Here is a 67,105-nt window from a genome sequence, read left to right as displayed (position 1 = left end):
AGTGCAGAGTCTTCTCTCATTAACGGTCCTGGCTTCGCTGATCTCACTTGTTCCCCTCCACCATCATCGCCACTAATTGGGAGCAGCCGTATGCAAAACTGTGTTGCTTCAGCTCAATATCCATCACGAGTTATGAGCATCGCCCGTCGACAGCAGTGCACCAGTTGTAGTACGAGGATGCATAATCTTGTTGAGTTCCTGGATAATGAGGCGCTCCCACCACAGCCGCTTGTGCCGTTGCAGCAACCAAACCCACTTCTTGAGAACTACGGTCCCCAGTCAGCTCAATGCCCATCGTATGCTCATGCGCCATCCCTTGGGTTCACCTCACCAATGAAAAACAACACACACCCAGTTGTTCATAATCAAAGTGACAATTCATTCATCATGCAGATGTTCCAAACACCTTCAAATATGCAAATCATTGATGAAGCTGCAGCTACAGGACATCATCTTTCCACCACTACTCACCCTCATCCATTGCAGAGCCAGATTTCAGAACAGGACATTCAAAGCCTTTGTTCAAGTACTCCTCATACAGCTTCTGAGCTGGGTTTGCCCATAGCCTTCGGCACCATTGGACCTAGAGAGAATGAATCCTGCGGCAGCAATATAAAAGAAGAATTCTGTTCCCGGAACAACTATAATCCCGTTGCTGAGGACTGCCAAGCATATGTTAACGAGGCTATATTTGCAGATATGCTTGATCAGGTTAGTTGATTTGGTGGCTGGAGCTCTTCTCCAAATTTGGTTGGTCAGTTTAACTTCGATAGAACGTATAGCAATGACGACTCATTCATTCGCCTTTAATGCAGAATATCTTTGAGGATCTTGGGTTTGGCGAACACGTTCCTTTTCTCGACAGCTACATCCAGAACAACAGTGCCATGTAGAAGTAGACTGGAGTAATCTTCCTGCGGCGGCATATTTCTGTTGGTAATTGCATAGATATGTCTAAATATGGTGGGATCTGTTTTGTATAGAACCGATAGCTAATGGTAAATATTTCATTGAAGTCGTTGACATTTTCAGTCTCTCTTGACTGTCTCTCTCGACTGTGCACGAAGGGGTGTGCATGCCCACACAAGTGTGCTTGTGTTTGTCTTCGTGCGCACATGTCTAAATGCCGGCATAGGTGTATCTGTATGTCTACGTTGTTGGTGTAGCCTTTAAAATCCTGAACCTGTTGAATTTTGTAACAAAGCCACCTACCAATTTACAGGATCTTGAATCTCACATCAATTTACTTTTTATCAAACAAAAGAATCTTGTGCTCACTCTTGCATTTAGTAGAAAAATTCCCACCTTAAGATTGAAAATGCTCAAAAACTGACAGCGTTAATGTGGCCTCTTCATTTGTAACTGGAGATGGTTGATTGAACTAGCCAGGACATCATCTATCTGAATTTATTAGCAACCATACTACGTCTAGCCATCAAAAGAATGCTGCATGGGTATTCGAATCGTCAAATAGACAATGTTCGACTGAGAGCAAACTCTAAATGAGAGGTGAGGACGTAGACAGAGTCCAGCAGGCAAACAAAAAGCCATCAAATCCGTATTCCAGTTCAAATTTAGCAGCCTAAGTAAAAGCCATCAAATGCTTACTCCACATTGACTGAATTCTAAGTTTCGGTATCCAAACCACTGGTACTCAATGAGTGAGATACTGTAAGTATATATACTCTAGTTGAACAGTAATATTTCGAGCAAAGAGTTCTGAGGAGAAAACTCAGGCCGATTTGTCATTAAAGCAGCAAGAATATACACTCTGAGGTTCCTTCTCTTAGAGTAGACTAAAGCTTGGTTTCAAGAATGTATCTTCTAGCGCGAGCCGAACAAAATAGAGATACAATACTGAAGTAGAAAGTGATGGCAGCACTTAGCAAGAACACCGACAGGGAAATAGGCCCTTCAACCATCTCTTCCTGAAATGCCTTACCAGGCTCGACTGGCACACTATCCCGGCCACAAACTCCAGTTGATGACTCCACACACAAGTTCGGATTCCCAGCAAGTGCTCCTGGAAATCTCCAGTATCCCTGTTTCTTAGATACATGTCCAGAGAAGCAGTTGTACGATAAGTCCAACACGGTTAGATCTTCAAGTCCAGAGACGTTTTCTGGTATCTGACCTGATAGAGAATTATGCGACAAATCCAAGGCCTTTAAACTGCGCATTTTCTCTAAATCTGGAAGACGACTGGTCAGAATATTGTAGGACATGTTCAAGTACTCCAAGCCTTCCAGCCCAAATAGTCCAGACGGAATTTCCCCATGGAGCATATTACCAGATAGATCAATCCCAACAGCTGCAATAATATCATAGTTGAGCCTCACTTCATTGGTACCAGCAACAACCACGTGAACTTTGATCCCAACGGTCGCCATGGAAACCAATGAGATGTTACCCGGCTGTCTAGCAAAATCTCTGTTGTTGTAATACAAACTTAAGTTGAAGTTACTGTCTGGTATGATGCCTGAGAAATTATTTCCTGAGAAATCCATCATACGAATTGCTTGGAATGTGAATACCCAGCTCGGGAGATTTCCGCTAAACTTATTTCGAGCCAGGGATAGATACCTAAGGTTTGACCATTTGGTTATCGCATCGTTCAATGTCCCGGAGAGGTTGTTGGAGCTTAAATCCACTATCTCCAGAGATTTCCACCCGGCCAAAGTTTGTGGGATTTCACCAGAGATTTTGTTGTTGCTGATGTCTAGAATCTTTAAACCACTTAAAGCATCAAACTCTGGTTGAATTACACCCGTAAGATTGTTGTTATTAAGTATCAGCGCAAGAAGCTGAAAACAACCAACAATGTTCAACGGAATGGCACCGGACAACACATTATTCGAGAGATCAATCACTTGGAGGTAGGTCAAATTTCCAATCCTTGATGGTATCTCACCTGTGAGAAGATTATGCGAAAGAAACAACGCCTGCAAGCTCTTTAACTCTGTAAGCTTTGACGGGATTTCACCAGATAACTGATTGTGCGACAGGTCAAGGAGTATGAGCCCTTTCTCAGTCGCCTCTGCAATAGTACTCGGGAGAGGACCGGCCAAATCATTGAAGCTAAGGTCCAATACGAGAATCTTCTCCGAGAACACAAGTCTAGGAGAGATCTTGTAGCTCAACTGGTTATGTGACAAGTTTAGATGCGTCAAGGCCTCGAGTGAAGCGATACATGTAGGAATTCCTCCCACTATATAATTATCTGCTAAATTCAGAACACTGAGAGATCCAGAACAGGCAGAAAAACACGGCAGAGTACCCGATAAAGAATTCGATCCAAGATTGAGAATCTCCAAAGACTGCTGAAAATCCTGCAGGTTACCACCAAAATTATTGTTCTCAAAGTTCAGGTACCTTAAGGACTTCAAGTACAACAAACTGTCGGGAATTTCCCCATGGAAAGAGTTGAAACCGGCATCAAGCTTTTCCAACTTGTCGGAGAAATTACCGATCCACGGCGGCATGAGGCTCCCCAAATCTTGGTTCCAAGACAAAATGAGCTCCCTCAAATTACCAAGCCTACTGATTGTGTCAGGCAAAGCTCCACCAAACCTATTGTGGCTGAGATCAAGGGTCTTGAGACCATAGAGGGAGCCGAAACATAGCGGAATCGCTCCTGTGAAACTATTCTGCGCCAAAACTAAGGACTCGAGAAAAGAGAGATTGCACAAGCTGGGGTGAATGTCCCCAGACAAGTTCATATGGGTCAAGTTCACCGAAATTACCTTGCCACTGTCGCTCGAGCAGGTGATGCCCGTCCAGTTCGTGCAATTGGACCCCAACCAAGTGGACAAGCTCTGGCTCGGGTCTTGCACGCGAGACCTGAACAGCGAAAGCGCGGCCTCGTCTCGCGGGTCAATGTCAAGCGACTCGCAAGGGTTTAAGCTCAGCAGAAGCACCAAGAAGACGAGCAGGAGCAGCATCTCGTGCAATTTTGTGGGTCGAGACGAATTTGTCTCCATTGCGAAGCACGAGTCTAAAGAGCGAAGCTTTGAGAAGGAAACAGTGGCGGAGACGTGCTGAGGTGAGGGAAGAGGTTTTCACTCGCGAAAATGGAGGCTTGATCGGTTGAAGCTGTCTGATGGAAGAACAGACATTCCCGTTCTCTTTAGTCTTTGGTGCTCTGCCTTTGAGCATTAGAAAATCGCCATTGAAAGCATAAAGCTTCTCTCTTTATTCCCCCCTCTCTCTCTTCTCACTCCTGTTGCTGTTGCTGTTAGTAAAGCTTGACTGTTGTCTACTGCAATTCTTTTCGTACAGGGACATCAACTCTTAGTTTCTTCATCAGGCGAGTGGTCGCGACGCTCCGGTGACTACGGTCGGAGAGGACCGGGACGGTTTGACCCGGGAAATCAGTCCGCGAACCAGAACCGGTTCAACTTCTTTTTGGTACATGCGATTTATGTAGCACCGACACGACAGGATACAACACGATACGCCGATACGTAGTTCATCATAAAATAAAAAATTTCGACATGTTTAGACACGTTGTGTATTTAATATAAATTTTTATATATTAATGATAAGCTGTCATGTATATATAAAAATATTAACGATAAGTTTCTTCTTCTTCGGTTAGGGATTCAAGATTAAGTTCTTTTGAATTTGCTGGGTATATTAATTATGGTGTGGCTAAGTATATAAATTAAATATATATTTTTAATAAATTTACATTTTGACTCCTAATTTATTGAAAATGATTAAAATTGACTTGTGCATATCGAAATGGCTCATCGCGATGTTGAACTCGTGTGTTATTGCTGTGTGCGGAACGCCGACTACGTGTCGATCGCACGTCGGAAAGTGTCGGACTATATCGGACACAACACGAAGGCTCTCCGAGTGTGTCGGTGCTAAATAGCTACCCACATCAATTTATTTATCTTTTCTTTTTCATCTTTTTCATAACTTTACACGATGACAAAGTCAGTTAACTTACTTCTCTTGTCCTTCGAATGTTTCTTAATCTATATTAGTGCCTCGCATCATCAAATCAAAAAATGATTTTTAAACATTAGTATTACAAACATCTTTGTTATCCCAATAAATTAACTTTTATATTTTATTTGTTATCTAATTTAAATTTCTCGAACTTACGCACTTTGATTTATATATTTCTGATAAATTTACTATTTAGCGTCTCATCATATTCCAACAATCGCCCCAAAACACTTCACAGGGAAGAGGGGCACTGGCAATGTGCTTTGGCGCTGAACTACTCTGCCAGGCCAACGTTGAGCCTCCTTAGCCAAACTGAGTGCAGCACCATGTGAAGCACATCAAAGGGTTTCGCCGGCCGATTCAGCTCGAAATGCCGCCGCACTTGGGCCACTCTCCTTTGCAACTCCAAGTACTCGCGGTCCGGAACCCGCTTCAGTATATCCTTCATCTCTGCAATCTTCTCGACGGGTACCGTTATCGAGAACTTGCTCCAGTCGAGGACGTCGCTGAACGGCAGTGAGTAGTGGTCCGAAATGATCACAGGGATGCACCCCGAGTAGATCGACTCAACCAGCCTAGGGCTCGCGACCTCGAAGCCGCTCGGGCAAAGGCAGAACTTGCTCTGGCCCATGTATTGCATGTAGTTTTGGCCACTGGGGAGGTACTCGTGGACTTGGACTTCACCGTCCTTGTCCTTCCAATGGTGAAGCAGGATCTTCCTGATGTCCCCATGAGCGCCACCGGCAAAGAAGGCAAAGATGTGGCGCTCGCTCGGCGGCAGCCCGAGATGGGGTATGGCGAGCTTGAAAGGATGCAAGTTGAACTCAGGGAGTGAGGCATCTCTCGTGGGGTTGAATCCCTCAGATGTGTTTGCATTGCAAAGCACTCTTATGAAGTTCTTGAACTTGTTTGGGTCTGCCTGCGTGACTTCTGGTGCCTGAAATGCCCATTTTCAATAGGGACTTGAAGAGTTCAAGAAGTAGATTGAGAAGAATTGAACAAGTTGATCAAGACACACCCCCACACACACGTACCCAATCATGGCAAGAGACCATGAAGTGGTCGGCACCGCGGCTTCTGTTCCAGAAAGGGTACTTATGAGCCACCACGTCGACGTAATCCGTGAAGGTACGAATGAGTTGGTCGCGGGCGTAGGTGGTGATGGGCAGGTAGAGGTAGGTTATGATCTTGGCGACGCTCACCGGCAAGAAGAAGGCGTGGGCCTGGTTGGGGCGGCAGGCCAAGAAGGGGCTGAGCCCACTCTCCAGCTCGTCGATGAAATGGCCCTCGATGCCGTATATGTTGTTGACCGGCCCTAGATGCACCAAGGGGAGCTCTCCTTCCCTGTAGTTCCATATCTTGAATCTCTTCACCATCTCGATGTGACTCCTGATCATCGTCATCCAGCGGATCGTGTTGTAATCATAAACAAGTCTCGTGTAATGACAAAGGGGTCCCAATTTTGTGAAGCAACCATGGTTTTCATAGTACTATGTCATATAAATGCATCAGACCGGCAGCACAGAGAAGAAATTCTGGGTGCTCGTATCCATTTTTACTACTTAAAACTCCTCATCGCGGAGACGAATAACAATGGCTCGAGCAAGCCAGATTAGTTAGTATAATTGATGAACTATTGATGATTTTTCCGTGTTGATGTAATCTGCAAGTGTTTCAGCAATCTGAATTCTCGACATTAATTGTCCTTGTCCTTGAGGAAAACCTCAGACTCTCCATGCCTGACTTCGTGAGATGGGTGCTCCCATCAGTCAACGCAATTAAACACGAGAATGGACATTACAATCAACTATTATCGTCCATACTCCAGCCTAAAAATAGTCACCTATAGTCCACACTCTTTCACCCAGCATGTTATATGTCTCATGAATGAAAAGAAGGAGATCAGGTCCAGTTAAAGATTCAGTACGTAGAAGATGTTTTGCAGAAAACCACTGGATAGATGACTGAAACATATGCATAGCATGCATCTAATTATGATTAAATTCAGATTATGGTTGTCTGAAACAGACAATGGCAAATGTAAATAGGACGAGAACGGGCTCAAACTCAACTGATGAAACGCATAAGCATTCCGGTAGATGGATCCCTTGGGGACGAACGTTTCCTCGTTGTCCGAAGAATAGTTCCGTGCACGAACTGCGTCGCGAATTGCCACTCGGGCTTCAGCTAAATCTTTCTCTATTCTCCGCAAACCGCCAATCTTCTTCTGCACCTAGGTTCACAGAAAGCAAAAACCCCGAAAACGAAAATGCACCATTCATACATGAACGCATGCTACATATAGAAACACAAAGATTAAGCGAAACAATGAAGACAGCAATGCTTCACCTTGTTAATTTGGACAAGAGTAGGATTGGTCTGATGAGCAACATGGAGGGAAGATTTGAGGGTGTCCAAAGAGATCAAAGGTAAGGCTCGCGTGGCGTCGCGGCCAGCGTTTCGGACAGGGCTAAAGTCTGTCGAAACAGACTGATCCGCCGGAGACAGGTAGAGAAAGAACACGAGGAGGAGAAGCAGAAGAAGAGCTGGGAAGATCACCCAGCGTCTGATGTCGCAAGACCTCGTCATTGGAAGCTCTTCAAACCCTCTCTCAGTCCATAGGTATCTTCCCTTCTCATCGTTTCGTTGCATGGGTTTTAAGGGAAGGTGTACAGAGGGTGAGTTTAAGGTGAGGCGCCAGACTGCGCAAACAAGAAAACGCCCACTTCTGACTTTCCTCGTATGAAGCTACTGCTCTTGCAAGAGCAATTAAAGAGTTTGGACACATCCGAGTTGCCGAGAACAGATCATATGGAAACGGTCGCTGTCGGTACGATGATCTGAAGGGGTCATAACTAGGGCATGAAGGGTTCAGGACTTTGCACCCCATCTTTTCAAGACGCTTCATCGACCCTCAAACGAAGAGGATAACCGAAGACACTGCGTGAGATCCTTAGAGAAAAAGGGTTTTCTCCTCCTCTTCCTTTTCTTGATTTTTTTTTTCTTCTGTCCTTTTCGAGTTTATAGAGAAGGGGCAAAACAAATTCTTTTATAAATGGGAATAGCGTAAGTTCTTCTTGCCAAGAATGGTTGGAGCAATTAAGGGAGTAAAGGATTTCTTACCAATGTGGAAGTTTATTTCAAGATAGTCGAGCTGGTTTTTGTTTCTTTGCAAGATTTTTGTAGAGTGAGTATTAGACGTTTACTAACTTTCTCGCAATATGTTATTTTAGAAATTAATTTAGTTTTACACAAAGGCCATTGTGGAACCATTCACTGTGGTCCCTATTATGATCTTGTCGAATTCGAGAGGCTTTTAGATGTTTTTAAAGCATAATCAGATTGGTCATCCCACTAATTACCTCGAGCAAAGGTTATTAACTTTATCGCTAAATAGAGAAAGTTTGAGGTTTTCAACTGATCTTGTGACATAGCAATATATTATTTTAGATATTCAATAAGTTTTACGCAATGACCATTGTGGAACTATTCAACACGGTCCTCGTTATGATCTTATCAAGCCAAATTTGAGAGGCTTTTAGATGTTTTCAAAGCAAAGTCAAATCATCATTCATCTGAATAATCACCTCGAACAAAGGTTAATATTCTTCTTCGAAGGAGAATATGGAAATTAATAACAATTTGCTGGTTGGAGTTGGATGGATTTATCATAAATTTATCCAATTCATAGCACATGACATTAAATAGTGTTGCAGTTATACGTTCACAACAGGTTCATCCAACAATTTACACAATATTTCTTGTGCAACACGTGTTAAAAATAAATTTCGTTGTGTATGAATATAAGTCAAAATGAGTTGAAGCGTGTACGAACCAACCTTGTTGTACAAATATAGCACTTTCACCTACTTAAGTACAATAGCGATTTCCCAAAAGGTTTACGTGACTTCAAAAGAGGTTTGAGTCACATCTCTTCAGACATCTTATTTGTCTATACCATTGTATGATTGCAATTTGTATTCTTAGGTCATATAGTAGTCTAAGGGTGGTGGACGGTATTACAACATTCAATTATTTCACGATATCAAGTGGCCACATATGCATTTTTTTTATTCTTTGAATCCCTTTTCTTAAGCTCCAAATTTAGATTCATTGTAATTAGAGTTTCTGAGAGTTGGTCAAATTGATGTAATTGAAACTTCATGGATCCAAACAAGGAAAAATAAAAAGTGAAAAGGGTCTGTTGATCGATTAAGGAAAATTTTGACATCAATAAACAATAGAAAATGCCGTGAGTGGGGGTCAAATGACTAAGGAACAGTACTTTAGCATGCAAATTTAGGGTAATTCACATTAGTTGGGTCACTAAACTTAGGTTACATTCATAATCTTACCTTCACTGGATTCTAATTTCAATTAGTCAATCATTTAGTGAGAGGTACCAATGTCTGAAAGCAAAAGATTTGATGAGGTCCAGTTTATTAGTAAAGGAGATTTGATACCAACAAGTGAAAAGGACAAATGATGTTAGTATGGTTAAATGACTCCATCAAAGGTGCTGAGCAATCCCACTTAGTGGTAACCCATAATTAGCACAATGGCAAAGGAGACTCTATCTTAGTAAATCCGAGTTGGGCGCGTTTGAGCCACTACTTATCTTAATTGTCGAATTTTTATGTTTATATTATCTTTTTTACCTCAAGGTGGCACACCTAATTTGATTTTATGAGCCATATTGACTTATAACTCCTAGATTCGTGAAGTAATTAGATAATCCACATAGGGTTTTGCAGACTGAGAAGCAACTCCCTGGTGACCAATGTGCCAAAGAGGGGAAAAAGACAGTAAATTCTTGACATAATTTTTGTACGGCGTTAATTATGATATCATAAATTCTAGTTCAATGACTTAGGTGCCAAAAATTGTTGAAAAGTTTTTCTCTTGAGTAACTCCAGCAACATAACTCCGAGGAATCCCTCGCGAATCTATTTTAGTAGAAACATATTCAAATGTCTTCTTTTCGAAGGGGAGAAGTCCGAAGTGAGTTAAGCCCGGGATCATGGTCCCGAAGGACAAATTTTTTTTTTTTTTTCAATTCTCTACTACACTATGTTTTTCTTTCGCCCATGACGTCACTAGCATCATTCGAGCGAACCTTTTTTTTTTTTTTTTTAAGTTAGGACGCTTAAGTGGTTAATTGAAAAGTTATATCGCCAAAATCAGTGTCATATGAAAATTACGACACTGTTAAGTCCTTTTGCCACCCGAAGAGGTTGTGCCAAATTAAAATCGACGTGAGACCTCGTATTCTTAAAACGTCGAAGTAGCATTGAAAGTCATTCTGAGAAGATATTTTCATCTTAATTACATTGAGTTGAAAGGTCGTTTTGTACATTTTTTTTTTTACATCAACTTACTGTATAGGTTAATACAACTTGAGAATTTCTTTCCTGATAATTAACTTCCGTAATTTGTTCGCATAAGAATTCAAATTGCTGCCGTAGATTCTCTTGAGCTTTGAGCAGTTTGCTGACGCTTCTACCCTTTTCCCCCATAGGCCAAAGCTATTTCATGTCAACTTGGACATAACTTCTCGATGCAGAGAAATTGGGATGAAGAGACATCTTCCTGTTTGAAAATCGCCAATTCATATCATCGCGAATCGATTGAAAGCACGATTAGACGTTAGCAACCACGATGTATGCCCTTACGAATTTTTTGGATTCCAATAAGACATATACTTACGTGTGCGGAGGAAATTATTCAAAAAGTCATAAACGTGTTGCACATGTGGACAATTGAGCCCTAAACCTATCAATTGTGCCTGTTTAGTTCAAAACATTTTAATAATTTGTAATTTAGTCCTAAACATTTTAACGATTTGCCAATTTAGTCCTTTCAGTCAATTTTGGCAAAAAATTACTGACGTAGCGATCTAGTCAAGACAGTTGGCACCGATATGAATAATTTTTGTACTTTTTTAATTCCCTTTTTCTTTTCTTTCCTTTTCTTTTTTGCTTTTTCTTTTCTTTCTTTACCTCTGCAATTCATCGCCCGCCTCGGGCGAGAGGCGCCTACACCTGAGCTTGCGAGAAAGGTTTATAACTAGATTGACCATGGTTAAAAAGTTTAAAATTAATTTGTCACATGTGATAGATTTAGGATTAAATTAGCATAATTGAAAGATTTAGAATTGAATTGCCCGTCGTACAATAGGTTTGGGACTCCTTGGAAAATTTTCCCTCTGTGTGCGTACAGTAAATATGAATAAGAATGCCAATAAAAATGTAAACAAAGCATGTAAACTTGACCGGTAAAAGGAAAACAACGTTAAAACGAGGATGTCATAGCGTTCTGAATCAAAGACGTAATCGATTTATGAGCTTATCGATCCTACGGCCAAGTGGCGATCTATTCACCGTAGACTTTCGATGAAAGCAATATATTATTATTCATTAATGCGCAAAACAGACACGACGGAATTTGATACAAATGCAAAGTTCATCTACTTTTTCTATGCCCGCCATTAAGGTCGAATCATTCTCCAACAAAGAATAATGCTGAGGTTGAATCATTAGGAAGCACACAATGGACATTTTGGGGCGAGATTCCGACCTCCCTCTAAGGCCCCTACACATTAATGACCAGCCATTTCGCGTGTCGCGAACCGAATTCACGAGAATAAGATAGAACGGATTCAGTAATTTATCCCGTTCCAGATTGGGCGCGAAGAAACTATAATAGGAGTGATCGATTCTCGATTCTCGATTTCCAGTTTCAAGCGCCGCAAACCGGACAGGATGGTCTTGGGTTCACACCGGTTCGGATCCCGAGCGGTCCAATCTTTGGATTGATTGCATTTTTTTTTTTTTGGTGATTTGTCAATAAATTTTTCTCATTAATGACATATTCAGCGGATCACCTCTCGTTAATTGCATCAGGTTATCACTAAACCTGAAATTCATACTAAACATCTTAAGTTTAGATTTAGGTTTATATTTAGAAAATTTTATTTTAAAAAAAAACACATTAGTCGGTCGGGCCTAGGCAGTCCCGTTCCCCTCTGGAACCGGGAACGGATCGACCGTAAACGGTTCCAATTTTATGAAATCGGGAACCAAACCGAAGCCCCTAAGAATCAGACCCAATCGGTCGATTTGGTCTTGTCCGGACGGTTCTTGATTTGATCGCTCCATCATGAGAAGGCAAATCAAAAGCACCATTTTCTATCGTTGGGAGGGAATGAAACCGGAGAACTCGATGCACATACAAAAGGAACAATTCGATGAACATAGCATCCAATCCAGCACCAAGAAGTATACCCTAAAATGGCTCTTCATCACGTTCTCCCATATCGGGGATTTTCATAATGTACTTACCTAATCATAGGGTTAGATCTCGAGCCTTCAAAAAAAAAATGAGATCAGTCTTGACCGTACAGTTTTTTACTTTTAATTCGGCAAAAGTACAACGAGAGTGTCAATATTTGTGTACGACGATCACTTTAGTGCCAGTATTTTTTTTTTTAATCACGTAAGTGTCAATTTTTTTGAAAAACTGTTATTTTAGTGCCAACTCTGGTGAGCTTTACCGGAAATCCTACATGGCATCCACGTGCTCACCGGAACTTCCAAGTCGAAACTAAAAAAAAAAAACCAAAAGTTAAAAACATTAAAAAAATAATATAAAAAAAATAAAGAGGTCATTTGCAGCAGCTAGGGGTGGGCGATAGTTGACCCCACCCCTTGTCGACCATTACCAGGTGAGGGTGGCCGCGGCGAGGTCTCACGGCCCTCGTCTCTGCAAACTCATGCTTCCTTTTTTTTTTTAGGCTATTTTTTTGTTTAATTTTAATTTTTTAAATAAATTAACTATTTTTAAGTTGAACAGTACACGTGGACGCCACATGGGTTGATTTTGTTAAAAAAAAATTGACACGTGGTATTAAAAAATTAATAAAAAAACGCCATGTAAACTGTTTGGTCGGAATTAGCACTTAAATAATCATTTTTGGCCGAAATTGGCATTTTAGTAATCGTTTTTTCTCCGATTTGGCACTTAAGTGATCTAAAAAAAAATTGACACCAAAGTGAATGACATACATAAATATTGGCACTCCTGCTGTACTTTTGCCCTTTTAATTTGCTAATCAAGTTTCCCACTATTTTTATCAAAAGCTACTTTGTAAATACGTCTCCCATTAGATAAATGATTCGTATTTGTGGTAAAATATTCCAGAAACTTATCCAAAAAGTCTTAACTTATTGCACTTTTACAAATTCAATCATAAACATTTTAATTGTGTCAATTGAGTCCTAGATATTTTCACATTTTTCCAATTGAATACATTTGTCTAATTTTGACCGACATTAACATTGGTGATCCTACGTGGCACGACTAACGCTGATATAAAAAATTTAATTATATTTAATATTTTAATATTTGTTTGACTTTTTATTTTCTTTTTTTCTATATTCTTTTTTTTTAAACAATTCCGGCTGATGAAGTTGCTGGCCAACTGTCACCATCCTCGAGTGATGGCATCGGGCCCTTGCCCGGATCCGGGCGAGGGCCGCCACCCTCACTCGTTGGCCGGCGAGGGCATCATGTCCCTCGCCCGGATAACCCTCACCCCTAGCCGGCCACAGTTGTAAGAAGAAAAAAATAAATAGATAAATAAATATATTCAAGAAAAATTTGCAAATATTTATTGAAATTATATACATCAGTACCGGTCATGCTACGTAAGATAGTTGGCGTCCATGTCAGCGTTTTTTGGCCAAAATTAATTTGATAGACTCAATTGACAAAATGTGAAAATGTTTAGGACTTAATTAGAATAATTAAAAGATTTTGGGCTGAATTAACAAAAGTATAATAAATTTACAATTTTTGAAAAAATTTCCCACTTACCATACGATAGGGTTTCATTAACATCCTTGATGGTGGCCGGCCAGGAGAGCGCAGTCCCTGCCAGAGCGATAGAGCCACTCCTCTCTCTCTCTCTCCAAATAAAAAATAGCCCAATTGCAATTATGTTATAGAAAAGACGGTTAATACTGCAAAAACTTTAAAACACGTTACACATGTGATAAATTTACCCCAAATTAATTTTTTGACTATCAAAATCTCAAAATGCTACACATGTGATAAATTTACCCGCCGTTAGCTTTTGTTAAATTTTACAATCAAATTGCTAAGTTTGATGACACGTGGTAGTTGACGGATGTACTAGTTTGGGGTTTTTACCCTCCGTATATCGTAAGTGTATTAGTTTGGGGTTTTTTGTGGTATTAAACAAATTTAATAGAAGTTAACTGAAGGTAAATTTGTTGTGGGTGCACCATTTTGAAGGTTTTTATGGTTAAAATATTAGTTTGAAGTAAATTTGTTGTAAATGAACAAGTTCGAGACTTTTGACCAGTTGAAAGACCTCACGTTGTGGTGCAGTGTGCTGGTGAAGTCACCTCACCGATTGCCATAGAAGCCCCCCTCTTCCTATAAATAGTCTTGCAAAACTAAACTGAGCACCCCAGATGTGAGTCCAAATTAGCTGCTAGAATTATCAGCTAAGTTCTCTATACAGAAGAACCATGATCGAATTGGAAGATATATACAAGGTGTTCGCGGCCATGGTGCCCCTGTACTTCGCCCTGATGCTCGGGTACGGATCAGTGAGGTGGTGGCGCATGTTCACAGCCGAGCAGTGCGACGGCATAAACCGCATGGTCTGCTACTTCATCATCCCTCTGTTCGGCTTCGAGTTCACTGCTGCGCACGCCAATCTCTTCAAGATGAATTACTCCATCTTGGCGGCAGATGCCATCTCGAAGTTCCTTGCCGTCCTGATGCTCGTCCTATGCGCCAAATGCAGCAGCAGAGTGGACCATAGCTGGTGCATCACCACCTTTTCCTTGCTCACCTTGACCAATCTCCTGGTCGTCGGGATACCGATACTGAGATCGATGTACGGTCAGGTGGGCGTGGATCTTGTGGTTCAATTATCGGTTGTGCAGGCCATCCTGTGGTTTCCGCTTCTGTTGTGTTTTCTCGAGTGTCGGAAAATGGGGATGGACATCTCTCCAAGGAGAGCGACGACTGATGATCCGGCGCCGACCGACAAAGATATTGAGGGAACGACCGAGGCTCTGGAGACCAATAACACAAGGCCAAGATTGTGCACCACCATGAAAATTGTGGGTCTGAAACTGGCTTTGAATCCCAACATCTACGCTTGTGTTGTGGGCGTCGCTTGGGCGGTAATAGCGCACAGGTTTGCAATTCGAGAGACACCTTTTGCTTTAGCCGAGCAATGTCAGATTGTCGCTGAACATCCGTCGACTCACATAACTATTTCTTTTGTAAGGTTCAAAGTGAAATTGCCAGGCATCGTCAAAGAATCGATAGAGATTCTATCAAGAGCTGGGTTAGGAACTGCTATGTTCAACATTGGTAAGTAAAGAGTTAATATGAACTCCATTGACAAGAGTAGGATTTCATATTTGCTATCATCTGATATATGTGCAGGTATATTCATCGCAATGCAGAGAAAGGTGATAGCTTGTGGCATGAAGATGACAATTCTGGGAATGGTCTTGAGGTTCGTCGCTGGGCCAGCTCTAATGACCGTGAGCTCCCTTGTCATGGGGCTGCGTGGCGATGTTCTCAGGATCGCTATCATACAGGTAACAAAACTAAAGTCCATTGCCAATATTCGACCACAAGATGCTATCAAATTTCATTCCAGTTTATAAACTCGAGCAATCGATAGCTCATATTGCAAACCCGCCAACGTAAACTAGTACTGCTTAAGTTTCTGTCACTTGTGGTTAACTTCTATGGATCCAGAAGATCAATTTGCCCTTTCCCCGTTCTGCAGGCGGCGCTGCCTCAGGCGATCACGACTTTCATCTTCGCAAAAGAGTACGGCTTACATGCGAGCGTTCTTAGCACTGCGTAAGTGGTCTGAATTACTTCAAACTAGTTCCATTCATGATGTTCGCCAAGACCTGACTTTCACTGGTCTGAAGAAGCATCTGCACTTGTCTATGATTGCAGGGTGGTGTTTGGCACATTGGCATCCCTTCCGCTGCTGATAGCCTACTATGCTGCTTTAGAGGTTATATAAGAGCTGAACCAGATCCAAAGATTAGGGGGAGAAACATTTGAGGGGAGGAAAACGGAGGAGAGGATCAAATGCAAGAGCGATGAGGAAATCCATGGCGACCAACTCATAAATTCTGTAACGTCGGGAATTTCCTTAGTCGTGATTCCTATGGCGAAAAATTCCCTGAGTTCATGTACAGAAATCGCAATAGAAAAAGAAATTTCAAAAGTGGGGTTCAATCGCAAACTTAATCAATGTCAAATGCGTGGTGACGTCCGTACTTTCATCTCGCCAATTTCGGGCATGAGAAGGCACTCTTTCAATGCTTTTGATCAGGAATATTTGCAAAAACCACTCTAGGTTTGTACAATGTTTATGTTCTAGAGATGTAATGAGGGTCAGGCTAGCCTAATTGGGGCCGGGCTCTTCAATATTCGCCATCTTTACTAATCACTAAGCTAATAACCAAACATCAAGGAAAAAAAATTCCTTTTTGTTTATGAAAAGAGATTAGTGTATCCATGAATGTTTCATACAAGATCAAATCAAAAGTTCTTATGTATATTTTTTTCCAGCAAGCTCCCATCCAATTATGATACCCCACAAAAACTCTAAAAAGAAGCTCCACCTACCTTCCCGATACTGTAGTTTTCAAACACGTGTTACCAAACGGAAAATTTGTCAAAAAAGGCCCTAAACTTTTTTACATTTTTGTCCATTCAATCCTAAACATTTTCACCTTTTACAAACTTAGTCCTATTGGCCGGAAATTGCTAACGTGAACAATTTTTAATAATAGTTTTCTTTTAATTTTTTTATTTTTCTTCCTCAACGCCTACGAAGGTTGAGGGTGATGGCCAGAGGAAAAAAAGAAAATAAAACAATAAAAATAAAAAATCCAAAAAATATTAAAATATTATTAATAATTATTCACGTCGGTGCCGGTGATACTACGTAAGACATCCAGCGTCTACTGTCAACGATTTCTTGCTAATAGGACTTAATTGGCAAAAAATGAAAAATTTTAGAATTGATTCCGCAAACTTAAAAGGTTTATGATTAAATTGGCAAAAGTACAAAATGTTTAGGAATTTTTTGACAATTTTCCCGTTACCAAACACACCTAGTACAACCTCACAATAGTTTCTTAGCATGAATTCCGTTATGGGAAACGGATATGGTTCGGTCTGAACGAATTGAGAACATTGGAGAGCCAATTTGGTTTGTGAAAAGTAATTTCCTATTTTCATTTTTCAATTTTTTCGAAAAAGTGTTCGATCAAAATTAATTGAAAGTTCTGATAGAAATGAAATAATTGAAGGCATGCTTGGTATGTTGCTTTGGACAAATATCACCAAAAAAATCCAAATTATGGCAATTGTAACACCAATAGCCAAAAGAATTTTGTCTCAAAGAACCGCCAAACTTGCACTAGTTCGACAAAAGCACCCTATGTTGACCATCCTAAGTCCTAAATTTTGTCTATTGTGAGACCTATATATATATAGTGTCAATATACCAAACTTATATCAGTATGATAAAATATTCTCAATCTATCATCAAAATCCTAAATTTTGCACACTGGGACCTTCAAACCTTTTGTTCACATCACCAATGCCCCAAATTTGTACCAGTGAAAGTACCTTTTGCTTAGACCAAAAAGAAAAGTACATTTTGCCTCAATTCCGCTTCCACACTTGTAAAGTGACCTAAAGTAACCTTCCGCCAGATTTTTAACAGTTGCATCGGACGAAATTGGGACAGAGAGTATTTTTGTCACACTGGTATAAATTTAGGAAGTTTAGGAATATTGAGGATACAAAGAAAAACTTTGGATAGTGCTATAACAATTGGCAAAGTTTTGGATTTTTTTCGTAGGTAGAGCATACTTTTCTCATGCTGCTACAAGTTTGGTTGTTTTAGTGGCATAAAAAAAAAGTTTGAGGTATTGATATCACAGTGGGTGCAATTTAGTATTTTCATGATAGAAAAATGTCGTGGGTATCGGTGTCACAAAAGTTTAGTTTAAGATTTTTTTACGGTATTAACCTTATCGATATCTATTATTTTCTAATTGTGATATTACAAGAAAGGGTGCCAGAGAAAACTTGAAGTTCTATCACTCAACAAAAAGAGCACTATATTATTCAATGCAATGTAATTTTCACTCAAACAGTTTCATACCATCCCCGAAATTGTATAACCTGCGAAAGATTGTCTGTACTGAAAAATGGTTTTTCGACTTTTGACCAGTTTCTTTAATGTAAGGAAAGAAGCAGAAATTACATTATGAGAGCTTGACTTGCCCCTACTATTGATTTACCCATGTATTGTCGTTCTGTACGTGCATAGGCTGGTAAATCTACTTTTTATATGAGTTTATTCTCTCTCTTTTTCAAAATTAGTGCAGAAAATTCCATGAATATGTCAAAATGTTGCTTGAAATTCTAAACTTAAAAAAAAAAGACGCATTAACAGAAAATTAAACTAGAAGATGTCTTTGCAAATTCTTTTATTTCGGAACAGTGAAATTTCTTTTTCTAGGGTCGTATTCCTTAATTGTCATTTCATGCAATCTATGCATTATTTGTATATTTATATTTCGACATGAAGAAATAAATTAAAACTCGTGAACTTTTATGTGGACTTTCGTTAAAGCTTGTTTTTTTTTTTTTTTTTGTTGACCTTTTCAGCTTCATTTGCTGCTGAACAAGTTTATTCACTCCACATGTCATCAGAAAGAATTTTACTGTAGCTCTTTAGTTGCAATTACGCGTGTTTCGCCATGTGTCAAGAGGACATTGGCTAGAGGTAAATGGCCCATGTCATGACATGGGCCGACATAAAGCTCAATGGAAAAAACTTAGGACGGACACCGTGTCTGAGCTCTCATCCCGGAGAGACAGGGATATCCCAAGATACGATGACAAATACTGAGTTAAAGCAGCAGAAACTGGCAACAAATCTCGGGGCCTAAACCCTAATTAGTGAACTTCCAGAACTATAATGTGTATTTATATCATTTTATATTATAGAAACCGGTAAAAAATCTCTTCTAAGTTGACACGACTATAATAATTGTTAGGACTTTGTTTTAGTAATTTTCCCCACAAAAGTCGATGCTTTACAGACCTCAGTATTTTGTGTACTTATAAGACGATTCAATCGCCCTTAAAAATTGTATGTCTCATGTCTTCTTTTTATTGATCTGACAAACTTATATTGGTGTGAATATTTATTTCGTTTTTAATTTTTTCACATGTCATTTTTCCCGCGAGATAAATAAGAAACTGTAGGGTGCTGATGCCGAACAAAGAGACTTTCTGTGTCGGAAAAGAGGGAAACCCTAAGCCAACATTTCTTTCTCTTTCTTCTAACCTTGGTGCTTAGCCTCCCTCTTTGTATCTCTCTTTCCTCTCGCTCGCAGCATGCAACCGGTCCCCGCCGACATTGCAGAGCCTCCTTGTGCTCCCCCCGCTGTAGCAACCCTAGTCCCCGCTTCTATCAATTCGTAACTCCCTTTCTCGTGATTAGTTCTTTGATTTTCTTATTCTAATTGAGCAACGTAATAACGTTTGTCATGAATAACGGTGTTTGGTAACCTGTTTCGAGCAAATCGCTAGTCAGCTAGGAGTGAGGAATTGAGGAATAGAGGATTATGTCAATGCTAGAGCATTTTGCAGGTGATTTTTTTAGCAGGAAAGAGGAAGTATTGGGCCCAAGTAGTACGAGTGACCGAGATAAAGGTGGAGAGGACGTGAAAGGAGGAGTGAGCAATTTCACGAAACTTGAATGCTAGGTGGTCGGTGACGGTCGTCATAGGACCGATGATATGTTAGGGTTTTTTTCCAATTTAATTTTCTTTTTAAATATTTACAAAAATATTTTTTAAAAATAAATATTTACAAATTTGGACCTCGCTCGGCAGCCCACTTGCTCGGCACCTGGGCTGCCGAGCAAGGTTGGCTCCCTTTTTTTATTTTTTATTTTTTAAAATTTCCTTTTTTAAAGTGTTTTAATTATTTATATTTATAATATTTAGTTTATTTCATATTTTTTTAACATGTTTACATTTATTTTATTTATAATTTTTTTCTTGTGAAGCTTATCTTTATAACATAATTAGTAATAATTAATATAAAAATTATTAAGATTTATAATTCATAAATAATGTTGTAATTATGTAACTAATTGAAAATATTCACAAAAAAAAAATTGGTAAGATATATGAAATTAAGGAGGATGAGGATCTAGATGTCATTTCGTAAATATTTTTTTAAAATTAAATTGGAAAAAAAAACCCTTCTTTTGGCCTTTTCCCTACATTTCATAAATAACAAATTTTATCGGCTTTTGTAGTTTTGCCAGAGTGATGCGGAATGTATTAGTAGTGCATTTCTAGATGGATTGGACAGACAGAAATTCAATCGAAAGGCAAAACAGTGATGTGTTAAGAATCGGCGGATCAGGTCGACGACATTGGATCAAGCTCAAATTTGATCTCTTAAAACGAAACGGCGACCTAATCAATATGCACCGCCGTTGGCGGTGACGAACGATGGATTTTTGCGATTCGGGATCGTCTACATGGGTTTTCCTATTTTTATTAGTATTTTCGGAATTTATTAATGATGATTTTTGTGATTCGTGATCGTCCGGATGGGTTTTCGATTAATTATGTTATAAAGATATTGAATTGAGAATGGGGTTTCTTAATTTCATATATCTTACCAATTTTATTTTGTGAATTTTTAATTAATTACATAATTATAACATTAGTTATTAATTATAGATCTTAATAATTTTTATATTAATTATTACTAATTATGTTATAAAGATAAGCTTCACAAGAAAAAAATTATAAATAAAATAAATGTAAACATGTTAAAAAAATATGAAATAAACTAAATGTTATAAATATAAATAATTAAAACACTTAAAAAAAGGAAATTAAAAAAAGGGGGGGACAACCTCTGCCGAGCAAGTGGGCCGCTCGGCAATTGGGCTGCCGAGCGGCCCTCGCTCGGCGACCCAACCGCCGAGCGATGCCCAAATCTGTAAATATTTATTTTTAAAAAATATTTAAAAAAAAAATTAAATTGGAAAAAAAACCCAATATGTTAGCTCTTTCGTACGGCGCTAATTATGACGTCATAAGTTCTAGTTCAATAGCTTAGGTGCCAAAAACTATTGAAAAGTGTTTCTCTTGCGCAACTCCAGCAACATAACTCCGACGATTCCCGCGTGAATCTATTTTAGTAGGAACATATTCAAATGTCTTTTTTTCTTTCTCAAGAGAGAGAAGTCCGAAGTGACGTTAAGCCCGGGGTCTCTTTTTTTTCTTTCAATTCTCTAGTATTCTACGTTTTTCTTTTGCCCATGACGTCACCAGTTAATGACTTGCAATTTTTTTTATTTGCAAAAATGGGGTTAGGGTTTTCGATTGAGACCTAATTTAGCCCCACATTGTCAATTTTGGAGGAAATGGTTCAAATGTCTTTGTTCATGCGCTTTTAATTATGTCATTTCGCTGAGAAGCCATACCAGACGTTTTTAAATTAGTTTAATGTGACATCGGATCTTCTGTCAGGAAAATCACCAACGTCATTTGAGTGAACCTTTTTTTTTTTTTTTTTTAAGTTAGGGCGCTTAGTGGTAAATTGAAAAGTTATATCGCCAAAATCAGCATCGTACGAAATTGCGACAATGTTAATGTCCTTTTGTCGCCCGAAGAGGTTGTGCCAAATAAAAATCGACATTATACCTTATACTCTTGGAACGTCGAAATAGCATTGAAACTCATTCTAAGAAGACATTTCCATCTTACCTACATTGAGTTGAAAGGTCGTTTTCTACATTTCTTTTAAATCAACTTCCAATATAGGTTAATACGACTTGAGAATTTCATTCCTGATAATTAACTTCTGTAATTTGTTCGCATAAGATTTTAAGTTGCTGCCGCAGATTCTCTTGAGCTTTGAGCAGTTTGTTTACGCTGCTGCCCTTTCCCCAATAGGCCAAAGCTATTTCATGTCAACTTGGACATAATTTCTCGACGCAGAGAAATTGGGATGAAGAGACATCTTCTTGTTTGAAAATCATCAATTCATATCGTCGCGAACCGATTGAAAGCACGATTAGACGTTAGCAACCACGATTTTTGCCCTTGCGAATTTTCTGAATTCGAGAAAGACTTATACCTATGTGTGCGGACGAAATTATCCAAAAAGTGGATATCATATGAGAATACCTAAGGACGGTACCTTAACAGGTGTCGAGAATATTCTTTACAAAGAAGATATATGCTTTGAAGCAAGAAGTCAAGATCATCTATAAAGACGGATAGGAGGGGTGTCTTCTCTCGGTGGTTTCCAATAAACCTTTTGTATGGCGGGCAATTGAACCCTAAACCTATTAATTGTGTCAATTTTGTTATAAACATTTTAACAACTTGTAATTTAGTCCTAAACATTTTAATAATTTGCCAATTTAGTCTTTTCAGCCTATTTTGGCTAAAAATCACTTATATAGCGATCTAGCCAGCACTAACCATCCAACTTGGCCCGACTGGCATTAATGTGAACAATTTTTGCACTTTTTCAATTTCCTTTTTTCTTTTCTTTCCTTTTCCTTTTCCTTTTTCCTTTCTCTACCTCCGTAGGTCATCGCTAGTCTCGGGCGAGGGGCACTTGCACCTAAGCTTGCGAGAAAAGTTTAGAACTAAATTGGTCGTGGTTAAAAAGTTTAGGACTAAATTGACATAATTGATATACTTATGATTAAATTTGGACAATTAAAAAGTTTAGGATTGAATTGGCCATTGTATAATAGGTTTGAGATTTCTTGGAGAATTTTATCCATGTGCGCGTATAGCAAATATAAATGAGAATGTAAGTAACAAAGTAGACGGAGCATGTAAACTTGACCGGTAAAAGGAAAACAATGTTAAAACGAGGATATCGTACCGTTCTGAATCAAGACATCTGCGCATGTTAAAAGGGCTGGACGTGATCGGTTTATGAACTTATCGATCCTACGGCCAAATGACGACCTACTCACCATAGACTTTTGATGAAAGCACTAGATTATTACTTATTAGTGTGGAAAACAGAGACGGAATTTGATGCGGATGCAAAGTTCATCTACTTTTATTATTAGGAATCACGCGATGGACACTTTGGGGTCAGATTACAACCTCACACTAAGGCCCCTAAACATTAATGACCAGCCATCCCGTGTCTTGCGGATCGAATTCACGAGAACGAGATATATAGGTCGGATCGGGTAATTTATCCTGTTCGATACAATTTTGAAGAAAATATGGTCAAGGTAATCGGTTCCCGGCACGTCCGGTTTTACCATGGAACCGAAAATCAAATCGATTCCCAGTTGCAAGGATCGGGAATTGGACCGAACCGACGGGATGTCCAATCATTGGGCAGGTCGCAATTTTTTTAGTGATTTGTTGTTAAATTTTTGTCGTTAACTACATATTCACCGAACCACCTCTCATCAATTGCATCACATTGTTGCTAATCCTAAAAGTCATACTAAGCATTCGAAACATATTAGGTTTAAGTTTACAATTAAGAAAAAAAAAATAGAAAATATACTAGACCGTTCGAATCCCCCTAGAATCGAGAACGGACGAAGCCCCCAAGAATCGGATCCAACCAGGCAGTCCAGGCGGTTCCTAGTTCAGTCGGCCCATTATGCTTAGCCCTAAAATATAGCACCAAAGCGCCGGTTGAGCCTCCCCTTGTCCCGTCGACCGCTCATCGTCCGCGTCGGATCGACTTAACGTGTTGAGCAGAGCTCTTCAAAGTGCGACACACATGTAGCATCGGTCGATAGGTACCGAAAAGTTGTAGTTCGAAAAGGATCGACTCATCAATAAATATGTGGGATTTTCTGTCAAAGTCTTGGAGTTCAACTGTTAACAATTTGAGCGGAACAACTAGGGCATATCCGTGATGATCGCGGTGAAGAATAAGTGCGCATCATTTTCTACCATTGGGAGGGAATGGAAACCGGAGAAGTCGACGCACATACAAAAGAAATAATTCAATGAACATGGCATCCTATTCAACAGTCAACACTAACGATTTTAAAAGCTTAAACTGTTAAGTGTAGGCATGAGAGACCACTGACAAACTCTCCCCTCCTCCTTCCTCTTCTTTTACTGCGTAACTTTCTAGGATTCTGCTGCTGCTCCCGCCACAAACTTTCTCGGAAGAGAAAGACGACCCGCACAGGTAGAGAGTCCAACCAAACTTTCTCTATGGTAGACACAGAGAAGGCTAGGTCAAGTTCGAATAAACAGCTCACGACTTTCTTGGGGACTCCTCCTCTGTCTATCCAATCTGCGCAATCCATACAATATGGCCAGTTGGCTGTCCTTCCACATCCTCGTCCCCGAACGTGTGCTTGAGAGTGAACTGACATCTGAGGCCCCCTTGATTCTTTTCCTTGATATGGTCCGAAGTCAATGTCCTTTCTCCATACTCTAGTTTGGTATGTTTTAAGCAAATATTAATCAATCTATCGGATAGTCTTTTGTCAAATTCTCATACGAATGTTTTGAAGACATATCGTTCTCTGTTACGAAGTACAGTTAATTTTTTGAAGGATCAATGTAAGGAAGATCGCTATTTCAATGACACGGTACATGGAAAATGGACTCGGAATTCTGTTTTATGCGTGAAGGTAATGATATTTGATAGTCTACAACTTCTCTCGTTAGGAGTCTAATGTCATTATCCACTTTCGGAAATTTCATTCTAGTTCTTGGATTCCCTTCGTTCTCCAGCTCAATACACCGCAATCGTGGTTCGATTCCACCGTATTAAACAGTCCTTACCATAACGACATCACCAAGGAGATAACTAACGATGTGCATGTGCAATGGGCTTCATGGAGAATCCGATTCTTCAAGGATGTCGCGTCCATGAAATCGAAGGAGAAGAAAATTCTCAGCCGTTAAGTCCTTCTAAATTTGTGTGTTGCGACACTTTGGTATAAGATGCAATAACAAGCGCGACGATTATGATTAGTCATGCACCGAGATTCGGTCTTTCGATGAACCATATAAAAGGTGTCGTGTGCACGACTTCCTCACGCAATTCTTAGATTTTTATCATTCTCTAAACTCCCTTCAAACACAAGAGTCGACACTTGGGCATACTTTTAGTACCTTTTCGGATGACGAATCGGACTTCCCATCTTTTTTAACGTAAGCTTTTGGAGTAATCGAGTGATGATGATCCAATTTGCCAATTTCACGAAATTATTGTGATGGAAGCTGCTAGCCCGACAGTCCGACAGTACTATCGATTATGCAAATATACGATGATGGTGTGTGAATCTACGGTTGAGATTATACCGTTCTTGACAGTACCTTTAGGAGAAAAGCATTTCCCTAGAGATGGCATAGAAAGGCACTCCATTTAGCTGAGCCTTGTCGTCAGTGTAGACAGGCAGGGAAGAGCCTTTCTCCTTTCGAAAGGTTGATTGTTTTTTTTTTCTTTTTAACGAGCAAAGCACTAACGTTATAGTATAGTATTCCCCAAAACGGCTATTCATCACGTTCTCCTGTGCCCGGGGATTTTCATAATCGACTCACCGAATTACAGGGTTAGATCTCCAGCCTTTAAAAAACATTGAGATCAATCTTGACCGTCCAATTTTTTATTTATTTGCTAATCAAGTTTCTCACTATTCTTAGCAAAAGCTACATAGTAAATCCATATGCTATAAAATAAATGATTCGCATCTGTGGTGAAATGTTTCGGAAAAATTGTCTAAAAAGCCCTAACTTATTGTGCTTTCGTCAAATCAATCATAAATCTTTTAATTGTGCCAATTGAGTCCTAAATTTTTTCACGTTTTTCCAATTGAGTCCATGCAGCCAATTTTGACCAACGTATACGATGGCTATCTTATATAGCACGGCCAGCGCTGACGTAAATAATTTTAATAATTTTTTAATATTTTTATTTTTGATTTTATTTTCTTAGTTTTTTAACAACTCTAGCTGGCAAGGTTGCCGGCCAACCATCGTCGTCCACAAGTGAGGACGTCGAGCCCTCGCCCGCATCTAGGCATGGGCCGACACCTTACTTGTTGGCCGACGAGGGGCTCACGGCTAATGGTGGCCGGTTCCGGTTCGAAAACCGGCAGTTCCGATTCCAAAAAAAGGTGGAACCGGAACCGGCCCTTGAATAGCCGGTTCCGGTTCCGGGTTTGGAACCGCCGGTTCCAAAGCCCAATTGCTCTTTTCACCCAACTTACTTCCTTTTTTTTTTTTTATAAAACCGGGTTGGAACCGGTTCGAATCTGCCGATTCCGGGCCGGTTCCAACAATTTACAAACCGGAACCGGCCCTTGAGGGCCGGTCTGGTTCCAGGTTGGAACCGTGGGCCCGGTCAACGGGCCGGTTCCGAGCCCACGGGCCCACGGGTCCATTTGGCCACCTCTACTCATGGCCCTCGCTTGTGGCTGACCATAGTTGTAAAAAACCGAAGAAAAGAATAGTAAAGATAAATAAATTAATTAATAATCTAAAAAATATTAAAATTATCTACATCGGTGCTTGTCATGCCACGTAGGATGGTCATCGTCAACTTTAGCAATTTCTAGCCAAAATTGGCTAGTTTGACTTAATTGGCAAAATATGAAAAGGTTTATGACTCTATTAGCATGATTAAAAGGTTTAGGACTTAATTGACAAAAGTATAATAGATTAATGATTTTTTGGATAAGTTTTTCATTTGTATACAATAAGGGTTCATTAACACAATTGACGGTGGCTAGCAAGGATCACGCAACCCTTTTTCAAAGCAATGGAGCCACTTCCAAGCCATCTCTCTCTAATTTTTTAATAAGAAAATAGCGTCATTACAATTATGTAATAGATAAGAGGGTTAATATCACGAAAAACTTCAAATTGATACACATGTAATAAATTTACCCTTTTGGCCGTTAAATTGCTGAGTTAAATAACACGTGGCAGTTGACAGTTGTATTAGTTCGGAGTTTTTATTCTTTGTTTGCCATAAATATATAGATTTGGGTGTTTTTCATGATAATGGAAGCTAATGGAGGATAAATTTGTCATAGATGTGCCAGTTTAGTGTTTTTGGTAGTCAAATAATTAGTTCGGAATAAATTTATCACGGGTTTATCAGTTTACTTACTAAAAAATGTGAAGATTTACCACGAACAAGTAAAGTTTACTATTAACAAATCAATTTTACAGATAGATGGACTCACTTTACTCTTAACGAAGGTGGTATACCACAAAATAGATGGAAGTAATTTATAATAACTGTTTCACCGAAAATTTCCACGACGACATACTTACCTTACCAAAAAAAAAAAAAAAATTTCCACGACGAAAGATCTTTTATCGACAAGCATAGAGCTTTCGGATTTATTGTTTCAAAAGGGCCATTGTAGCGATTCCGAACAGGAAATAAGTAAACGCCAAAAAGCGATAAAGTTCTGTGTTTGATGGGAGGGAGGGAAAGCCTTATGCTTTCGGCAGTGGGATGAAGTTTTACGTTTTCTTTGGAAATGTTTTATCGGACAGACCCACAATTGTTTTGCAACTTCTCTCTACGTAGGTGTATTGTGAAAGTCTTCTTTGGTGTTTCGTTGCTTGGTTGCCCATTAAAATCTGCTTAACCAAATGAATGAATATATAGTTTAGTCATTACGTTAGATGCATTACTTGCTAAGCTTCAGCTCATTCCGTAGATGTTGCCCTCTTTTCTAGGAAGCCGGATATAGGTAGCGATGGAGCAGACGACCTAAATTCGGAACAAGGAGATGGTGCCAAAGTACTCTGGAGTAGTTTTTCCTTTGTAAATCCCTTTATGTATATTTGAACTTTTGTAATGAACCTACTAAAAGATATATGTGTATTTATATAAACTCAATTTTCTTTTCTTTTCCAATTCTATTGCTTGAAAATCACGTGTTTTATTTAGGTTTAGGAAACCCTACTATTATAACCACACTCCTTAGGCATCATGCCTACCTATGTGTTTTACATGCACTTGTACTTTCGTCTAATTTTCCGCGTGCACCCTCTTATACGTAATAAAAGATTAAAACAGAATGTAATCAATGCATGGGTTAAGGAGCGGCCGTTGCAAATTGGTATCAAAGCAATGGATCGAGGATGGCTCGTGACACCTGCCCCCTCGTTTTTCTCTCTTTTCCAAAAACCAACTCTTCGGTTTGGCTTTCTTCACAACTGGTCCTTTTTATTGTCGACTCAATCGTTCCAATGAGAGTTGTAACTCCTGGATCTTCTTCTTTCTTTGAATTCGACGCCTCTTAGTTCTAGACATACCCTCCAAATTCTAACTGCTGGGTTGTCCTGGACTCTCCTATTGCTCTTGTAAGGAGAACCATTGTCCTACGGGAGGATCACGTGGAACCTTCAACGTAGGCTTTTGCTTAACTTTCTTTTTTGGTAATGGAGGAAAATCATCGTCCTCGAGTTCTAGACCTTGTCCTATCAAGACAACATCTTTCATGCTAATTCCAAAACTTGGTGATTTCAACTAGCGGACGTAGAGATCCATCTTCCCACTTGGCACGTCCAAAGTAGTAATCTCATGCTCACCCTCCAAATAATGCTACCGGAATGACTTCTCAGCCACTTTTTTTTACCCTTCCGACTGGTCACCAAACCCATTCGACTGAGAAGCTTGGGATGGGGGTTTCTTAATAGGAGGTTGCACAATATGCGCATTATTTTGTGGACCCAACATCTTAGCATTTTCACCTCAATAAAGCGGTATGTAATGATTTTGATGATATGAATACGTTCCCTATATGGGTTTTCATCTCCTGATTCCCATGGCTTTGCTGCCATTTATACCTTGGCTTTCGCCTCCCATATCTTTTTGAGTAGTCATGACTCATTTCTTGTTGACACCTCTAACACAACATCACTGGTGGGGGTTAACCTCCACTAAAAGATGCCGGCATCATTCCGGTCATCATAGCAAAAGGGTTCCCTTCTATTTCCATCTTCTTATCATGTTCCTCAACAAACTTAATCTTTCCCTGGCATATTGCCTCCTGAACAATTCGCCTGAAGACAATACAATAGATAGTACTGTGATTCCAAGAATGGTACCATTTACAATACCTTTTGTCGGCTAACTCTTCCTTACTAGGTATCTTCCAGCCTACGGTTAACTTCATCAGACCATCTTGCAAGAGAAGATCAAAGATGTCATCCAACTTCATCACATCAAATGAATAATGTTGGACTTCTTTTGTTCTTGCCAGGATCGACTCTTTCACCCTAGCTGGTTTCAAAGCACGACACACATATAGCTTGTCCAATACCATCCTAGCCACAAGAATCTCAATCGGTTCATCCTGATCCAAATTCTCGTTAGAATTCTTGTCTTGGTCTACCGAAACCAAGTTTTGTTTATAATCCTTGTAGTATTTCTTGTCTTTTTCTTTCCACAGATTCTCAAACCTAACTGCAACAGCAATTATTGAAAATATATCTATGAATTTTTGGCCTTCAAGGCGCTCCCTAAGATTAAACTTCAAACCGGCTGTGGCCATGTCGGTTACTTCTTTTTTGGGTAGAATAAACATACATCGGTTTCTCAATCTTTTAAACCACGCTATGTCTTGGTCTACCGAAACCAAGTTTTGTTTATAATCCTTGTAGTATTTCTTATCTTTTTCTTTCCACAGATTCTCAAACCTAACTGCAACAGCAATTATTGAAAATATATCTATGAATTTTTGGCCTTCAAGGCGCTCCCTAAGATTAAACTTCAAACCGGCTTTGGCCATGTCGGTTACTTCTTTTTTGGGTAGAATAAACATACATCGGTTTCTCAATCTTTTAAACCGCTCTATGTGTTGCTCTACAGACTCACTGCTGTATTGTCTTGTATTTGCCAATTCATATAGCGTTACCTCTGGTACCATCCGGTAAAACTAGGTATGGAACCTGTTCTCCATGTTTTCCCAATTCTATATAGAATTCGGTGCCAAACTTGTGTACCAAGTGAAAGCCACTTTTGATAAAGACAACGAAAACAACCTCAGCATAGGGTGCCAGTCGTTTGCGTCACCACATTGTGATGTGAACTTACTTATCTGTTCCACGATAGAATGATCATCTTCACCAGTGAACACCGCAAATTTGGGTATCTTATATCTCCGTGGAAATGCTACATTATCCACCCAGTCAGGATATGACTTTTGGTAAATTAGCCTTGGTACCATCCCTCCTTCAGTATCCATGCGTTGTATCACTATGCCTGCAGCATTTTCAGCGATGTGCTGGTCTCTTAGAGGGTCAACCGCTTGAACCACGTTTCCTCCTTGCCCGCTAGGTGGATACGAAGGTCGCACCAGGTTATTCTCTGGGTACAACAGATGCGAAACAAACTGGTCAGGGTTAGGAGGCATACCCAAACCGACGTTTATCGGGTTCGGTGGTTTGACCACTTCTACCGGTGGATATCCGACATTACCGAGTGGCCTAACATTGTCACACGAATTGGGTAACACATTAATTATTGGATTTTCAACCGTATTCGATGTCCAATTTAACCCTGCAACGTTCCCATCCTTAACAATTGGTGGAAATCCCCTTACATTAATTGGGTTATTGAAACTACCAACTCCAACCCCATTCTGATTCTGGTGATTAGTGGTATCATCTCTTTATAGTATTCTCACCACTATAGAAGGAACGACCTATGTCAATCCTTCGCTTCCATTGGGGACCAAAGGATTTGTCAGCGCTCCATCCATGAGCAAGCTTGCTCCTTGGCCAAATGGTGGTTGATTGGATGAACTGGGTTTAGTCATCAAATTTGTCACCATATCGATAGTCATAGGCTTAAGGACATCGGTAAGACGATTCTCCACATGGTTGGCAAACTCATTGTGATTTTCCTCGAACACCCTTTTCATGGTGGCCACCGTAACAGCATCCGGTGCCAACTCCTTCCTTTGCTCATCAGTAAGGTCTCTGGGTGTATCACCTGGAACTCCATTGAGAGTTGCATTGACATTTTTCTCGCCATCATTCGACGACCGCTGAGGAGAATGACTCACCAATGACGCCATCTTGATTCCTAGTCCTCAAATTGAACCACAAATGGTCCCACCAAGAGTGCAAAAAAGATATTTCGCTAGAACCGTCTGCAATGAAAGATCTTTTATCGACAAGTATAGAGCTTTCAGATTTATTGTTTTAAACATGCCCTTGTAGCGATTTCGAACGGGAAGTAAGTAAATGACAAAAAATAATGAACAGTGCGATGAGTAAAGTGCAGGAAAGATAAATGCTTGATAAGATAAATTGTAGAGTAGAAGATAGGTTGTTGATTGATTAATTGAGGTCTTTTACAAAAAGCCATCTCCGACTATTTATAGGTGAGTACAAAATAGAACCATCTCAAGCAATTTCTTCACGTGCGCATTATCCTAAAACTTTTAGATCCGCCTTGGTAACTGCCCTCCTTATCTTTAGGGTGGTCTAAACGTGTATCTAACTACTCCACATAACCGTCAACGCCACATACGGACATAACCGTGTCACCGACGTTTCCCTTGAACCGAGCTTCTGTTTGCCCAACGTTCCTTCTTAACAGAGAGTCGGTTTGCCATGTCTCGGCTGTCAACGCGCATATCTTTGTGGGCTTTGTGACTCCCGTGGTCTCTATGACTAACTAAGGCCCAAGCCGATTTTTGGTGTCAATAATAACTATACCCAACTGTAAAAAAAAATTCATTTTCTTTGCGGGTTGAAGATCTACTAAAAAATAATGAGATATACTTTATTTTTCATTAATTTGCTTTTTCATAAAGTTTGGGGAAATGAGAGGAAGACGGTGCCGTCATTTTTGGTAAAAGAGAGGAAGATAGTGACATCATTTTTGGGGGGTAGCGCCTGTCCTTTTTGCACCTCTCATTTTTCAAGGGAAATTGGTTGACTGGCTTAAACGGTTTAAATTTTTTCTTTGCCACTGTTGCTTCTGATCACAATAATCTCAATAATATTCATGCTTACAATAGTAATTGTCAATTTCCTGTTCGGATATATTAGAGTGCAAGTCGGTAATTAAGCTTTCTCTTACTCATTTACGGATCCATACATATCCTATCAAGAGCGGGGGTAGGAACTACTGTGTTCAACATTGGTAAGTAAAGAGCTAAAGTGAAATCCATTTACAATAGTAGGATTTCACATTTGCTGTCATCTGATGTATGCGCAGGTATATTCATCACGATGCAGAAAAAGGTGACAGCTTGTGGCATCAAGATGACAATTCTGGGAATGGTATTGAGGTTCATCGCTGGGCCGGCTCTAATGACGGTGAGCTCCCTTGTCATGGGGCTGCACGGCGATGTTCTCAGGATCGCCATAATACAGGTAGCGAAACTAAAGTCCATCGCCTATATTCGACCACGGGATGATGTTTAACCCCGCCAACGGAAGCTAGCATTGCTTAAGCCAGCCTAGTGATAGGAACTTCCAAAACTATGCAGCTCTGCTTCTGTCAGTTGTATTTAACTTCTATGGATCCAGAAGAGCGATTTGGCCTTTCCCCGTTCTACAGGCGGCTCTGCCTCAGTCGATCACGACTTTCATCTTCGCAAAAGAGTATGGTTTACATGCGAGCATCCTTAGCACCGCGTAAGTTTTCTGAATTCCTTTAAATTAGTTCCATTCATGATGTTCGCCAAGATCTGACTTTCACTGGTCTGAGGAAGGCATCTGCACTTGTCTATGATTGCAGGGTGGCGTTTAGCACGTTGGCATCTCTTCCACTGCTGATAGCCTATCATGCTGCTTTGGAGGTTATATAAGAGCTGACCCAGATCAAATATTAGGGGAGAAACATTTGAAGGGAGGAAAATGGAGGAGAGGATCAATGCAAGAGCGATGAGGAAATTCATGGCGAACCTAATTCGGGCCGGGCTCTTCAATATTCGTCATCTTTACTAGTCTACCCACTTCGAGGCCCATCTCGCTTAGAGCCTTCACAAGTGAGTCTATCGCTAAACATCAAGGAACATCAAGGAAAATTCCTTTTTGTTTATCAAAAAGAGATTCGTGTGTCCATGAATGTTTTATGAGAATTGTTAGCCTAATAATCTGACAGTACTGTCAGTTATTTATAATCACACGATCTCCCAATCAATAAGTACTTTATGCAAAACACGCAATGATGACATATGGATTTTACAATACTATCAGGAAAGCATTTCTTATGTTTTATATATGTTCAATTCAAAAGTTTTTACGTATATTTTTTTTCTAGCAAGCCCCCATCCAATTATGATACCCCACTATAACTCTAAAAGGCAGCCCCACCTTCACAATACCGTAGTTTTCAAACATGTGTTACCAAAGGGGAAAATCATAAAATAGCCTTAAATCTTTGTATTTTTGCCAATTCAATCTTAAACTTTGTAAGCTTGTCGATTCAGCTCTAAATCTTTTCACATTTTGCCAATTCAGCCCTATTGGTCGGAAATCGATGACATGGATGGCGGCGGTCTTATATGGTACCGCCGGCGCCGAAGTGGCTAATTTTTAATAAAATATTAATTTTTTAAAATTTTATTTTTTTCTTTTTTCTTTTTTCCTTTTTTTTCTTTTCCTTTTTCCTTTCGACCATCCTGCCGGCAATGAGGGCAGAGGCAAAGGTTAAGGGTGATGGCTAGAGGGAAAAAGGAAAAGATAAAAAGGAAAAAAGAGGAAAAATAAAAAAGTGCAAAAAAATATTAAAATATTGTCAATAATTATCAACGTCGGCATCTGCAATACCATATACGATTGTCGGTGTTCATGTCAATGATTTTCAATCAATAGGACTGAATGAGCAAAATATGAAAAGATTTAGAACTAAATCGGCAAACTTAAAAGGTTTATAACCGAATTGGTAAAATTGCAAAAATGTTTATTTATTTATTTTTTTACAATTTTCCCCTTACCAAGCCCACCTGGCACCACATAAGTTGGTGCACGTACAACCTCACAATAGTTTCTTAGCATGAATTCCGTTATGGGCGAGGAATATGGCTCAGTCTTAAGGAATTGAGAACATTTGAGAGCCAGTTTGGTTTGAGAGAATAATTTTCTATTTTCAATTTTCAGTGTTTTCGAGAGAAAGCATTTGATGAAAATTAATCGAAAGTTTCGATAGAAATGAAATAATTGAAGGCATGCTTGGCATATCGCTATGGGCAAAATACCACCAAAAACTCTAAATTGTGACCATCGTAAAAACACCAATAGCCAAAAAAATAATAATAATAATTTGTGTCTCAAAGAACCGCCAATAGTAAATTAAAACTCGTGATGTTTTTTTTTTTTTTTTTGGTCAGGTTTATTTGCTGCTGAACGAAAATTTATTTGATTTTTGACCCAAAAAAGAGAAATTATTTGGTTCATACTTTAAATACGCGGACGAGTATGTGTGGAAGGTGCTTTCCATATATGGCATCAACCGATTTGAATTTACCACTTTTCCCTTAATATTCCATTAAACTATATGGAGAATTTCCATAAATAGAGAGTCCGCACATGGAGAAGATTAGGAGAGAAAATAAAAACGTCTTACTTCGAGGTTTTTATTATTATTATTTTTTTATTTTTTGTTTCGTGAAAAATGAATAATTTAAACAATGCTTTCTTAAAATTATCGCTTGGATCACTTAAAAAGTTAAAATAATTAAGTAATGAATTTTTTTTTAATTATTGACGATAATTTATGTGTAAAAAATTTCGTTCACAATGACAATATTTTTTTGTGCATTCATCCTTTTAAGCGATACGAGCGATTGTTTTTCAAAAATATTTTCAAATCATTTATTTTTGGTCACGAATAAGATTCCTACACAAATAATTGACTCGCTTCTCACATAGCAAGTCGATGACGCGAAAGTCAGATGCTTCCACAGGTGGAGAAAAGCTTTCGTATTACATTAACAACTCTTAAAAATTTTATGTCTCCTGCTTTCTTTTTTATGGGACAATAAGGTTACAAGACATATATTTACTCCGTTACAATAATTCACATGTTATTTTTCTCGAGAAAATTCATGTTGACATCAACATTTAGACAGCATGAAAGAATATAGTCTTAAACTCATGAAACGGACTGGCCTCTTGCAAGCTGACGACTTGATGCCAACCAAATAAATAAGAAACCTTGGCTAAATTCTCTAAGAAAACCTAAGATTCAGTCTCAATTTTATTTCGAATTTCTTTTTATCTAGTGACAAATCTTTAATTTTCTTTTTTTTTTTGGTCCAAACAAATCTTTAATTTTCACTTTGTACAAAAATTGTAAATTTTTTTTATTTGAAGAAGAAGTTTGGGGAAAATTGAGGCATGATATAAAATTTTATGATTTTTTTTTTCTGGAAATTAAGTCTAACAAATTGTGGATGCTGTTGCCGAAAGGAGAGTGAACCCTAACCGCCCCGCATCATCTCTCCCTTTCTTGTAATCTCGGCGCTCAGCCTACCTCTCCGTCTCTCTCTCTCTCTCTCTCTCTCTCTCTCTCTCCTCTCGCTCGTACAGCTCCGCCGCCGCTGCCCAGCCTTCCTCGCTCGCTCGCTCCCGCGGCCGCATACCTTCCTCGCTCGCCCCCCGCAGCGGCAATCCCAGTCCCGCCTCTCTCGGTACGGCAACAAATCCCTCTGGGCATGTGATTCTGGGTATATTTTGATAGGAAATGCTTTCTAGGGTAACTCTCAAGGGAAAAAAGGGAGAATCTTCGCCCCGACTAGACTAGTTTTGTGCGTCGTTGCTAGGTCAAAATACTGGTTTTGCGTCTTGAATTGGAATTGTTTGACGGGGAACGAGTTTCGATCGAGATGCCTGATGATAGGCTGTGACTCCGAGAGCAATCTTCACACGAAGTATTCAGGAGGCATCTTGCTTTACGATTTCTGGTTTCTCGTTTTTGACCTCCTCTTTTGCTTCTTTTTACTTTTTTTTTGTGTTCTTGTACCTTTCCCAGATGAAGAAGAAGAAGCAGAAATCTGCCCTCGATTCTACCCTTGCTTCCGATTCTGGGCTTGATCTGAAGTCTCTGATTCATCAGCATTCGCTGTTCTTTGACAAGTTAATCGAGCTCGTCCCTGCGAAATTCTACCTGCCCAGTGATGACAAGGACAAACCGTGGTTTCAGGGTCTCAGCAAAGACGCCAAGGCTTCGGCCAAGAAGGAATCGATGGAGAACATAAAGAAAGCTCGAAGAGAGCGATTAGACCCCGAGAGATCTTCTAAAACAACCCTCGACTTGTTGAAGGAGAGCTTGGATAAGGAGAAATCGGGCGACGAGTCTAAGGAGGAAGAAGTAATGGAACCTAGACCTACATTGTCTGCTATGGAAGGTGAGGAGCGGTCGGCAACGTATGAAGAACTCCGGCAACGGCTTCATCGCAAAATTCAAGAACTCCGTGGGAATAGGAATACTAGGAATCCTGATAGGCCAAAGCAAAGCGAGAAAAAACAAGATGATCAAAAGAAACGCAAGAGAGACTCTGCATCGGAGGAAGATATGCCCGCAAATGGTGATTCATCAGAGAAGATAGAGGAAGATGCATCGGAGGCGGCAAAGGAACTCGCCCTCACTTATGTGAAGCTCGGGGATGATGGGGACAACAAGAAAAAGAAGAGGAAGGTTTCAAAGCTTAAGGAGCTGGAAAAGGCAAAAAGACTAGAAGAAGCAAAGAAGGACCCAGATAAAGGGGAGAGGATTTCATGGAAAGCTGCAACCAGTAGGGCAGCTGGTCTTAAGGTTCATGATGATCCCAAATTGTTGAAAAAGAGCATAAAGAAGGAGAAGAAGCAGCGCCAGAAGAATGCTGGAAAATGGAAGGAGAGGATTGAAACCACGGAGAAAATGAAATCGCAGAAGCAGCAGAAGAGGTCGGATAACATTGCTGAGAGGGCTCATGACAAAAAGATGCGGCGGATTGCTAAAAGAGAGAAGAAGCTTCTCCGACCAGGGTTTGAAGGACGCAAGGAAGGTTATATTAATCAAGATGGAAGTTAACTACGTCTACTTTCTTTTTGCAAGTTTCCTGAGCGATAGGTAGTGACCCTTTGCCTTTGAATGGAGTTAGTTTGATCTTACATTGAAAGGGCCTATCAAGGATTTTTGTTTTAGCCTTCGAGGCAGTCTTCCTACTGCTCCTTAAACGCCGAGGATAATGCTGATATGCTTTCAATATATGTGGCTAATTAATGGTGGCATCGAGCACCTTATGTCATCCAGATAGGGCATACTATATAGCCAGAATCTGATGGAGCTTTTTGATTTGTTTTCCTCTGTTGTCTAGGAGGGACAAATTGCAATCTGTTTTCATTTGAGCAGCAGGTTTAGGGTACAGCATTTTTGTTTTACTGCGTCTCAGTGACGTGAAGCATGCCCTGTCATGATTTCTTTGCATACATATACTCGATAGCCAGTCATATCATGAATCAGGTTTCTTGGTCGGTAAAATGGTTTATCATTTTGTTTTTCCTTGAATAATGTGTCCTTTTGAAACACCTGATACCCTATGCGCATTAGCTCAAACTACCTATGCTCATACTGTACATAGATAAGGTAGGATTATTGAGGATTGGATAAGATCTGAATGAGCGATAGTGGAATTAATGATGTAACAATGAATTGGTACTTGATGTCAGTATCGTTACGGGAATATTTGGAATTCGTTCTATTCTATCTCTGGCCTGCAGGTGGTGTTCGTATCTTTTTCCCTGATGATTGTGCAGTTTATTTCCTGAGGGATTCTTTATCTTTTTGCCCTGGTAGGTGATATCTCATAACTCTATGTGCTCGAACTTGCAATCGAAAGGCATGAAACAGGACTGTCTTGTTAGTTGTGATATCTCCCCTTAGCCCTTTATTTTTCAATAGGAGGACTACAACTTGATCTATTCTTCTACCCCGATACATCGCCATCTCACAGTCGATCCACCGCAAGACCGTGTGTTCTTTCTTTCCTCTTTCTTGCTTTGGCTGCACGAGGCACATTAGTACTTTTGAACACACCAGATGAATTTTCTTTTTGGCTCAATGTGATTGACAGGATCCAAATCCTTGTAATGTGCAGTATCAAAATTTGATTTATCACCACCAGATGCAAACGTGCATGACCAGGTGATATGGTGGCCAGATGCAAATGTGACTCAAGGTCCTCCTTTTGGGGCTCCCAAGCAGACTCTGGAGGCGCTTATAAATGAGAGAAGACCTAAGTTGGCAGAAAAACTGCCACATTACAGCTCCAGTTAAAGTATTAGACATTTTCCACACGAGCTTGTAGTTTTACGTAGTACAAACGCCACTTGACGCTGGTTTCATTAGAGTTCTTGAAAATGCAAAGGATGCTGCTGTAGTTAAATTTAAATTCGACGATTCCATGGTGCATCCAGATTGCTTCGGAAAGGCCTATTTGGTATGTTTAAGATAATTGAACTCCGACCAATGATGTCGTTCGAGAGGACTCAAAAACTAGAGATGGACCTAAAACAGAGCTTGGTTCATGCGGCATCAGAAAAACTCGAGTTCACCTCCGATATGCCGAAGACAGAGGACAGGTATTCGGCCCATTTCTTCGTAAAGAGGAAGAAGAGTTCGCTCACATGATGGCTTTTCCTTGGGATGCTGCTGAGTGATATGGACAAGTCAGAGACAGGAAGAAGAACGAAGCGACAGGGGTAAGGCCACAAAAACGAATTTGGCTTGGAATGGCAATCATGGATGTTGAGGTTGATGTATTGTATTCTGTTATCTAAGAGATTATGAGACGGTTCCGAAAGGCCCCTTGCGACCGGACAGCACGGGGGTCCCCGCTCCCCGGTGAGCGGGCGGGGGTCGCGGGGGCAGCGCCCCCGAACCGCTAGAAGCGTTTTATGTTCGATTATAGAAGGATTTCTATGGGAAAATTCTAGCTTGCAAAGGAGAATTGAATTGGTGGAAGGTTCAAAACGAAAGGGGGCGGTTCTTAAGAAGGAGAAGAAAGTGGAACCATCCTTCCCTGTCTTGGAAGTCGGAAAGGCCGTACGGTGGGAGCTCGGAAGCGGCAATTGCGCGAAACGGGGGCTGGGACGATTACCTAGATAACCATTAGATCCATTGCATGAATCTGTCGCATACACAGGGTTGTGCGATTGTTTGCACTTATTGCAGCCTTTGCTTCATGTGAGGAGGGTTTGTAGCACGTTGAGGACTAAATTAACAAATCATCAAAAATTTAGGGGCCTACACATATTAGTACAATATATCGGGGTCTCTAGCCTTAATCACATGTGCAAGTTTCCCTACATGTGGCCCGAGGACGAAATTGACAAATTGCCAAATATTTTAAGACTAAATTGACATAATTGATAAAATTAAGACTAAATGGGCAAATCATTAAAAGTTTATTGGCATTCAATTGAAAGATTTAGAATTGAATTAACCACCGTGCAATAGGTTTAGGATTTTTTAGATAATTTTTTCAGTTGTCATGGTTGCCTCCATTTGCCGCTTCAAGAGCCACACACATGCATATTTTTGGCCAAAGTTGTCTCTTGATCCAAAATGAGATTGATCATTAATATTATTGTATCTCAAATATGATTTTAATACATTTGTTTGTCAAATATGAGCATGATATGAAATCAATCTTTCGACCCGCGTTATTTGTTATATATATCCACTATTGTTCAACTCTTTCAAAATTTCGTCATAAACAGTTATTTGAACTATGTAATATACATTGACCGAAAAAAAAAACCATCTAATATACATGTATTTCAACAATCCGTACATACGTAAAGAATCATTTGTAAATATTTACTACCTAAATTTGTGTGATTTATATTAGATGACTACATATGAAAATATGGAAAAATACAATGATTGTATTGTTTGGAAACCTATTACCCAAATATCCAAAAGAATTACATTTGCAGAACAAAAGATTTGCTAGTTCTTAATTGATTATAAAACATGAATGCCGGGTAAAATCGCGCTGGAACATGGGAGTTACCGTCCCTGCTTCTACCGACACTTAAGACAAAAGAAAGAGGCACCTTTGTGGGGTGTTCAAACTTCAAATCTTTGTTAATTGTGGAGATTGAAAGCAGACCATACATCGCAGTCTAATTCTTAAATGATATTTTGTATGACATTGAAGATCGTGGCAACGTCGCTTCCCCACCATTTACCGTGATGCTCGGGCTGTCTTCCACCTCTCCTCCCCCTCCTCCCCCTAGAAAGAATACACTTTGAATGAACCGCCCCGAAAGTCCAATCATAAACATTTCAATCTGTCGGTTTTGGTGATTCCCAGAAGAAAAGTTTCGGTTTTTGGCCAAGTTTGTCCTTCTTGAAAGCTTGTCGCCGTTGCTTAAGAATACCCAGAAGCCGAAACCCGAAAGATCAGTATTTTTTCCTTGAAGCTGTTCATCGACCCCACTTACCTCGACATAAGATAGCAGACTTGTCGTTCGTTGCCCCTGTCTCTCTCTGTCTCTCTCTCTCTCTCTTCTCTCTGCACGCTTGGGCGACTTCCATGGATATCAATCCTCCAAATGCTGTGAGTTCCCCCCTCTCTTTTGTTTATGCCCTTCTCCGCGTGTGATTTTTGTGTGCTTGTCCCCTGTTTCTTGCTCGATGCAATCTGATAAAGATCATTCCTTTTCGAAGTTAATTGAGCTTCTCGGTGGGCATGCTGATGACTCGCTGACACAAAGCAAAGTTTGGAACTTTAGTGCAAAAAGTTAACCGCTGAGGGTGTCTCAGTTAATCAAATTCTCTTGGTCAACTAAAAGTTTCACAAAGTGACTTTAGCATTTGATTTTTGCGTTTTGATGGTTGATTTAACTTTCAACTTAGCTTGCAATATTCGAACGGCTTGGCATTTGATTCCCTCCAAAAGACTGCAATGAGTGGAATGGGAACAAAAGAAGGTGGCTCTTGCTTTTTGTTGTTTTGATAAATTTGCATCTTTCTTTCATTGTTGTCTCCATGAGTGATGCTTTTTTACAATGCGCTCAAGTTTGTTGAAGAATATGCTGCTTCTTAAGGCAAATATGCGACAGTATCAGCTGCGGGATTTGCCAATAGCTTGCGAGGCTTGTTAGAGTTTCCATCGCATAAAACTACAGACGAACCTTATTCTTTCGGAGGAATCCTGTTTTTTTTCTCTGTCTTTGGATGGTGGAATTAAATTCATGTCTGAGAGTCAAGCTGATTTTGGTGTGGACTGAGCACGGCTAAGTTGTAAATTGCAAACTTCAGCCATGAAATACGTCTGTCATTTCAATGAACTACTGATACTGAGCTCTGTTGCATATACATAGCTGAAGAATTCTATGACATGTTCAGACTTTGTTATTTCAATCCAGTCATGTCCTAATTTCATGCGTTAATTAGGCTTTCTTTTTCTATAATTACTTGTTAGGGTAGGGATTACTAGTTTATGGGCAAACCCTGAGCTCTGCAAATGAGATTTTTATAAGCCTAGAAATTACAGTAGCTGGGAGTGGTTTTTCTTTAGATTCTAAAAGTAGTTTCCTTGACCATTTTTGTCAATGTATTTGATGCATATATGGTTTTAATCGTGCAATTGAGAGCTTGATGAGTTTCGAAGTGTCCATAGTATATCCATTCCTTTTATTCTCTTTAGTGAGTGAGTACATTGGTTTCCTTGATGAGAAGGACACTGGAAACCTTCATTTCTTCTGACATTATTCTGTTTTTCCTCTTCCTTCAGGCTTCCCTCTTTGCAGATCAGAAGTGTAGAAAATCTTGTTTCTGTAACTTGTTTCCTGCAGCATCTCTGTTTTGTCTAGCACTTTTCATTGGGAGTGCACTGTTGGCATCAGATTACAGAGAGGTGTATATCTACTATTCTTAGTTCTACAGATTATCATGTTTTTCGCTGAACTCAGTCCCGGTAGTTAACTTGCTGAATGTCATGAATGAAACTGAAAATGTTTTGCAGAAATTTTCAGGATGGGATTGGAGGATAATTGATAAATCACAGAGTGCTAACACCAGCACTTGTGCAGTATGTCATCCTTCCATCTTGTTATTAGAGAATGGCAGTTTTGGATCTCATCACTTTCTGTTCATTCGTGCCATGCCAGATGTCTCACTTGTTGTTTAATAGCTTATTTGTGTTATCATTTCAGAATCAATGCAGACCACGTGGAAGTGAGGCCTTACCAGACGGTATTGTTACCAGTTCTTCTGATTTGGAAATGAGGCCATTATGGAATTCTGCAGAGGTAAAAAAACAGCCTGAAATGACAATAGTTTTTTCATTGTGGAAGATATAACATCATAGTTCTGAACATGCATTAACTTGCTTGATCTTTGGACAGGGCTCTCTTAGTTCTTTGTCTAACTTGTTTGCCGTGGCTGTTGGAATCAAGCAAAAGGATCTTGTGAATAAAATGGTTACAAAGGTGAGAAAATTTTTCTGGCTGTTGCTTAGTCCCTTTATCTTGAGCTTTTATCTAGGCTAATTGTTGTCATTTTTCACTTTGCACTTTGCAGTTTCTGTCAAATGATTTTGTGGTGATGCTTTTCCACTATGATGGGGTTGTTGATGAGTGGAAGGACTTAGAATGGAGTGGTCGCGTTATACATGTGTCTGCATTTAACCAAACTAAATGGCAAGTGGTCTTGTCCTTCCAACCCTTGTGATGATCATTCACTGTATCCTAATGGATCTTTTATCTTGTTCTACATGACTAGGTGGTTCGCCAAACGTTTCCTTCATCCAGATATAGTTGCAGAATACAAATATATTTTTCTGTGGGATGAGGACCTAGGAGTTGAAGATTTTCACCCCGATAAGTATGTGTGCTTCCCCTCATTAGCAATTCAATTTTCTTTGCTACCTTATGGGGAGTGTAAGACGTGAGAGTATCAGTGTTCCATTTTGTTAGTATGTGATGCTTCATCAAATATCTGTTAAATCTGCATTCATTCAGATAATTGGTTTCTTGATAGCACAGTGATAGCGCAATGACTTACACAGCTTCATGTTTCCTTGCATACTTCTAGTTAACTTGTTGGCAAGGATTGATTGTCATACCTAATTGTTTTGATGATTGTGTGCAAACTTGAAATGGTGATTATGGTGTGGTCCAACTTCAAAATGCCTTTGACAAGATATCTGGCTCTTCCCTCCTCCAAAACACCAAATTCTTGTAGGTACATCTCTATCATCAAGACTGAAGGGCTTGAGATATCACAACCAGCCCTTGATCCTACCAAATCAGATGTGCATCATCAAATCACTGCACGTGGGAGGAGATCGGTCGTACACAGGTGATCTTATGTCCTATTACCTTTTGCCAAAGTTTGACTCCAAAATCTGGTTGATCTCATGGATGCCTCTTGCTACACGCATCATTGTTCCAAGTCATTTTGCTTATCGTTGGATTGTGCGAACCTCTGTCTAGTGATGGATGGTCTCAAACGGGAACATGGAACTAGGGGAGGTAAATGAATGTATTGCCCAACATCCAGACATACCAGGCTTTAGCAATGTTGTGCCTCCTCGAGATCTCACCTAAGAAAATTTCCATAACCACGGAACCAACTAATTGGTGGGATTCAACCATCCAAAACAATTTTTTTTTTGTGCTACAGTAGCACTTATCCGTGGGATTTCCATGCAATAAATTTTTACTTGAATAACTCGACAGTTAACAGAGATTTGTAGGGGTGGCTACAATAGTCATGTAGTATCATCTAAAATGTTAATGGGTTCATCGAAGGACAGCTTGTGGAAATGTCAATCTGTTTACTAAATGACAATATTAGGTTGAAAACTATAGAGCGCTATTGATTTGTGGATTGAAGTACTATCTTTCTTCTTTTGTCAACAGGAGGACTTTCAAGCCTGGTGGTCCTGGTAAAGGTTGTGGTTCCAACAGTACAGCTCCTCCATGCACTGGGTAGGTGCACCGCACCATATACTATTGAAAGTTCCTTGTATCTGTAGGGTGTACTTTATATTGTTGGATGGATTGTCTGTTTTTTCAGGCAATGCTTGTGGCTCTTTTTTATTCGAGATAATTAACTCTCTATTTCCTTCTGATCTTCTATTATAATCTTCTGTAGAAATTAAGTGGATATAATCTGTTGCAGGTGGATAGAGATGATGGCTCCGGTTTTCTCAAGAGCTGCCTGGCGCTGTGTATGGTATATGATTCAGGTGTTCCATTTAATTGTCTCTGGTTTTTGTCTTTTTCTAGGACATCGAAAGGGTCTGCTTGTTTATTGCGGCCATGTCATTCGAAAGAAATGTCTAGGTTACATATGTAGCTATTAAGATGTGGAAGATGATGTCTTTATTGTCTGAGCTTGAATTTGACTTTGAATTCGATGCTTGCTGTCTGATATGGACCAGAATAATAAGGTAGGAAACTGCCGCATTTCACCTTATAAACCCATTTGCAAGATATGGCTTTTACCTGACATTTTAAACTCATGGATGTTATAGGGTGATCAAGTTAAGCCTAACCTCTTACAGAAGCAGATTGGTTACTCACCCCTGCATGCATTCTTAACTTTCTTAACAGAATGATTTGATCCATGCTTGGGGCCTAGACACACAACTTGGTTACTGCGCTCAAGTCAGTTTAACTTTCTCTACTCAGCCGTCGATGTAGTCTCAACCTGCTTTCCCTCTTAAACATCTCCAAGGCGGAGATTATTTACTTCAGTTTGTCTTGACAGGGTGATCGAATCAAGACTGTAGGCATTGTGGATGCCGAGTATATAGTGCATTATAATCGGCCGACACTCGGCGGTGGCAATGAAAACCAGGTTTGGACTATTACAGTTATCATTCTCTCAAGGGGCACCATCTTGGATGCTGAATCCTCGTATATAGAAATAGTTATGAAAAACGTAATGTTTGCATGCTATGCGAACATCATTTAAGGGTGAAATAGTTCAGTGTGAAAATTATCTTGAGTATTTTCTGTTGTTAATTGGGTTGTTAAGGTTATATTTGATTGTTTTCTTCGTTTTTACAACTTGTGTTTGCAGTCGGACTCACAATCGCACAATGATACTTCTGAGACTGAAAAAGTGGAATCAGAGGTATTGTCTGTTTTTTTAACCTTCATTGCTTATCTCAAACTTCTGGCAAATATCTGAGTGATTTGAATTGTATATTGCGAAACTTCTTGTGCAGGCACCATCAAGGTCTCATAAACATGATCCTAGAGTTGAAGTAAGTTTCCCCTCATTTGTGACATTTTCCTGACCGTCTATTCTAATGGAGGAGAAGCAAATGACGCATCCTAAATGTTTTTTCCCTTCATTTGACTTTAAAAGCATGACTTTTATTTTCATGAACTGAGATGTCTATGCAAACAGCTAATTGTGGCTTTTAAGGAAAGAGAGGATATAGAATGAAGTTCTTTTTCCATATTGCTGACATGGTTGGGTTGAGAAGTGGTATCACTTATCGCAATGTCACACTAGATTCAATGATTTGTTTGCTGATAACTTCCTAGCTTATATGATAGATAAGTTCATTGCTTGTCATAGAAATGCATGCCTCTTAGTATGGTGATAATTTTCATCTTCCCATGGGCTAGTGAATGAGGTTTCGAGTGCAGTTAACTGTATTTCGGGAAAGACTATCGGATCACATTCTTAATGTGTCTGCAGGTGAGGAGGCAGTCCTATGTCGAGCTCGCAATATTCAGAAAAAGATGGAAGAAAGCTGTCCAGGAAGATGAATGTTGGACTGATCCGTACCCTCAAGCTGCAACGGACAATATCATGGCCTAATGTCCAGCGACGCTCCTCTTGTTAAGAATTCCTTAGATTGATGGCTGTGTACAATGCAATGAGGACCGAGGCAGCAGTTGATTGCAGGCATTGAGAAGATAAGCCTTGATCTTAAAGCATAGTTGATGCAGTGCCAGGGTTTCAAAGATACCGGGTACCTAGTGCTGCTGCTCCTGTATATAGTTGAATCCTCCTTTTCGATTGCAAGATTGATGATTTGGTTGCGAGGTAAATATTCTCTATACCTCGATATCATTCCTTCTGTTTGTCCGATTGAGAAGCAATTATTGTATCACTCTCACAAACCGCACTCTTGTGTCTCATACCGCTGGGCAATGTTCCATAAAACTTGTAAAGAGGGTTCATGAAGGTTGTACTCCTTTGGACTGTCTCATACTATCTATTGACCAGTGCACATTATGACCGGCCATAATAAGCTATAGAAACTTTAAAGTTTGTAACTTTAGGAATTACTGCCATTTCAGGTTTCTCTGGATTGTCTTGTTGATTCGGAGGTAATCTGTGGCAAATGATTGCTCTCTCTTTTGGCTCTTCTTTACCCTGTTGCGGTGGGCACTTTCAATGACACTGCTAATGATTTGTGTTGAGTTGCAATCATGAGGAGTGCCTGCCTAGCCTTGCTTCATTTCTGGGGATTGAATGATTGAGAATGACCCTCCCACTAGATATTGCTCATATTTAGGTCTCCATTTGCCTAAATTTACATTCTCTGTATAATAACAATTAGTGCAAGTGCAAGCTCCTCTAGTACAAGTCGATAACGTTGGTATTGACTCAATCTAATTGCGAAGAGCCACAGCATATCTTGTTTTAGTAACGGGCAATGAAATTGGTCTTATAAAATGCATCTCTCATCCTTTTCCTTATGAAGATAGCAATGATAAATACTCATGGACATAAGTAGATAAAAGAACTGAGATCTGCCAGAAATCAGAACTGGCCCAATTCATTATCCCGGAAGAGTTAAAAGAGAAACAACAGAGGGATAGCTGATGCAGTGGAAGGACATTCTAGTAGAAGCAACTTGACTTGAATGTGTCATGGACAAAGACCAGAACTCAGGATACAATTGTGGGTCTAAGAAGCAAAGAGGCACATGGTGTGCTGCCCAGAAGCTTTTTTTGTAAAAATAGAAAAGCAGAAACCTAAGAATGATTCCACTGCACGGTTCTGAAGACAACACATTCAGAATGAGCGTTGGATTTGTATGATGAGCCTCACAAGACTGAAAAAGAAATTTATTTCGCTCCCAAGGCACACCAGCACAAGTGGACTGCAACTGAATCTTGCTGTCATAGTGAGAGTTCTTAGAAATTTCCTCCTCTGAAGAATGAATAAACAAATGCCATGTTATGAAATAAGGATAAGAAGCCTATTCCTAATAAAATCTTATTCCAACAGTAGAATTGAATAATGCAGTTGAAGCTGCGGCAAGCCAAGCAATGCCAACAGGAATAGGGCAGATATAGCTTGGTTTAATTGGCCCCAACTTCCACCCACTCCTTAATATATGGTTGGCCTCACCTACATTCATTAATTTCCCTCATCCATCTTTCTGCCAACTATTACAATCTCATCTCTCTCTCTCTCTCTCTCTCTCTCTCTCTCTCTCAAAAAAGCTAAGGTGCCCCCATTTGATCAAAGCATGCTGCCGACCAGATCAGGACATGACCCATGGGAACCAGGCAGGACATTCTCTAAGGTTAAATCCTTAACCCTTGTCTCCATGAGTGATGACTCCAGAATCTGACTGTACCTGATCTGCTCGAGGAAAGACCAAGAAAATGTTCTATTAAATCACCCGTGATCGATTTACTTCATGAACTAATAAAAAGCCCATGAATGATTTACTTCACCACGTGCCAAGACCTGCAGTCCTGCTTCACAAAGTAGCTTAGGAAGAAGAAGACCCGTTGCTTCTCAGCAAGCTCTTCCTCTGATGACCATGCATGTATATGCAAGACAGATTCGAATGTTAAACACCCACTGGTGCAAAGGAAAAGCAGAGCACGTCTCGCTGGAGCGCAACGCCGAAAGGGAGATCTGGAAAAAGACTCCTTTTAACTCAAAAGTCAAACAACACGAGAAGCACATTGACTGGCCTCAACCATTGGTCTTAATAACAATGATGTAAAGTCGCTCTTCTCGCTTATCATCCGGGCAATGTCATCACCCAACAAAGATATAAATCCAAAAAAGTTCCGCTGCGAAAGAAATTTTAATAGGAAAGAAGGGGAAAAAATAATCTGATCACACTTTAGAAATACTAAACTTCAGTGGAGAAGAGTCAAGAACAATTATACTTCTGATCCACCCACAGATGCAAGTCCCAATGACGGGCCAGAGAGACCAGAGATAAAAAATAAGACCCATTTGCTTGAAACGAAGGACAACGTTCATAGAAATCCTAAACTGCAGAGCTTGCACAGGCAAGTTTTTGCTATTTCCAGCAAAAACCACCTCCTCTTGCCAAATGACAATAAAAATAAATCCCAGCTACAAATAGCAAAAACCCATCTGGAACTAGCAATTCCCTATGTGATGATAACAAATTACGACTTAAGTAACCTTATAAACAATTCTTCTTCCTTTGTGTTAAAGAATCTAACACAGATAGCCTTCCCTACTCACACTCCCCCATAGGAATAATGCTTAACCCCCCAAATTTAATAAAGTAGAACAGATGAAGACAAAATATGATTTTAAGAGGAGGGGGTTCAGAGATGGCATCCAAAGCAATTGCAGGTCTTGGGAGTGAAAGAACAGAAGCCAAAAGGGCGGTTTGGGATGTTGCAATTGATGGCATAGCAACATGGAGATGGCAAGCACACCCCTCTTGCTCCACCACAGCAAGTGCACAGTGCACATATCTGGAAGCTCCCCAATCTCCTCCTTGTCTCATTCAACTCCACCATCTCAAATTTGCCATGCTCCACCAATGGCACCATCTCTTCCCCTGCTGCCGACCCATTTGCCTACCAAAAACATTCAAATCAGTGATTACCCAGATGAAAAAAATCACAACTTTGGGAAGGAGAATGAAGGGATCTAGGACTTCTGGAGCTATATTGCAGAGGCCGAGAGAGAGAGAGAGAGAGAGAGAGAGAGAGAGAGGCACTCACATGGAGTAAAGCTGCCTGATTTGGAGGGATGGCACTGGCAAAGGCGATGAAGAGGGCAAGAAAGAGAGACGATAGAATCCCATGGGTAGACATAACTTTGTTTTCCAGAGGGTTGCCTTGATGGCTGGGTTGTGTGGACGGGAGAAGTGGGCTTTCCAATCTGAGTAACAAGGAGAGTTCTTTGGCGCTTGCTAATGGTTTTTGGGATGCTTAGACGGTGCTGAATTGTTACAGGGCCTCTTGAAAGTGGAAATGGAGAGAAGTTGAAATTGGGTTGGTAAAAGGAAATAGAGAGAAGGGTTTTCTCTGCACTATGCCACTCACTCCACTCACTCTCTCCCACAGAAGTGAAGGAGGGGAGTGATGCTGCTGGAATTGGGAAGCAATACTATTTCCCACACCGTCGCACTCCTAGTCCTAGTTGTGGGAGGTCCACTGATGTGTACACACTCACACCCATTTTAGCTACTTCAAGATTGGCGATGTGGCCACGTGTATCAATCATGGCCCTTCAAAAGTATGATTCTTTTGATCTGAGGTCGGTCTTGGATGGGAAGACATTTGGCCGCTCTGTTCATACCTCATGCTTCACTTTTTCTAACCTCTGTTCTTTATTGTACCATATTTTTTGCTAAGCTGTTCGTACTTCACTTGTCAACATCATTGATTTTTTTGTTAAATGTTTTGTTTGCTGCCAAGACAAGATTTTTTTTTTTCCCTCTTGCTTCCTTTGTCCCTCCTCCGCGGTGAGCGTGAGAGGTGTTGAGGATCTTTGAGCTGTCACTTGGACTTGGACATGTAGAGGGCTGAAATTGTTGACTGCTGCTGATCAAGTAAAAGACAGGGTCAACCCGTCTACATAAACAACTGTTGAAATCTTTCCAAATATTTTAATAAATCTGTCAATTTTTTTTTCTTTTTTGATCTTTTCTACCCTGATTGGAGATCTCCCCACTTATGCAGGTCAACAACACCGACACGAAAGCAGAGCGCGAATGCCCGTCCCCCAAACAATTATTTCACGGAAGACAGCACATACATATATGTTTCGGGAAAGGTGATTTTCATGTTCAGACAGCTTTTTCAACTAAGTAGTCCTGATTTGGGTGCATTCTATTCGACTAAAGTGTGGATTTAGAGAATGGAAGTAATCTAACAGCCTCAAATGGGAATATGAGTCACACTGAGCTGAAGCAGGACGCGCGTTTCACCGAGTGAGTTGCACAAATGTCCGGTCGCACGGCAAAAGAAGCCCCGAGTTTGATCCTGGAAGCTGAGCACGTAATTGAAATGACTATAAGCAGATGATGAGTATCCTCGAACTGGCATTTGAGTCAGTGGCATAACAGCAGATGATGTGCATTCTTCTCCTCTTGCAACATGCTCACTTCTATTCCAAGAACACGAGATTACTGAATGGTACTCAACCATCTTCGCCAATGGAATGTATTATGCCACTATATTGTGAACTTTTGGCCAACCTAAACTTTTCTCTGCATCCCACCAAAAATTTAAAAACAGAAACTTTTCTCTGTGAGACTACAGAAAACCCAACTACAGCACTCTTTCGCGGGGCTAAGTTGGCCGAGCATAAATTTTAGTTTTCATTGATCTTAGTCTGCCAAACAGTTGAGATAGATACTGTCCCTTTTAAGCTTAATAGTCACATTTATGTCAGAAAAACTTTAGATGGTAAAGAAACTACGTGGAAGAGGTATGGCAAAGCTTGCGTCACAAATACAAAACAATTTGCACGCAAAATCATTGAATGGCACCTTGGATTGAGGTCGTAATTTAAATTTGGACTAATAATGCCGCGCATGACTTAAAATAATATTAAATTATGCTATTTTTTTCTGTTCTTTAGGATCGAAAATTCAATAATAATTCATGCAATACGGATTAAACTTTTCAATAATTTCAACATGACTTTTTAGGATGGTGGTGTTCTTGAATACCAAGTTCAATTTAGTCTTGGCAGACCAAAATTTACTCTTTCGGCCTAAATTAAGCTGGTTTTTCCCCTTTTTGTGCCCAAATTTTTTCTTTATTTGTTTGAAAAAAAGGAGATCCAGAAGGTCAAACCTTCTCGGGGGCGAAGTGAAACTGAAGATCCAGTTCTGGCTTGGATGATACTACGAAGCCTCGCCTTTTTTTCACGGCTTTTGGAGATCTCCGCTCGATCTCTCCCTCCCTCTCTCGACGTGAGGAAGAATGCAGATCCGGCCCATATCTGAGCTTGTCAAATTCATGCCCGCGTCGCTCTAGCCTAGATTCAAGAAATTCCCAGAAGTAAAAATCCCTCCTTTTCGTCTCAGCTGAATCGGAAAGGGCGATCGGGAACGATGGGTCTGTCCTCGATCAGAATTCGCGCCATCTCTCCTAGTCTCCTGGTCTTTGTAGCTCTCGCCCTCTTGGCTGTCGCTCCGATTGCCTCTTCCCAGGTATCAAAACTTCTTCTTTTCAATCACCGTCGTGTTCGTCCATGGGGATGTGCGTGCGTGCGTGCGTGTGGTGCTGATACGTTGCGTCGCGTGTATTGATTAGGATTCTCTTGCTGGAACTGAGAGGGAAGGAGAACGCGAGTCGATTGTCAAGGATCTGGGTCGGCGCAGCAAGGTGAGTTGACTTTTCATCTACCTCGGCAAGTTGTGTAAACAGAGGAAATTATGGAGACTTTTTAGCTTTGGGCGATCTTTCACCGGGAAAATTCTAGTTCCATCAGCATAAATTTCATATACAAAATTGGGAAATGGTGGTTTCTCCGGCATTGTCATGCGGATTTCTCTTTTTGAAGTGCAATCTGCATGAATATCCGGAAGCCCGGAAGGTTAAAGTACTTGCGAGATGATAATCTTGGTGCAGGTTATCCTCAACAAGCTGGGTAATGTTGCTGCCGAGGATGGCACCTCTGTTGGGATAAATATTGGTTTGGATGGTCCTGGTCTCGGAATTTTTGATGCTTTCATTGCGAGTCTGTCAATGATCCTCGTCAGTGAGGTTTGCCTGCTTTTATCACATCGCTGCACATATCATGTTTCTTGAGCTGATTTTTTTGGTACATTGGCTTTACAGTTGTCTTTACTTATGTTTTCTCATGCTGCTAGATTGGAGATGAGACCTTTATAATAGCAGCTCTTATGGCAATGCGTCACCCAAAGTCAATTGTGCTATCTGGCGCTCTCACGGCATTGATTGTAATGACAGTAAGTAAGCTCCTGCTTGCATTTGCATTTTCATGATTGATTTTTTCTTTCACTCTCTTGTCCTTGTGCTTCGCCTGTTTCTGATATTTCTTGGCTTGCAAAATGGCTCTGCAAAGTCTGAAGCTTGCCGTGTGTTTATTTATTCTGAGTCCCGTTTATGATTTATTGCTGTCAATGTCGCCTAGGTGCTTTCCACTGGACTTGGAAGAATTGTGCCAAATCTGATATCGAGGAAGCATACAAATAGTGCAGCCACAGGTATAAATTTTTCTAGTTTGCCATGTGGCCTTTTCAATTGGGAATAAATTTCAGACATGCACTAGTTTTTCTGTGCAGTTCTCGAGTGCTTTGTATAACTAGTGTTCTTTGTGAGTTTGCCTTTTCTTGTTGGCCCTTAGTACATGCAAGGATATCTTTCTTAGGAAAATCTAGCGTTTCAAAGGTCACGACAGGTTGATACACTCTGAAGAGAATGTTACACTGTTACTTTTGGCTATTCTTTCTAATGATTTCACATGGGAAGAGAGTTTCATTGGCATTTACCTGAAATGCTGTAGGATCTTTTAAGTGAGCATCATTCTTCAAAGTTTCATTCCTCAGATTCTACTAGTACCGTCTCTGCTACTCGACTTCTCAGCCAATAGTTCTGTGACAGTAAGTTGGATTTTGGCCATTGACTATCTTCATGGTACAGCTTGCCATTACTTGTGTGGCACCATGCGATTGTTGCTTGATAAACATTCTTAAGAATGATGCACTTAGATCATAAATTTCATTTGTATTTTCCTATTTGAAATTATGATAGGGATATCCTTTCACTGTTCCTGTAGCGGAAATGAGGACATTAAGGTGGATGTGTGGTCATATAAGGATGGATAAGATAAGAAATGAAGATATTCAACGAAAAGTTGGAGTAGTACTGGTGGCGAAAAAGATGAGAGAATATAGATTGAGATGGTTTGAACATATTCTTCGAAGATCCCTAGATGCTCCGGTAAGAACATAAGTTTGTTACCGAAAGCATGACATGAAGAAAGGAAGAGGTCGGCCAAAACTTACCTGGAGGAAAGTAGTAAAATAAGATTTAATGAAGTGAGAAATATATTGGCGTACGGTTTGTCTTAGAATGGAGTGAAGGAAAGCTATTAGCATTGTGGAGGGACATAATTCCTATGTTCCAAATTGTCATTTTTAGTCATTTTTTCCTATATATATTATATATATTTATATAATTATTTTTATTTTCCCTCAATCGGTCTTGTTTTTATTTTATTTATTTTTGAGTTCATCGACCACCGATCCCAACTAGTTTGGAATAAAGGTGTTGTTGATGTTGATATCCTTTCACTATTCCTCTGTGGCATTTTGATAGGTTGTATTTCGCGAGAACAGCATATCTTGGAAGCCAGTTGTTTGATGAATTAACTTTCTCTTCCATTTCAGTTCTCTACCTATTTTTTGGGTTGCGATTACTTTATATAGCATGGAAGTCGGATTCAAAGTCATCTCAAAAGAAAGAAATGGAGGAGGTATGTTCGTCAGTAACCCTTTCCCAAACTATGTTATTGTTCCTCTAGAATCCAATTTGTCTAGATTGTGACCTTCTGTTTCTGCCATATGGTTGGTTGAAATTAAATTGCTTGAAGGGATGTTTCTTTGTGATTTTAATAGTGTTGCATGGAGCCATTATTAATGACCCGAATTTGTTGCCATGAAGCTGACTTTGGATAGACTGATTAATTTGGTGCTTTTACGGACCACCTAGTTTACTGTGCCTTTTTTTTTTATTGGCCCAATATTTGCAATGTGTTATGTTCTTTAATGTCCAGTAGTTACACTTGCAAGGATTGTGGAAGTTTTCCTATTTCCACTTGTCTTTTTTCATTTAAATACCGAAGCATTTATTATGAACTATTTTCCCTTGGCTGCTACCAATTGAGAATTTTATGCGTTCTATATTTGATATATGCAGGTTGAAGAGAAACTAGAGACTGGACAAGGGAAGACAACCTTCCGCCGCTTCTTTTCAAGATTTTGTACGCCCATCTTTCTAGAGGTGTGCCTTATTTGGACTATCTGTTCCATCTGACTTCTGCTAAGATCTGATTATCTTTATATGCTGTTGCAACATTCAGTTTCCTAGCTTGTTTTACAGAATTTTTTCCAATTGTTATGCAATTCCTGCAACTAACGATGTTGTTACTCCTATACAGTCCTTTATTTTGACTTTTTTAGCAGAATGGGGAGATCGTAGCCAAATCGCTACAATCGCTGTAAGATACTTTTCCTCACTATAGTCTTCCTACTCTCTGTGGGCCTGTATTTTGAACTTTTTAGCAAATTCCTTGATTTTGCTTTCTTTCGTTGGAATCTCTTTGGAAACTTTCTGAGTTTTTCAAAAAGCTTGGTTTTGATTTAGTTTCAGTGTTCTTTGTTTACCCTATTCTTTGCTGGCAAGCTTATTTGTTTTAGACATGTCTAAGCTATAGGTATTCTTGTCTTTTCATATTATCTCACCTTGATTGCCTTAGTTTACCTCATTATGGCATGTCAGTTGTCCTCATGTGTGGTGCGTTGAATCTTTTATATTGAGCTATTGGTTGCTGAAAAAATGAGGAAAATGCCATTAATCATGTGTAGTTCTCCGTTTTCACGATGTTTGCTTGATCAGCAGTGGAATTTAGCACACAAATCTTAGCTTCTTTATGCTTTATAAGACAGAATCTTGTGGGCACATGGCCATTCATCCTGCATGCATTTGTTTGGATATATCTTAACAATATTCACCATTTTACGTTTATCTGAGTTCTAGTGGAGTGTTGAGCTATCTTCTTGTTGCAGCTGGCTACACACAAGAATGCCGTGGGAGTGGCCGTCGGGGCGACAATAGGACACACCATGTGTACATCAGTTGCAGTGGTGGGTGGAAGCATGTTAGCATCCAAGATCTCACAGCGGACAGTCGCGACCATCGGTGGCCTTCTCTTTCTTGGTTTTTCCTTGTCTTCATATTTTTACCCTCCCTTATAGGTGATATTGTAGGCTAACATGATTCTTTGCGGGCTCTGAAAAGCCCATGCTTCCTCATTTTCTCTGCGAAAGTTGATATTAACTGATGATAATCAGATTTTTCAGTACTCTTTTGTACAATTTTAGCCCATGTTAAAAGGCTTCTGGTTTTGATTCTCCTTCTTTCTCTATTTTGAATTGTACCTTCCACGGCGTAAAAGTTTTGGCTGCGTCGAACATGTTCCTCGTGTATTCCAAAAAAAGAATGAAAGACTACCTCAGCAGGACCTAAATTGCCGTTGCCTAGCACGAACTGCTTGCGTTTTTTTGCCTAGTTATGCTTGAGAGATGAAGTTGCAGTTTTGGAACCCCTCTTCATCAGGCATTTTCTTCTGAGAGCTTGATTCATCTCGAGTTGATTGCAACTGAGAACCTCGTTTTATGTTCTGCCTTGGAAGTCTAATTTCACTGGAATCCAACGCATCTATAGTTGAGTAGCTCAAAATGAATGTTGGAGCAGAATCACTCGAAGTAACTATTTGGAGTAGAATCAGTCTTGTGTATTCAATTCCAATTCCAAATGACATTCTTCATTTTGACATCGTTCGATGTATTTTCAGCGTCATTTTCCTCGGACGTAAAAATTCGATGGTCTCGCCAACAGACCAGGATAAGAAGGTAATCATAAGATAAAGAATTGCAATGGAATTGGTATTCCAAACAGATTACCATGTTGAATTTCAGCCAATCTGAGAGTCTGTGATACTTCCTTTTGCTGAGTGAACAAGAAGTTTTATCTATATATTTAGGAAAGCAGGAACGACCTGCTCTCTATTTTCCGGAAGTTCGACACTTTTAAGATAAGTTAACACGTCGGAAAATTCTCTGACCTACTGTACTTCGCAAAATTTTTAATTTGTCGCAAAACATATGGAACTTACAGAGTCTTGCAATCGGTAGGTGTAAGTGTCATCAGATTGTAATGAAGTGATTGCCCTCCCACCAAGAAGATGGAGTATTTGCCACTCAAAGGGGCCAACTGAGTATCATGCACCTCTATATCCACATTCCTCAACTACAACTGTCGTACTGTAAAGCGAATATTGTTATGCGACGACAGCAGCCCGCCAAAGCTCGTCATTGTCTACTAATTAGTAATCATCGATTGTCGTAGTTGTTGTCATCGTTACATGTCTTTGGCGAGTTGATCTATGTAAGACAGGGAGCCAAGACATGAGACGAGAAAACGACGTTCGAGCAGACAAAGTATCCACCTTTCTTCTGAGAAAGGCTCGTCTGATTTTTTGCTCTAAAGAGAGAAGGCCACAACCAATCTGTCTGTGCGAGTGTCTGTTCCTATATTACAAATACAAGAGGCTCACATGTCCCATTATTGAGATACACGTGTGAGTCATGTTAAAAAAGTCTCACATCGAAGAATTAATATTGTGTTCAGCAGTTAATATGTCCTGGTTGGCTCGTAACTCTCTTAACTCATTGACTTAAACTTTTGAGTGAATGTTGATTAAACTGGATTTATTAACGGGCTCGGACTTGGATACTCTCTTGGATATCTCCTCAAGCGAAGGTCCATGCGTTCCTAATACACATGATGCTTTCTTTGGCTCCTTTGAAATCAAGCAATGACCGGGTACTGCGTGTCTACTCCACCAGCACCAATTAGGAGTTTCAAAAGTTTGACGAGCATCTGTCGTGAGATGTGTAGAGTCCACATCAAGAAAAATGGTGGGTATGGCTTGTTCCACAAGCGAGGTTAGTGATGGGTAGGAGCCCACTTTGCACTCTTGAGTATGCAAGAGTTCCCCCACCAAACCAGAAAGATTGAAGTTTTAACAGAATTTGGAATGAGTAGGTTGTACTTTAGCCATGGTTTTAGCCATTTAACGTGTACGTGGGGGTTGGACTGGACTGTTCATCCACGTCAATTAGTTGTTAATCTTTACCCATCTGCAAGATTTTTACTGAACAACAGCAACACTAACAACAGCTCGTCCACAAGGAATCCATCATTTTGGGAAGCTGACCAGCAAGTTTTTCCTTTTAGCCCTCTCTACCAGATGCCGACGATATAAGTACTGCCTCTTCCTGTATATCTGATGCTATTGTGTCATCCAGAGACACGCCCTCGGCAATCGGCATTGTGTATTGTTTCCTCTTCCTAGGCCGGGATCTCTCTCTGAGAGAGGCATATTTTCTTCCTGTTCTGTTGTCAGGCGATTCATCAAGAAATGAGAGACAGAATTGAAAGGCTTGTCCTCCTCCCATTTGCCGTCGGCTGTATGTCTGAATCAAGTGTCGCTGTAGCTAACCAGAATAACCAGCAATCGAAGAATGGTGGCTCACCACCATTAAGTCTCTCTCTCTCTCGCTCTCACACACACACACACACACTGAATGCGAACGCAAAATGCATTTGCACGTTGCACTGGACACAGCACACAGGCACGCACAAATGCATCGAATTCAAATCTACCCCCTGGTTGTTTGCGTGCTTAGTAACATTCAGGCTCAAATCTGTGAAGGGACTGATCAGGAAACGACAGATCGAGACCAGGAGGAAGAAGGGAGCTTGCCCGATGAAAGTGCGAATGGCTCCTTCAGTTTGATGGCTCTATCAAAGCCCAACATATCGACCGGCATTCATAGGCTATTCAAAGGCTTCAGAAGCTTCTCTCACTTATTTGGTAAATTGTACTCTTATCGCACATCCGTCGGCATTATAGATTTTTCTCAGACACATAATAACTTGTTCGTTCAATGTGTTGCTGCTAGAAAGACATGGAAAACAGTCTAATGAAGTAAATTCACTAGACAAAGATCATCTGAAAATGTAGTTGGCCCTGTCAATGACATACTGACATTATCAGCAGCACCACTTCCAAAAACATCTAGGGACAAGTTCTATAAAAGTTTCATCATCTTACCTTATATTTCCCAGCATGATTTCATGTCATAAGAACCAGTTGATGGTTTCAGTGTACAAGGAGGAAGACATGGAAGGGGAGGAGATGGAGATAGAAATTGGACTCCCAACAGACGTGAAGCATGTGACCCACATCGGATGGGATGGATGTGCAGCCCTCGACCCCATCAAGGGCTGGGATCGTCTCGTCCCTCCCGATCACGAGCCGCTCCACTCTCCCGACCAGCATGATCTGCTCTTTCCCTCTTCTGCCGATGCTTGTTTAGCACAGCCTGAGCATTCCAGATCAACCGCGTAGGCGAGAACTGCTCCTCTTCGTGCGGATGATGCTGATGAGTTATGTTTGGTGTCAGTTCAGACCTTTCTCCCGTATTTAATTTGTGTAAAAAGAAAACTGTATCCCAGATGAAGCTTGAATCATAGGCAAGATATGATATTATATAGTATCACCATTGCTTTGGTGGACTAAGAAGCTTCTTATTCTGGATCTCGTCCAAATTTACAGAGTTCAATCGATATGGCTTGATTATGCAGTAATCAAATAGTATTTCCCAGAATAGCAGGCAGTTGCATCTGTTGGTTACCAGCGAACCGACACAATGTTTTGACCCAGAAAAAGAAATGAAGGGTGAATTCTGTAGGAAGTCGCCCGGCGAGTAGAATGAGAAAGATTGGATCGATCGACAGCAAATTGATTGGTCGATTCGGACATTGATCAACAGCAGCACACATTGCCATCACGTCCTGTCTGCAACAAGATGATGTTGTGAATGGTTAGAGGAGTTTCGGATTAGGATTGGTGTGCCTGACCAAGATGGGGGTCTCCAAGCCTGCCCATCTCTAACTGTGAAGTTTTACTATATCTGTCCCGAATTTCATATCAGCCATGCTTGATGAACCAAATTGATAGCTCTCAGTTTGTTAGTTCTACCACTTTGGCAGAACCGAAAACATTGAATTACTGAGGAGCTCATTTGTTCGGACATCCTTCTTTCGAACCGGATTCAATTTATGCACTATTTTTCGCGCGTTTCATTTGAAAATTTACTAGTGGATCCGTTACACTAATTTGACTGGCGACGACCGTTCCTCCGGCCATTGATGCATCTCGAGGAGTTTTTTGCCCTACTAATCAATCCCCATCTCTCTCATGCTAAATAGGGAAATAGGGGAAGGGGAAGGGGAAGGGGAAGTCTAATCCTAACCCGCCATCTATTTTCATTCTCCAGTGACCGATATCACCCGAGACCGTTCACGTACTTACATGCTTGTACCGCGACTGCCATGGGATACACCACCCGATCCCTCCGTCCGTCCCGCCGGTTCCGATCCGACCCGATTAAAGTGGGAGGATTTGAAAAGACAGGCTTACTAGGGTTAATCCCAAAACATGAACAAGGGGCTCCAAAGCCCATTGCGGTACACCTCACCGCATATGATCACCCCTCTTGAAAGCCACGAGCGATAAGACCCTTCCCCCCCTCTATATATACAGACACACACTCTCCTTGTGCGCGTCAATCTCTCTCTCCCCTTACCATTGCAATTTGCAAAATTCGTCGATTAGGGTTTTTTCCTCCCTTGAGGGTTCCGCGATCGATCGCCAATGACCGGCAAGGCCAAGCCGAAGAAGCACACCGCCAAGGAGATCGCGGCCAAGGTCGACGCCGCCACCACCAACAGGGGCGGCGGCAAGGCCGGCCTCGCCGACCGGTCGGGCATCGAGAAGGGCGGCCACGCCAAGTACGAGTGCCCCAACTGCAAGACCACCTGCCCCGATGTCAAGTCCATGCAGATTCACCACGACGCTCGCCATCCCAAGATCCCCTTCGACGAGTCCAAGCTCATCAACCTCCACGCCTCCCTCAACGGCGATACGTCCAAGACTCGCCCCGGCATCCGAGGTAGTCACAAGAAGTGATTGGAGCTCCCGACTCTGTCGAAAGCCGGTCACGGCTCTGTTCTATCGTTGTCTTGCTGTTGGATTTGATGGTGTGATGTTAACTGGATGAAGGGAGTTGTGGTAGGAGTGGGAGGTTGGGGGGGGGAGAGAGAGAAAGGGGTTTGATTGTCCATCTTTCAAACGCTGTCTTCTTTGGCTAAGCTTGATGTATATTATATGTCTCGGACTATGATGTCTTAGAGTCGCCTATTATCAATGATCGAGATGAAGTGTCCTGTCTTAGTTGTTACATCGTTATGTGCTCATGTCGATGATGTACTTTCGAATTCCTGCGCCTACTTACTGTTTATGGATCTGTGTGATCCAATATGCGGGCGTTGGTGTTATAACTCTTCTTCCTTCTGAAGAGTTGTTTTGTGGGTACTGTTAGATTTGGTCTCATGTTTTCTGAATTAAAGATGGCTGATCCATTGAGAAAGTATTTCTAGTAAAAGCAATACCAGATGACCAGTGGACATATAATCGATCAAGTGATGGGTTAAAGTGATACCGGATGACCCACGAACGGACAATCTGCCAGAAGTGTATGATAAACAGCTAACCTCTTTTGGCCTTCCATCGTGGATCTCCGGATTTCACCCCTACACACGAAATTTCACTCTCCTCTGTCTCACTCAATCAAGTGACGGTGTTTTTCGAATTGGTATCATTTACTGCTATTCCATGCTTAGAAAATGCATCAATTTGCTGACTTGATCACTAGCAGATACTATGCCAACGCTTCATGTTGCTTGAATATGCGTACTCTTTATGTATGAGCTACATCAATGAGGACGAGGATTTTTGTTCCTGGAAGTGATAGCCATGTGCATAATATGAAGGAACTGGAAAAATCTCTCATCCTGCATGCAATCTTTTCTTTCTGCTGTCTTATGTGTCATCTTTAACTGAACTTGGATGTTAAGATGTAGCTGTGATGGAGTGAATTATAGATTCAATTTCTTTTCGCATGTCTTGGAGTGGATTGACCTCAAGTTGTGTCACACGAGGAATATCTTCTGCTTGATCCTCTGTTTTCACCATGTGGCGACAATCAAAATGCGGTTTGATGGTCTTCCTAGCTAAAGTCCGATTGCTTTTACGTAGGGTCGTGAAGGCTGGTTGGTGGTATTTGTCTATGCTAGGGTGATAGCAGAGTGATAAATGGGGAAATGCACTGTCCTGTTCTTGAGTTCGGCCGCAGTAACCGAGTCATAATGTCAGCTTGGTCGTAGATTATTTACTGCCTGTTGGTTGACAAGGTTGATGAATATGCTTGTGACGTCCACGGCAAAAGGGGAGAATCTCATGTTACCTCAATGTGAAATATTGATACATGACATGTTTTCAGATGTACGAGCAGTGGCTGCTCTCGAGGTTCTTGCAGGCTAGCGTACTTAAGAAAGGCGAAGGGATAAAAATCACACCATTGAGAAAACTATCTTTGTATAGATCTTTCAGTCTTTCTGCATTGTCATGAGCTGATCACGGCGAATTCACAATGAATACCAAGATGAAGGATCTAAGCAAGAGCTTTAACGCTGTTGCATTGTAACTGAGCCGATCACTTTATCTTCTGTGTGGTTTTTCTCTTAGTCTAGATGGCTATGATGTTAAAGTGGAATGTCCTCGTGGCCTGGGAATTGCCTTTTTTCCGACGAATAGGGTGAAAAGCTGGGACAATTGTGCACCATCATTTTCTCTAGGGGTACATGTGATGTGACTCGGGTAATTTGATCTGAGAGTGTTAGATCTGACCAATCCTGACAAGAGAATGTGCCGGAGATAACAATAAAGAGGACTATGATCAATCATTGGGTCATAAAAGCAAGTTTTCGTGAAGGCAAAAAGATGCTGCCACTTAAGAATGGCTTGATTTTGACTCTCGACAGATACTCTCCTGTAGCAGAGCTAGGTGCAAAGTATAGCAGGAGGCGCCTCTGCGAAGACGCATAATTTGATTTGCTTGTGATTGTGCAACCCAATAGTGGGGGCGTTTTTAGGGGGAGTCCGCTTCAGAAAGGATTGTAGAATGATTCCTTTGTGATTCTTAAGTTGCCGGTCTGACTGTGAGAGAAACGTCATAATTTAAAGCAAGTTGGAGACATCTTCTTAATGAAACCTGAGGCAACATATTCCAATTGATGATGTTTGTATAAAAACGAGAAGACAAATGTTGGTCAGCAGCAAGGGACACATGTCAGCTTGTAACTCTTCCAAAGCACCACGTCGCTCAGTCTCCCCTGTATCTTGCCATGCATTTGCGTCCCCACCTGGCCACCACTCTCTCTCTCTTCTCTCGTACAGAAACACAGAGCTAATAGCAAACTCCAATGGAGGATGAAGAAGAAGAATGGATGTTGTACGAAGACCCCACATGTGAAACACCGCCGCCGCCGCCACCGGAATCCCACTGGTTCACAAGACTCCTTCTCCTGCAAGCAGAGCTTATATACAAGTGCGTCGTGTCTCTCTTGTCCCCGATCTTCTGTCTCCTCTCCTTGGCCCACGACTCTTACCATCGCGCCGAGGAGACCAAGGACTCCGTCGAGTCCGCTGTTCACCAGGTCCCCTCCAACCTCTCCCTCCTCCTCAAGAGGCTCGGCCTCGGCTTCATCGCCTCCGCCCATGTCTGCATGGTCTTGACTCTGCTCATGGCTCTGTCTGTGGTGGTGGGTGTGGGGTTGGTGAGGATGTGGGTGGAGGAGCCTGTGTGTGTGAGACAAAGGTTGCATCTCGACTATACTCGTCTTCATCCCCAGGCCATCGTCTCCTTCTGTGGTGGTGTTGATGGCGGAATAGGCCTGTGTGAAGGGTTTCACAGGAAGAAGCATGTGGGCATTCCTGTGGGTCACACATTCTCCGTCTCTCTGTTGCTCTTGACGCCTGAGTCCGACTATAATCGCCACATTGGTGTTTTTCAGGTTCTACCCTCTCTTCTTTGTTATATTTTACTGAACTTCGAGCAAGTGTGAATGAATTAGTTTGCAATGGTTTGGTGTCCAATCCATCTGTGGTTCTCACAGGTGACTGCAGAGTTGCTATCGGTGAATGGGGAAGTGATCGCAAGGTCGAGTCAGCCATGCATGCTGCGCTTCAGAAGCCTCCCGGTGAGGCTCATCAGGACGCTCGTACTGGGCATACCTCTGTTGCTAGGAGTCTCAGCAGAGACCCAGAAGATCAAAGTTGAGGCCTTGAAGCACAGGGAGCCAAGGCATCCCAGGACAGCGGCCATCAGGATCACACTGATGCCGAGGGCGGGGACTTTGCCGCTGCCGCAGGTGTACGAGGCCCAGATCGCGATGAACTCGCAGCTGCCATGGGCGAAAGAGGTGGTCCACAACTGGAGATGGAGCTTCTGCGTGTGGGCGTCCCTCTGCACGTACACCACTCTCCTGCTCGCCCTCCTCTGGTGCTGCAAAACCCTGGTCCTGCCGTCCGGGTTGGCAACGGGGGTCTCCTCCATGGGGCACAACGGCGTGTCCGAGGTCGATGTGAAGAAGAGCGATGGCGGAGCGAGGGAAGAAGAGGCGAGAGTCGGCGACGATGGAGACGAGGTTGCGGAGTTGTTGAGGAAGTGGCAGCAGAGCAGAGGGAAGAGGAAGGCCAGGTTTGTTTTCCAAGGTGAAGGTTCGTCAGCAGCGTCCAGCAGGAACGTGACTCGAGAAGACACGAGCGCGAGCATGGAGGAAGATGAGGTTTGGGATTCGGAGTCTGTGTGCTTGAGCTAGTGCTCTTCGCACGTAATTTTTGTGACCTGGTCTAATCAAACGCATGCGCATTTTTATAGTAATGTCTTGATTAAATTTTCAAAGGTCGGATTAAACCCAACGCACGTGTTTTCCTTGTCCGGGTCGACGTTCGATGTCGATTGGACTTGACATTGCCTCTTCGATGAAACACTTGAGATTTCTCGATATTTTTGAGAATTAATCATCAGTCACGGATTTGCGGAAGTTGCAGACACTTAAGCTCTGTGCACGTGTGGGTTGAATCGCTTGTCTTCGATTAAGTTGGGCGGGCTGATGATGTGTCTAAGTCCGTCCATTAGGAATCTTGTTGAGCATGTATTATTATTTTTTGGGGAAATTTTTACATAAAAGTCTCAAGTGCCTTCTTTTTTTTAAATGAGAACATGAAGTAGTTCTTATTTTAATTAAGGTGTCAAAGTCCCTTCTTTGTTTCGAATAAAAGCCTCAAGTGGTGATGCCCGTTTCAAATAAGAGCCCGATATTGACGGTTCACAGGCTAATCAAATATTTCGGTTGATCAATGGTATTTTCGTCAAATATAATTTTAACCCAATTTTTAGATTATTAAAATAAAATTTAAAAAAGTAAAAGTGAAAAAAAAAAAAAAAAGGAAGGAGATACACAAGCGAGAAGGCACCGGTGGGGTAGCAACGATGGGCGGCGAGGGCGCCGGCCCTCGTAGGAGATAGTCGCGATCCTCTCTCAAATCCGGCCGAGGGCACGATTGGCACCCCCTAGTCCGGTGAGGGCTAGTAGGTCCCCGTCGAGGTGTCGGTGACCTCAAGGCCATCATTGTAGCCCCATCGGCGGGAGGGCAGCCCCCTCCGGTTTGTATCTCCTTTCTTTTTTTCTTTTTCTTTTTTTGCAGTTTTATTTTTTTTTCAAATTTTTTAATAGCAGAAAAATAAAAACAAAGAAAAAAATGAAATGATGAAAATGCCCCTATCAATCGGTGAGTTAGGCCCTTTTTTTGAGACTAATATGGCCACTTTAAGCACTTATTTGAAACAATATCCACTTCAGGTCCTTATTTAAAATAAGGTCAACTTCAAATCCTTATTTGAAAAAATGAGAGCATTTGTGGCCCTTATTAAAAAAATTTCCTTATTTTTAAGGATGAAAGCAGATGCCACGCCTGAGTGCACTCCCTGCCCAATTTGAGTCTCTATGCTTTGGAGTTCCCTCAAGAGATAAGTGACCCCGAGCACACTAATGCACTTGAAAATAATTATCTGTGTCACTTAAAATATTAGTCAATGGAAAATAATTTGTTATTGAAAATAGTTCATATTTAAATATCTTTGTGGTTATGAATATGAAAATTTTCATTTATTTTTTTAAGCGACACAAGCGATCTTTTTAGAATTTTTCACGAAACAAAATGGAGCCTAATATGTGTGTCGAAAAACGAAGCCCAATATACATGTTGGCCCTGTTAGTGCAATCGAGGCTAATTTTTCTCCCTTTTGCTTTTGATGGGGAAAACTTTGGGGAGCTTTATCCAACATATTATTGATGAGGTTTAAAATGCAACGGCAACCTCTCGATGAAGTGATGATTGCCACATCATCTATGACTTTGTTACTTGAATTTAAGAATATCCTGATTTTGATCGGGTTATTGTAGTATTATACGACATGTCGGATATTCTGGGAAGTGAGAGTTTGTTCATCGGCCTTCTTTGCCTCATTTCTCTTTGCTTCGCATGTAATATTAGTCATGGGATGTCTTACATTGATTGTTGATATTTCTTGGCGTTCTTTGTAAAATGTGCAACCTTTATTTGATATTACCCATAATGTTTGCGAAAGTGTCGTGGTGTAGTAACACAAGAGAGTTGTAGTAGAACAATTTGAGATATACTCGTTATACCAAAGTGCAGTACAAAGTACAACACTCAAATATCATCTCATACACTATTACAATCTACTTTATCACACCACACTCAAAAATTCAAAGCAAACTAGCCGATACAAGCACAGAATTACTCTCTCTTATGAAGCTCACCCTTGCATGTTGTCACAAAACATGAAAAACTTCCCTCTAAGCCTCATTTATAAGTTCAAGTTCACTGCCTCATGAAGATTGGTGGGGCCCATTTACTTTGGCAAGCCGCAGGTGCCATCTTGTTGCCAACTTGTCACTTGAAGACCAACTATGAATTGTCTTCATGCGATTGTGGACAAAATTTTGAACTTGGACTTGCCTTATCTTATCCAAGACCAAACTAAAGTCGAGTTCAATTTTACTTCTTTAATGCACGTTAGACGATTCCATGTCCTTGATTTTGGAGTCAAATAGACAACCAAAGTGCAATTAGAACTTCTCATATTAGGTGCCAACTCCAACATTCTTATGTATCTCGAAAACTTCAGTTACGAGAGTGGCCAAGGGGAAATTCAAGTGGACTTGTTAATAGTATTATGTAAAAAAATTTCATACATTGTGGTTTCTACAAATTAGAAATTGTTGAGAGTTTAACGCAATTATATAAAGTAATGAATAATATATTTTGTTCTAAAGTTAGTCACTTTTAAACGATGGCATATTTTAGGAAAAATTTCAAATAAAGGCTCGAAGTACTTTTATTTTCTCCAATAAGGGCATGAAGTGAACTTTATTTCAAATAAGGGTATGAACTAGCATAACAGTTTCAAATAAGGGTTTGAAATGGTCGTGGAATCTTTAAAAAAAAGAGGTTTAGCCTAAAGGGCATTTTTGTCATTTCCCTTCTTTTTTTTTACTTTTTCTTTATTTTTTCCTTTTTCTGTTTTTCTAAAATTTTAAAAAAAATTGAAAAAAAAAGGAAACAAACACAAACGAGAGGGTGGCCATTGCCTCACCACCGGTGGGGGTTTGGTGAAGGCAGGTGGAGTCGCCAACGACCCCGTTGACTAGAAGCTAGGGCGGGCAGGCCCTTGCCAAAACAAGGAGAGGGTCGGGCCCTCTCTCGGATATGGGTGAGGGTCATTGTCCCTCACCCCGACCAGGGTGACACCTGCCAGTCCCGGGTGTCACCTACCAGTCAAGGCAAGGGTTGGCAACCCTCCCCCAAATCCGGAAGAGGGCCTACGTGCCCTCTCCTTTGGTCGGCGGGGTCGCCGGCCCTCGCCAAGGTCTTGGCGGCCTCGCTGGCCTTGGCCGACACCCCCACCGGCGGTGAGGAGCTGCCTATGTGTATTTAAAAAAAATTAAACAAAAAAGAAAAAGGAAAAGACAAAGAAAAAAGGAAAAAA

The 67,105-nt window shown here is 40.7% G+C and overlaps 11 protein-coding genes across 16 annotated transcripts in view; 8 read left to right on the top strand and 3 right to left on the bottom strand.

The window, feature by feature from the left end:
* Positions 1 to 720, top strand: part of LOC115740282 (two-component response regulator ARR1-like) — a 2,141-nt gene extending 1,421 nt beyond the window's left edge. Inside the window, exon 5 of the mRNA XM_048276572.1 lies at positions 1 to 720. This exon is cut by the window's left edge and continues 48 nt beyond it. Coding sequence (XP_048132529.1) covers positions 1 to 720 — 720 coding nt within the window.
* A 183-nt stretch (positions 721 to 903) lies between these two features.
* Positions 904 to 4,231, bottom strand: LOC115740093 (receptor-like protein CLAVATA2). 2 transcript variants are annotated; one of them, XM_048278998.1, is made up of 2 exons: positions 1,767 to 4,230; positions 904 to 952 (listed from the first exon to the last, which is right to left on the bottom strand). In XM_048278998.1, exon 1 carries the CDS (start codon positions 3,978 to 3,980, stop codon positions 1,797 to 1,799), a length of 2,184 nt encoding a protein of 727 aa, XP_048134955.1. In that variant the 5' UTR covers positions 3,981 to 4,230; the 3' UTR covers positions 904 to 952; positions 1,767 to 1,796. The 2 variants fall into 2 exon arrangements, with proteins under 2 accessions (XP_048134955.1, XP_048134960.1); XM_048279003.1 differs by lacking the exon at positions 904 to 952 and having other exon boundaries at positions 1,721 to 2,311; positions 2,411 to 4,231.
* Positions 4,232 to 5,233: 1,002 nt separating this feature from the next.
* Positions 5,234 to 7,551, bottom strand: LOC115740104 (probable glycosyltransferase At5g20260). Its single transcript, XM_030673478.2, has 4 exons — positions 7,309 to 7,551; positions 7,032 to 7,192; positions 5,994 to 6,348; positions 5,234 to 5,896 (listed from the first exon to the last, which is right to left on the bottom strand). The coding sequence occupies exons 1-4, from the start codon at positions 7,546 to 7,548 to the stop codon at positions 5,234 to 5,236; spliced, it is 1,419 nt and encodes a 472-aa protein (XP_030529338.2). The 5' UTR covers positions 7,549 to 7,551.
* Positions 7,552 to 14,401: 6,850 nt separating this feature from the next.
* Positions 14,402 to 16,209, top strand: LOC115740099 (auxin efflux carrier component 5). The gene is made up of 5 exons (XM_030673472.2): positions 14,402 to 15,193; positions 15,287 to 15,372; positions 15,448 to 15,605; positions 15,800 to 15,876; positions 15,979 to 16,209. The coding sequence occupies exons 1-5, from the start codon at positions 14,514 to 14,516 to the stop codon at positions 16,046 to 16,048; spliced, it is 1,071 nt and encodes a 356-aa protein (XP_030529332.1). The 5' UTR covers positions 14,402 to 14,513; the 3' UTR covers positions 16,049 to 16,209.
* A 19,328-nt stretch (positions 16,210 to 35,537) lies between these two features.
* LOC115740100 (ribosomal RNA-processing protein 14-C-like) lies at positions 35,538 to 37,411 on the top strand. Of its 2 annotated transcripts, XM_048284576.1 has the most exons (4): positions 35,538 to 35,564; positions 35,603 to 35,632; positions 35,664 to 35,725; positions 36,067 to 37,411. In XM_048284576.1, the coding sequence occupies exon 4, from the start codon at positions 36,067 to 36,069 to the stop codon at positions 37,105 to 37,107; it is 1,041 nt and encodes a 346-aa protein (XP_048140533.1). In that variant the 5' UTR covers positions 35,538 to 35,564; positions 35,603 to 35,632; positions 35,664 to 35,725; the 3' UTR covers positions 37,108 to 37,411. The 2 variants fall into 2 exon arrangements, with proteins under 2 accessions (XP_048140533.1, XP_048140538.1); XM_048284581.1 differs by lacking the exons at positions 35,538 to 35,564; positions 35,603 to 35,632 and having other exon boundaries at positions 35,666 to 35,727; positions 36,066 to 37,411.
* A 2,822-nt stretch (positions 37,412 to 40,233) lies between these two features.
* Positions 40,234 to 46,370, top strand: LOC115740096. Of its 2 annotated transcripts, none has more exons than XM_030673469.2 (15): positions 40,234 to 40,642; positions 41,822 to 41,944; positions 42,053 to 42,118; positions 42,243 to 42,338; positions 42,435 to 42,518; positions 42,610 to 42,728; positions 42,811 to 42,912; positions 43,273 to 43,389; positions 43,953 to 44,021; positions 44,215 to 44,281; positions 44,649 to 44,702; positions 44,806 to 44,895; positions 45,121 to 45,174; positions 45,257 to 45,307; positions 45,751 to 46,370. In XM_030673469.2, the coding sequence occupies exons 1-15, from the start codon at positions 40,619 to 40,621 to the stop codon at positions 45,871 to 45,873; spliced, it is 1,239 nt and encodes a 412-aa protein (XP_030529329.1). In that variant the 5' UTR covers positions 40,234 to 40,618; the 3' UTR covers positions 45,874 to 46,370. The 2 variants fall into 2 exon arrangements, with proteins under 2 accessions (XP_030529329.1, XP_030529330.1); XM_030673470.2 differs by having other exon boundaries at positions 40,236 to 40,642; positions 45,269 to 45,307.
* Positions 46,371 to 48,096: 1,726 nt separating this feature from the next.
* Positions 48,097 to 49,443, bottom strand: LOC115740106. The gene is made up of 2 exons (XM_030673482.2): positions 49,017 to 49,443; positions 48,097 to 48,869 (listed from the first exon to the last, which is right to left on the bottom strand). The coding sequence occupies exons 1-2, from the start codon at positions 49,107 to 49,109 to the stop codon at positions 48,612 to 48,614; spliced, it is 351 nt and encodes a 116-aa protein (XP_030529342.1). The 5' UTR covers positions 49,110 to 49,443; the 3' UTR covers positions 48,097 to 48,611.
* Positions 49,444 to 51,074: 1,631 nt separating this feature from the next.
* On the top strand, positions 51,075 to 55,410 carry LOC115740102 (GDT1-like protein 4). The gene is made up of 9 exons (XM_030673476.2): positions 51,075 to 51,460; positions 51,564 to 51,635; positions 51,882 to 52,016; positions 52,124 to 52,222; positions 52,408 to 52,480; positions 53,666 to 53,751; positions 54,195 to 54,278; positions 54,436 to 54,495; positions 55,064 to 55,410. Exons 1-9 carry the CDS (start codon positions 51,362 to 51,364, stop codon positions 55,250 to 55,252), a joined length of 897 nt encoding a protein of 298 aa, XP_030529336.1. The 5' UTR covers positions 51,075 to 51,361; the 3' UTR covers positions 55,253 to 55,410.
* A 1,854-nt stretch (positions 55,411 to 57,264) lies between these two features.
* Positions 57,265 to 58,655, top strand: LOC115740105 (CRIB domain-containing protein RIC4). Of its 2 annotated transcripts, none has more exons than XM_030673480.2 (3): positions 57,265 to 57,604; positions 57,775 to 57,936; positions 58,229 to 58,655. In XM_030673480.2, the coding sequence occupies exons 1-3, from the start codon at positions 57,481 to 57,483 to the stop codon at positions 58,471 to 58,473; spliced, it is 531 nt and encodes a 176-aa protein (XP_030529340.1). In that variant the 5' UTR covers positions 57,265 to 57,480; the 3' UTR covers positions 58,474 to 58,655. The 2 variants fall into 2 exon arrangements, with proteins under 2 accessions (XP_030529340.1, XP_030529341.1); XM_030673481.2 differs by having other exon boundaries at positions 57,266 to 57,604; positions 58,232 to 58,655.
* Positions 58,656 to 59,696: 1,041 nt separating this feature from the next.
* Positions 59,697 to 60,360, top strand: LOC115740108 (protein METHYLENE BLUE SENSITIVITY 1-like). The gene has a single exon (XM_030673483.2). The coding sequence runs from the start codon at positions 59,782 to 59,784 to the stop codon at positions 60,094 to 60,096; it is 315 nt and encodes a 104-aa protein (XP_030529343.1). The 5' UTR covers positions 59,697 to 59,781; the 3' UTR covers positions 60,097 to 60,360.
* Positions 60,361 to 60,756: 396 nt separating this feature from the next.
* On the top strand, positions 60,757 to 63,910 carry LOC115740095 (seipin-1). Of its 2 annotated transcripts, XM_048275134.1 has the most exons (3): positions 60,757 to 62,795; positions 62,826 to 63,041; positions 63,144 to 63,910. In XM_048275134.1, exons 1-3 carry the CDS (start codon positions 62,451 to 62,453, stop codon positions 63,846 to 63,848), a joined length of 1,266 nt encoding a protein of 421 aa, XP_048131091.1. In that variant the 5' UTR covers positions 60,757 to 62,450; the 3' UTR covers positions 63,849 to 63,910. The 2 variants fall into 2 exon arrangements, with proteins under 2 accessions (XP_048131091.1, XP_030529327.1); XM_030673467.2 differs by having other exon boundaries at positions 60,757 to 63,041.
* Positions 63,911 to 67,105: the final 3,195 nt, after the last annotated feature.

This window comes from Rhodamnia argentea, chromosome 1, assembly GCF_020921035.1.
Source record: "Rhodamnia argentea isolate NSW1041297 chromosome 1, ASM2092103v1, whole genome shotgun sequence".
NCBI lineage: Eukaryota > Viridiplantae > Streptophyta > Magnoliopsida > Myrtales > Myrtaceae > Rhodamnia > Rhodamnia argentea.
Note: the sequence above shows the minus strand (reverse complement) of the source record. Positions and strands in the feature narration are given on the sequence as shown.

Excerpts from the sequence above, each read along its gene's own strand:
- LOC115740093 (XM_048278998.1), bottom strand. The coding sequence starts at position 3,980 with ATGGAGACAAATTCGTCTCGACCCACAAAATTGCACGAGATGCTGCTC.
- LOC115740104 (XM_030673478.2), bottom strand. The coding sequence starts at position 7,548 with ATGACGAGGTCTTGCGACATCAGACGCTGGGTGATCTTCCCAGCTCTT. Across the intron at positions 7,193-7,308 it reads CTCTTGTCCAAATTAACAAG|GTGCAGAAGAAGATTGGCGG; the intron begins GTGAAGCATTGC and ends CTGTGAACCTAG. Across the intron at positions 5,897-5,993 it reads TGGTCTCTTGCCATGATTGG|GCACCAGAAGTCACGCAGGC; the intron begins GTACGTGTGTGT and ends TGGGCATTTCAG.
- LOC115740099 (XM_030673472.2), top strand. The coding sequence starts at position 14,514 with ATGATCGAATTGGAAGATATATACAAGGTGTTCGCGGCCATGGTGCCC. Across the intron at positions 15,373-15,447 it reads AACTGCTATGTTCAACATTG|GTATATTCATCGCAATGCAG; the intron begins GTAAGTAAAGAG and ends ATATATGTGCAG. Across the intron at positions 15,606-15,799 it reads TCAGGATCGCTATCATACAG|GCGGCGCTGCCTCAGGCGAT; the intron begins GTAACAAAACTA and ends CCCGTTCTGCAG.
- LOC115740100 (XM_048284576.1), top strand. The coding sequence starts at position 36,067 with ATGAAGAAGAAGAAGCAGAAATCTGCCCTCGATTCTACCCTTGCTTCC.
- LOC115740096 (XM_030673469.2), top strand. The coding sequence starts at position 40,619 with ATGGATATCAATCCTCCAAATGCT. Across the intron at positions 42,913-43,272 it reads GAAGATTTTCACCCCGATAA|GTACATCTCTATCATCAAGA; the intron begins GTATGTGTGCTT and ends AAATTCTTGTAG. Across the intron at positions 44,282-44,648 it reads GTGTATGGTATATGATTCAG|AATGATTTGATCCATGCTTG; the intron begins GTGTTCCATTTA and ends CTTTCTTAACAG.
- LOC115740106 (XM_030673482.2), bottom strand. The coding sequence starts at position 49,109 with ATGTCTACCCATGGGATTCTATCGTCTCTCTTTCTTGCCCTCTTCATC. Across the intron at positions 48,870-49,016 it reads ATCAGGCAGCTTTACTCCAT|GCAAATGGGTCGGCAGCAGG; the intron begins GTGAGTGCCTCT and ends TGTTTTTGGTAG.
- LOC115740102 (XM_030673476.2), top strand. The coding sequence starts at position 51,362 with ATGGGTCTGTCCTCGATCAGAATTCGCGCCATCTCTCCTAGTCTCCTG. Across the intron at positions 51,461-51,563 it reads CTCCGATTGCCTCTTCCCAG|GATTCTCTTGCTGGAACTGA; the intron begins GTATCAAAACTT and ends TGTATTGATTAG. Across the intron at positions 52,017-52,123 it reads CAATGATCCTCGTCAGTGAG|ATTGGAGATGAGACCTTTAT; the intron begins GTTTGCCTGCTT and ends TCATGCTGCTAG.
- LOC115740105 (XM_030673480.2), top strand. The coding sequence starts at position 57,481 with ATGAGAGACAGAATTGAAAGGCTTGTCCTCCTCCCATTTGCCGTCGGC. Across the intron at positions 57,605-57,774 it reads TGGTGGCTCACCACCATTAA|GGACTGATCAGGAAACGACA; the intron begins GTCTCTCTCTCT and ends AAATCTGTGAAG. Across the intron at positions 57,937-58,228 it reads AAGCTTCTCTCACTTATTTG|TGTACAAGGAGGAAGACATG; the intron begins GTAAATTGTACT and ends TGATGGTTTCAG.
- LOC115740108 (XM_030673483.2), top strand. The coding sequence starts at position 59,782 with ATGACCGGCAAGGCCAAGCCGAAGAAGCACACCGCCAAGGAGATCGCG.
- LOC115740095 (XM_030673467.2), top strand. The coding sequence starts at position 62,451 with ATGGAGGATGAAGAAGAAGAATGGATGTTGTACGAAGACCCCACATGT. Across the intron at positions 63,042-63,143 it reads GCCACATTGGTGTTTTTCAG|GTGACTGCAGAGTTGCTATC; the intron begins GTTCTACCCTCT and ends TGGTTCTCACAG.